Raw genomic sequence first — 72,089 nt, 5'->3', positions numbered from 1 at the left:
ATGGATTGGGAGAAGATCTTCACTAGCCATACAACAGACAAGGAACTGATATCTAAAATAAACTTAAAACTCAAAAAAATAAATCCCCCAAAAACAAATCCTCAAAGAAACAAACACCAGATTAATAAGTGGGCTAAAGACTTAAAGAGAAACTTCTCTGAAGAGGAAATAAGAATGGCCAATAGACACATGAAGAAATTCTCAACTTCTCTGGCTATAAAAGAAATGCAAATCAAGACAACATTGAGATTCCACCTCATCCCAGTTAGAATTGCTATAATCAAGAAATCTAATAACAACAAATGCTGGAGGAGATATGGCCAAAAGGTAACCCTACTGCACTGTTGGTGGGAGTGTAAACTTGTTCAACCACTCTGGAAAGCAGTATAGAGGTTTCTCAAAAGACTCCACATAGAGCTCCCCAAGACCCAGCAATCTCACTTCTGGGCATTTACCCCAATGATCACAAACAAGGCCATACTAAAGCTACCAGCACAACTATGTTTATTACAATATTATTCATCATAGCTAAGATTTGGTTCTACTTTTGTTGCTGAGGACCTGAGTCCCAGGAATCACACATCTATCATCTTGATAACTCTAGTTGCTCTAGTAACTATAGTAATTCTAGTATTTAAGAACCATTGGTGCTTGATACATGCTCAGCAAAAGGTCTTGTCTTCTTTCTCTGCATTTTCCACACATTCTAATCCCTACCAAACTAGAATTCTGCCTTCTAGTCTCAGAACTAACCTCTCTCCTTACTTCTACTCTAAAAGTTAGAAACTACATTTGACTCTGGGGTATACAACTAAAAGGCTACAAAGCAACACTTTTGAACCCATGTAAATTTTTAGTGAATTTTACCTTGCAGAACTATAGCTAATGATCTACAAAACTGGTACAATAGATAAATAGGTAGACAGACAGACAGACAGACAGATAGATAGATAGATAGATAGATAGATAGATAGATAGATAGATAGATAGATAGATAGATAGATAGATAGATAGATAGATAGGTAGGTAGATAGGTAGATAGGTAGATAGATGAAGATGTAGATATAGATCTGAGTATATCATTATGCTGCAGAGAATTAAATGACATTACATATTTTATTATAGCAGAGTGTCTACAGATAGTAAAAATTATCAATAATACACCTTTGCATATTCATGCCTCCAAATTTAATACATTTCTTTTCTTTATTGTGAAAATATCGTACAGAGGGGTTATAATTACATGGGCAAGGTGCATTTCTTATCAAGCATTGTTGCCTCCTCCTTTGTTTCCCCTTCCCATCCCTTCCCATCTCCCTCCCACCCCACACCCTGCCCCCCAGCCAAAGTTGTAAAGTTCATTTTTCGACATAACATCTTGTACATCTCATTGTTGCAATGGGTCCACCTGTATCCCTATTTAAATGATTTGTTTTTTCCCTTCCCCTCCACAAATTATACCAATGTCAAATACAGTGAGAGCAGGGGTTATACCGTGGGGGAGGGACATACAAAGCAACAAAGAAATCATCTTATAAATATGTTAGAAACAATCGCAAGAAAGAAAAAACTTTTGAATCCTTATCTTGGGGTTCATTTTGCCTAAGATCAACTTATCTCACCATTTCTGCTTGTCTCAGACATATACTAGTTATTGCAAATAAGGGAAACCATGAAATCTATGTTTCTTTGTGCCTGGCTTACTTCACTTAATTTTTTTCCAAGTCTTTCCATTTCCTAACAAATGGGGCAATGTCATTCTTTCTGATGGAGGCATACAATTCCATTGTGTATATATACCACATTTTCTTGATCCATTCATCTACTGAAGGGCATCTGGGTTGGTTCCATATCTTAGCTATGGTAAATAATGCTGCAATAAACATAGTTGTGCTGGTAACTTTAGTACACATTTCTTGTTACATGACGCTCTTTGGGCTCCAATCCTCTGCTTATATCAACCTTCAAGACTTTGCCACACTCTAGCTTGGCATCTCATACTTGTGACTCCCCACCTCTGCCTATAGCCTCCACTCCCAGTATCCCTTTAGTCTGTCTCAGCCCCCATCAAACTAGGTTTCCTCCTTGTAGGTCAGCAAGCTCAAGCCTAAACATCTCTCAGCTTACTCTTCCCTGCAGCCTACTAGTCAGGGCCAAAAGACCTGGAACTTCTTGCCTTCATTAGACATTTGTGAGAACAGTGTGCCTACTCAGGAAACTCATTTCTGGGGACACTCAACACTCATTCACCAGATTGCTTAGTAAGTTTTGATTTGGTTTCTATATGGGTTTTTTTTCTGTAATTATTTGGATGAATCTTTAGTTGCTTAAGCACAGGAAATGCACTTTTCCCTCCTCAGCAAATAGTTTATGTAAACACATTGATCACTGTGTGAGCACCAAGCTCTGAGGCACACAGGATACCAACCTGCATTCTCAAAACCACCACAAGACTCACAAGCAGAGACGCCATTGCTGCCCATCACCTTTCATTTTAAACAGCGAACAGCGAGGACAGGAGTAGCCAAAAAATAACTCTAAACAATGAAATACTAAAGACATTGCTCTAGACATTGCATTGTTCTAGACAACGCTCTATCAGTGAATGAAGAGCTCAAAGAATCTTGACAACCAGCACGCAAAGCAAGAAATAAAGCACTGGACCAGACACAGGGGTGCATGCCTGTAGCTCCAATTACTTAAGTGGCAGAGATAGGAATATTGTGGTTTGAGGTCAGCCAAAGCAAGAATTGGAGAGTTTGTGTTTATTCTTTGTGCCCAAAGGAAACTGTTTCTATTACCCATGGGCAAAGATAAAATCTGACCACTAAATCTAGAGCTAATGCAGGTCCCCTGGAAACCTGGTGGGTATTCCTTTGAACTAAGAATACAGTGTGCCCTCACTGTTGCCTCCTGGGGTCACATTAATGAGGATTTGATCAGAGATAAGACCACAAAGGCCAGGAAACCAGGACGCAGAATCCAAAAACAGGCCACTAAGATCTGAGAACAGCTTGATAGTGAAGAATCAATTGAAAGGGTGCTCATAATGGGAGCTACAGATTGGCCCCTGGAAAGGCAGTTGGGATCAGTACCTGAGACCGGAATAGTTGGCCACCAACAGCTGCCTCATCTCTGATTTCTGGAGTCTGACGGTGACAGGGGAGCAGCCCTTAAGGACGGTGACAAAGCGACATCACTCTAATTTCCTGACTCACTACCTCCTCAAGGTGACTGTGTAAAAGACCAGACCCTGTGGCTGGATTGCCCAAACCCATCTCCGTGTTGTCACATGCTTAAAACATTCACGACGACTGATGTAATCCATTTGGAAAGCAATATAGACAAAGATAATGGTCCATAAGCTACTTGTGTGCCTTATTGTAAGGCTATCATCATTCAAGACAGAAAACTAACCTGTTCCTTTAGGTAGATCTGTAATACTCTCTCTGAAAATGGAGAGGCGCTTACATGTCCAATAGTAGCTGATAGTACAGAGTTTGATTAGCTCTTATGAAGGAATTGAATCCAGTAAAAATTAAATGTCTGTGCAAATTTGCTGAAATGCAGACCTCAGGATAATGGTGTAGATGTTAAGATTACAATAAAATAGCATGTATAGGGAAGGAGAGGAAGTTTAGAAAAATAGGGATAATAGCTAACACCCATGCCCATCCCATAGTGCACTGAGACTGTTCTGGGCATTTTATAGGAGCTGATGTCTCCATACAACCACATTAGGTAAAGAAATATAGGCTCCATTTGACAGATGAGGAAACGAAGCCACAAGGAGATCCACAAATGATATAACTTAAGTGTTTTAACTTTCCAGTCTTTACAACTACAGACATTATCATGAAAATACTAGTCACGTTAGGGAGAGTGAAACTATAGAATTTCCCCAATTTAATCGGTCCTCTCAGATCTTTAAATCAGTCGTGACTAACATGGAGCCTCCATTAGGTCTCCCGTATAGAGCTAAATGCTTTTACAAGCATCATTTCATTAGATGTTCTCAAGGATCTAATGCCACTGAGATTGCTATCTTTATTTTAGATGTTGAAAATGAGTGATGTTATCTGATCCATTATAAAAGCCTCCAATATAAACGTTAAGACAGTAATCCTAAAAGCTTCCATAAGTTAACAAAGCAAAGCCCCCAGTGGGAAGAAAAGAGATGATACGGCAAAGATGCCTGCCTTTTACTGACTACAGTGTGACCAAATTAGGAGACATTTTCATAGCATAAAATGAAGCAGCGAGCACATTATCTGAAAGAGACTTTTTTATCTCTTTGAACCTTTCAGGTCATTAAAAAGCCAAAAATGGCTTGTATCCATCAGTTTCATGTTACTGTAACAAATGCCTAAGGTAAATCAACTTATAAAGAGGAAAGGTTTTGTTTGGCTAATGTATTTTGGAGTTTTAGTCCATGACTCTATTGTGGCAGTACAATATATTGGGACAAGAGGAGATAGAGCAGGAAGAATCCCAATAACATGGTTGCAGAGAAATGAAAAATAGAAAAAGGAAGAGACAAAAGTCTATATTCCCCTTCAAGGACATGTCCCCTGCCCATGACCCAAATCCTCCATGTAGGCCCCACTACTTAAAGATTTCTGCCTTTCAATATCAGCACAATAATAAACAAGTTTTAACACAAATGTGACTTCAGGAGATATTCTAAATCCAAACTTATACTGGTTAATACAGTATACTAAGGGCTGTACATGTGGTCATTATAAATTAACACTCTAAAACCGTTGTAGAGAACATGAACTCCAAGATCATAGAAAAGAGTCATTGAAAGATTTTTGGAAGATGTAAAATTTTAAAGCCTTTGGTCTTGAATTTAAGTAGAGAGAAGGGGAAAGAAGGAAGGGAGGGAAAGAAGGAGGTAGGAAGAAGAAAAGGACAGGAAGAGAGATGCAGGGGAGGGAGAGAAGGAGAAAGAGACAGGGACAGATTGGACAATACAAATCAGATTTGGACCACATGCCTTAATGAGTGTTAAAATTATTGTGATACATATGTATGTATATACACACATGTATACAAATATACATATATAAACATATGTACGTGAATATTCAGATTTGTGCATATATATATATATACACATACATACACAGCAAATGTGTGTGTACATATTCATGTGTAGATACTAACCTAACTAGATTTATAAAATGCAAAGACTCTCCTGCCACAAGCAATGTCAGGACAACCAGACTCTGAATACATCTCAATACAGTACTAGTCCAAGGCAAGGTATTTCTCACCCATGAAATTCAACCCATTTCTACCCTAACATAGATCTGTGCCTTTCTTTACCACCAGGCACCCCCAATAAGTAGTGTTACATGTGGCATGTGGTAGGCATTCAATGCTGAACAGATACTGATAGATGGAAATAAGAAAGGAAAGGATCTCATGAACATCAAGAAATGATACTAATAAGCCTGGTATGGTGCCACATGCCTGTAATCAGTCAGGCTAGTGAGTTCAAGGCCACACTTGGGCCTATACTACAAGACTGGGTCTAAAAAAAAAAAGATGAAATAAAACTCTGGTAGAACAACAGAACAACTGTGTAGCATGTGCATTGCCCTGGGTTTGATCTCATAGCACTGCAAAAGACAGGAAAGGAAAATGGATAAAAGAGGACAGAGAGAGAAAGTGGAGCAGAAATGTTGACTAAAGCTAAGATAACAGTCAGCTAACTAACATTGTACACACTTGTGCCAAACTGTACTGTAGATATTCTGCACACTAAGGGTCTATTGACAACAGGGCTGGGGAGAAGGGAAATAGTCTGAGAGGTTAGGAAGGACTCTGGACTGAAGAGGTACCATCTCTGTATTTATACAAGCTCTGGGTACTTGAGTCTCCTAACCTCTTCAAAATTCAACCAGCATCAAAGAATCAGAGACTGGAAAGCACTCAGAATCAAAGAATATTAGAGTTCGAAATGATTTATTTAGCCTGATCTTGATTTGCAACAAGAAAGCTGAGACTGTAGGAATTACAGGCCTGCTTCTCCCAGTATAACAGGCTACTCTGGGAGAGAGCAACCTAGGAAGAGGTTTGGAACATACTGGACTTTGACTACAGCACAGTGATGGAGCCAGAGAATGGCTGATGAGAAGATAAAGAAGTAGATCACAGGCCATGAGTCAGTGCCTCATGCCCTGGAATCCTGGCTACTCAGGAGGTTGAGCTCTAAGGATCCCAGCCCAAAGCCAGCCCAGGCAGAAAAGTTTATGAGCCTCCTATCTCCAATTAACCAACAAAAAGTTGGAGTGGAGCTGTGGCTCAAGTGGAAAAGTGCTAGGCTTGAGCAAAAATGCTTGGAGACAGTGCCAAGGCCATAGGTCCCAGGACCAGCACAGAAGACAAAGTTGAGGAGGAGGGGGAGAAGAAGAAGGAGGAGAGGAGAAGGAGGAGGAGGAAGAGGAGGAGGAAGAGCAGTGGGAGCAGGAGAAGGTCACAGCAGAGTTAATGCCACATACACATTAGAAAGAAAAAAGGTGGTTGATCTGGATACCTCATATAGACAAAGCCCAGGGCAGGAAAAATATAAAATGCTAGGCAGACCTGGAATATATAAATCAGAACAATTGGGTATAATAATTCAGCTATCAACGGTTAGCCTAACGGAAAGACATTTCCTTGGAAGAAAAGGGCAATAGAAAGAAATCTTTGTTATATATTGCACTCAAACCTGGAGAAAAGATCAAAATAATCTCATTAAAGAGTAACACACTTGCTCAAGACAAACAAAAAGAATTCACAGCAGTTTAAGAAACCTGCTTAAGGAATTTCAGTTAATCCTTTTCTCTTGGTAGATTTTTTTTTCCCCAAAAAAGTAAAAAAGATTTCCTGTAAACTGATACTTGCATCATTTTGCTTAGGGCAAGAAATAGCCCCTACAAACTGTTATTTATATGAATGTTCTTTCTGTGAGCTGAAAGAACCAGTTGGTATTGCACCAAACATTTATAGTCTATCCAGTGACAAACCTCTCCAAAAACCATAAGAGGCTGACTTCTCTTCTCATTCTTTAATAAGCAATAGTTTCTTTTAGACTAGGAGGTGATAAACAAGGTCACTTTTAACACCACAGAAACATTTACATAAACCAACAGCATCTAGAATATGCAATTAAAAAACTGAATAGCTAATGAGTCTGAAAAATCATATGCACCTCTTTCCAGAACAAATCCTACTGGATGATGAGTGATGGAGTTTTCTACGGTTGAATCTCTTTTTTAATTGAGTAAATAAGCTAAGGTGAGAATTAAAGTATACATTAAAGCATAAAAAATACAATGTGTGGGAGAGTGGGGGATGGGGTTGTTTCAGTAAAGCAGTAAGGAAATTTCTTTGGCTGTTTTTTCAAGCGTGTGTATCTCCTGGGGTATTTGTGTGCACACATGCACACACAAGCACACTGCAGTGTTGACCTTAGGATCACCTCTGTGATAACTCTATCTCCATGCTATGCAAACCCCTTCCTTAGCAGTCTTGTAAAACCAAACAATCTACTGCAGTTTGTGAGGTTGCCCTTTAGTTGTGTGTGGGAGGGGGGGTAAGCACACTCTCTTCTTGTCCTTACATTTTCATGAACATTTAGTAACTTCACTCATTTTGGCCAAGGGAGCACATGTAAGAGTGTGCCTTGCCCAAACCTGTTCTTTAAGATGGTTTGCAAGTTTCTGCTTGTTTTCCCCCTCTCCACCCCCCCCCATCTCTTTGCTACTTCCATGCTGAGGAACTTCTAGGGCAAACCTGCTAAACCAGGAAGACCAGAAGAAAGAGAGTGAAAGAGATCAAGTCCGTCCTAGAGCAATTGTGCAGGCCAGCGAAGTCAGCAGAGACCCTTAAACAAGTCCTGCCAGCACCAGCCAACCCACCAGTCTTGAGCTATAATAATATCTACAATAATATTAACAACAAGAAGAATGTGATAACTATATTATGTTAAATAATCTAATAGCTAGGGTAAATATTTGATAATAACCATTGTTTTAGGTCTCTGAGTTTTAGGATGGATTACCACACAGAAATAAGCTATATACTAGATTTGCTCAAAAATTTGACAAATAAGAGCTGTGAGCCTACCATTTTCAGTGATGGAGAAGACATTTCCCTGTTAGTTTTGCTGTTCCATTTATACTTGAAAGCTAATGTGAGCTGCACCCTTCCTCTGGGTATCACAAGGATCAAATATCCACTAGATTTGTTCAGGAAAGTGACACAACTGAACACAAAGCATTATGCTGTGACAGATCAAAAAATGAGAAACAGAAAGACAGAGACAGAGTGGGAAAGAGAGAAATAATAAGATTGTAGGGTATCAGCACATGAAAAGCATTACCAGAGATGAAATCTGAGGGTTGGGATTACCATTAGACATGTTGTCATGCACACACACATACACACACAGTTTACAAGCCTCGTAGGCAATCTCTCCATATGGTCTACCAGTGAACTCACTACCTGCCAAAGTCAACTTCAACTTCAACTTCAACTTCACTCTTAGAACATGTCTTCACTCCCATCTACACGGTAGGTAATCGCTAATATTTTTCCCAGCCTTTGACTGATTATTTGTAGAGCCAAGGTATAACATGTATGTCCAGCTGTCAGTGACTTTTCTTTATGCACCTATCCTAGGCACAACCAACCTGGGCACTCCTTTTGTGCCCATCCAACAATTCAGAAAACATAGTTGCCATTCAGAGCTCTCAGATTCCCAAATAGGCTAATAAAAATCATAACCCTAAAAAGTTGACATTATCAAGATTTTCAGAACTGCATATTAAAGCGGAGAGGACAGCCAATGTGTCGCCAGTGCTGCTGAAGAAAAGATCCCTGCTTTTCATTTATCCTTATGTGGTTGAGAGAGAATAGCTACCTCTTCACCCAGCAATGGCACTGAGTCTCTTGGATTTACAAGTCTTGTTTCCCTTACTTAACTAATTATTCCTTTGACATATAACTTTTCTTGTTTTCTTAGAAGAGAGGATACACCAGTCTCCAGCAACTTAATGTGAGTGTAACTAGATTGTTTCTGTTGGACAGGAAAAAAACAGCTGATGGTTGAAGAATGAATATTTGGTTGATGTGGAGATGAGAGGGGATTTCTGTGTGTGAACGATGAACTCCAAACTTTCAGGGGTATCCAACTGGGCCTGTTCATGTACTGTGCACAACCCAGGGCCAAGAGGAAGGAAGCAGCAAAATCTGGGAGCTATCCATGGAATACGTGGCACCAAGGACAGCCATTCACAGGGCCTCTGTGGCGGACCTTAGGGCTCAGGTCTTCCCAATGATAAAGACTAGAAATCCACACTAATCTGCCCAGCCATCAGAAGCTTGGAGCACCCAAAATCCTGTGGCTACCACTAGCCAAAAACCACTGCCTCTATTTAACCTACTTTCGCCCTTCCAATGCTGTGGATTTTTATGCGCGCCATGCTGTACACTAGTTGTGTATCAGAGTAAGTGGTCATTTTATAAAACTGTATTTTTACTGCAGTATACAGTAGGGCCTTTCTAAAGCCAGGAATCTGATTGTCCATCCTGGCTTCCTGTGCTTTCATTTCACCTATCTTATCTGCTCCTCTGGAAAAGGAAATGAATGCTTTATTAAGGTGTCTTCCGGCTCAAGATCTCTGCTTTCTTTCCTGACTTTCACATTCTGGAAAGTTCGGCCACTCCCATCCCTAGGTCCACCCTGGAACTCAGCACCAATGCCACATTCTTCCAGATTGTTTTAAATGTCTTTATCATAGTGGACGTACACTCTGGAAAGTGTCATCACACACTTGCTGCAATTGTCCATCCTTGCAGCAAGAATTAGTTACGGAAGGACGTAGGAACTCAGCTGATGGATTTAAGACCTTGTGCCACTGTTTCCCTTCCTATATGACTTTGGACAAACTACTTAACCTCAACTGGCCTCTCCCTCCTCCATGAAGAAATGAAATTAATGTAAGGTTACATGAGTTATTAATATTGATGAAAACACAGTGCCTGTGCATAACAATTATGATGTAAGTGATCTTTCTTTCTTTTCTTATTTGGGGATGGGATGTTACTAGGGTTTGCACTCAGGACCTCACTAAGCTTGCTTACTCAGCTGGTTCTCAACCACTTGAGTCATACTCCAGCCCTTATTTTTGCTGGTTATTTTGAAGATGAAATCTTATGAATCTATTCTGCCCAGGTGGCTTCAAACTGAAATCTTCTGGATCTCAACCTCCTGAGTAGCCAGGACTACAGGTGTGAGCCACTATCTCCTGGTACTGATTTCTTTCCACAGTACAGTGCGAGGTTCTATCCAAGGGTATTCTAGTAGGCTGCATCAATGTGGATTCACTTGGTTAACCCTGTAATCTTCAGTGTTTAGCACAAAGTCGAGCATACAATCATATTACAGAGAATTGAACATTGGTTGAGTAAACTCATAAATGCAAGTAACAATCTCCAATCTCACCTAGCTTCTTCTCTGTGTTTACAGTTAAAGTTTCCTGCCTCTTCAAGCTTACACTGAAGCTCTTTTTATTCTCAGTATCTGAAAAGAAAAAGACCTAATGTAAATTCCTGTGATCACAAGAGAAATATTACCATTTGTGGAAGTTGCATGAATACCTTTTCTCAAAACTCCTTTCTGATGGCCTCTTAAGGAATAACCATTTGAGTAGCCAGATAGCATGACTGACACAAAAGGAAAATTCAAACGTTTATTTATGCATTGGATTTCCAGATGTGAACAAGTCTTATTTTTACCTAAATGGTATTGACAATTTATGGTTGTCTTTGGAAAAACATTTGATAATGATCCAGCTATCTAGAACCTCTTTATTTTATGCCTGTTAAAAAAAAAGAAAAGAAAGTTATTACCCAGGAAAATTTCCAGACTGCCATAAAAGAAAAGCAATTGCTGCCAAAAACCATCTGCCATAAAATCTCCCCTAACAGCTTCTTACCTTTATGTATCTGTAAAGCACCCTTTTAAAAAATGAGGAGAGCCCATCAATCATTTCTTTTAAGGCTAATTGCAAATGCTTAGTACAGAAATTAAATATTATAAAATATAAAATAAGGTGTGTGGCATACTAGAGGTAAGTGTGAGTGTCTCCCAGCCAGGCATTCAAACATCAGCAGTGTTACCGATGTGTTATGGGACTCTCAATAATTCCCCCTTGACCCACTTGCCTCTCAGCACCCACATCTGCTAAATCAGCAAGACAGGGCACAGTCCCACTTGCCTTGAAGAGCCCTTACAAGAATCGATGAGATAAATGGTGTGCGAGCACATGGAAACACTAAATGTGATTGGAAAGGAAAAGACATAACCTTTTGCTAAAGAGAGTAAACAAAACAGAGAAACCCAATGTTGTTCCATGTTTGAACAACATCCAAGGCTGTAAGGCAGGTAATGATTACAATGAACATACAGTAAAAGAAGGGACTTGGCCTCTAGGTCAGTGGTCACTAAATCCAACTAAGCCTCTGATTCTTGAAAATCCTATTAGTAAACAATGGAGTTATAAACCCTACTGTAAGCATACTGAGTCAGAATTTCCACAGAAACATGGTCATTGGACCTGGGAGTCTATACTTCAAGAAACATCTCAGGAAATTCTAATGAGTGAGGACATTCTAATGAGGAGGAAATTCTGGGTCAGATGATTTTTAAAGTCCTGTGTAACAGGAGAAAACCAATTGTCTGTGTGATCATCTTCATTAATGTATGCAACCAGAACTAATGATTTCTCTATCCAATTCCACTCTGCATTATTCCTCTCCCACTCCTACCTAGACCTGTCAATCAGAAGGTATACATAATACATCATCACTGGCACCAGCATCACCTCATTCCACCACGGCAGGAATGAAAACAATGACACACAAAGGGACATATTTTCTCCATGATTTAAAATACTTACGTGGACACTGAAACGTATCCCTTAGTTCTTTGCCTCACTCTCCTTCCTTCCCTTTATCCTTTAACTTTACTAGGTGCCAGGATCTGTGCTAAACTCTAAGGGTATCATGCTGGGCCTGGTAGGACCAAACCTGAATGATGACCTTCCAAACAACGCCATAAGCCAAGACAGGTTCTCAGCTACAGAGCTCATAACAGAATAGAGGAATCTTACCTGGACAGGAAAACTGCCCATGAGATAAAAAGAATAGAAAGAATTGACCAGAAAGGTCAGTTAGCTGACTAAGTAAGTTAACCGACTGTTTTCTCTGGATAGAGAAATGGTTTAGACTGAAATCCTATTGGACTAAAGCCAGAATGTCATCCCAGAGAAGGAGGGAGGAATAAATGATATGGGGTGGCACCCAAGAGGCAGATCAAAGCCTTAACACTTTAGACTTTATCACACAAGCCATGGGAAAGCATCAAAGGGTGTTATGCAACACAGACAGGAGAATTAGCCAGAGCACTGGGCTATAGGGCGGGAACCCAGAGAGGTTTTGGATTATGAAGTCAGTCATATGTTGAGTTGATTGAAGCAGCTGTAAGGATGGGGGAAGGTGGGCCGTCTTGATGTATGTAACTAATAAGGGGTGCATTAGATATTTTATTAAGGGATAAAATAGCTTCAATATACTCTATTTAGCAGGAAAGCGGGGCACTGGCTGGGGTAGGACAGAGGTGCCCTGGCAGTAGGAGGTTAGATACATCATGATGTAATCTGACAATTTTTGCATTGTGACTTTAAATTCATGCTTTTTCATTATTAGTATTGTTATTATTACTATTATTATTAATTATGTTATCTTTATGTAGTTGTATAAAGGAGTTGCTCCACAAAGCAGTTTATGAATACTGTGCATCTTGATCAGTGTCACCCCTTTCAACATTCTCACCCATCCTTCCTCCAAATCCACAACTGAATTTAAATAAAGAAGTGCAAACTCAAAGCCATTGGCAACTTGTTTAATGTAGATCTCAGGTTCCTTTGATTACGGAACAAACATTAGATTACTCTCTGTGCCTATCACCAAAGAATCAGTGTGAGTGAGAATCAAGATGGAGAAATACCAAGGTCAGATTCAAAACCAGGCTAAAACAAGGCTCAGCAAAACTGTTGGAGATGGGGGGAAAGAAAAGATAGGTTCAATGGCTCTAGGGTTCCCAGCTGTCTGGGACCTAGTGAAACTTCTTGCTGTAGTACTCTTGTACATAAACAAAGATTATGCAAAGAAGGTAGCCAAAGGCTGTACTTCAGAACTGGAAGCAATTGGCCCTTCCCCATTTCCCCAGTCTGAGTCCATCAACACTGTGTCCAGGACAAAAGCAAGTTAACCAGATCTCGCTAACACTTCTTCATGACACTTCCCACACCCTGTCCCCCTTCCACTGGGAGGGCCTCTCACACCTACTTTCCCAGATGTGTTCCCCAGGCTGATGAAGCACAGCTGGATGCACCAAGTCCCCACCCCCACTCCATGAAAACCTTGGGCTGTGCAGACACTTGCATAAGTAGAAGCCAGGGGCTTCCCTGGGCTTGCATGATGCTTCCCCTTCAGCCAAAAAGATGGGTGCAGACGAAGGAATTAGAGACCCCATGTGACCTGTAGAACAACTGCCTCTCCTATGGATTGGTACCATGGCTGCTACAAGATTCATTGTATTTTTCCTGGAACAAAGCTGGAAATCACTCAAAGGGCAATAAATGCTGAAATCTGTCTATGCTCTGCCAAAATTTCAGACAAAAAGCCAATAAGGCAATTTTTACCTTACGTGCTTGAATGGATTTTTTCCCCCTTTTAAACAGATCTATGCAGAATGCATTGGACTAGATCAGCCCAGGAGCATGAAAGAGACTGTTCATTTTGGTTTGAAGAGTAAATTCTCCTAGATCAATTGTACTTCAAGCCACCCAAGAGACACCACAGCCTGCATCTCATTGACAAATCAAATGAAGAAAGAACAGCTTACCCAGTGTGTGGACAACTCCGAGGTTTCCTAATACCACATCATCTTAGAAAATGCAAAGACTGCACTAACAGGACAAAGGAACCCATGAGCCCTGTTAACATAGGTTAAGATGAGTATGGTAACACACATCTAAAATCCCAGCACTCAAGGATTATGGCAGGAAGATCTTGAGTTCTAGTCCAGCTTGTGATACCTATCAAGAACCTGCCTCAAAAAAATAGAATGAAATAAAATAAAAATGTAGTACCAGTGGCTCAAGCCTATAATCTTAGCAACTCTGCAGACTTGAACCTAAGGATAGTGATTCAAAGCCAGACTGGGCGGGGAAGTCCATAAAACTACAAGTAACCAGCAAAAAGCCAGAAAGGGAGGTATGGCTCAAATGGTAGAGGGTCAACCTAGAACAAAGTAGCTGAAGCACGATGCCTGGGCACTGAGATCAAGCCCCAGGATTAGCACCAAAACAACAAAACACTTTCAAATGTTGATACTACAAAACCTCATCCTAGAACAATAACTAGGGTTAAATAAATGATGATAATAATCTGAATCTTATTTGTCCACAGAAATTTGTATATTATAAAGAGTTTTCTTTTTCTTTTCTTTGTGTGTGTGTGTGTGTGTGTGTGTGTGTGTGTGTGTGTGTGTGTGTGTGTGTGCTGGTACTAGGGTTTGGAATCAGGGTCTGTGCACCTTTCCTGAGTTTTTTTGCTCAAGGTTGGCTCTCTGCACTTGAGCCACAGTCCCACTTCTGGCTCTTTGGTGGTTAATTGAAGACAAGAATCTCACAGACTGCCCTGCCTGGTCTGACTTCAAACCTCAATTTTTACATATCAGTCTCCTATGTACCAAGGATTACAGGTGTGAGCCACTGGAGTCTGGTTATAAGGAGTGTTCATACACTGCATTTATCTTCTAAACTAACCTGAGAGTTGAGTATTATTATTAATCTTACTTTTCTGCTGAGGACACTAAGGAAACATCACATGATTTAAACTTGCTTACAGAAATGCACTCGAAGGAATGATCAGACGTGTATATCAAAGATGGCTTAACATACAAGTAGTTCTTAGATTACATGAAGCTAAGTGTTTAGCAAAGAATGGGATGACAGACTCAAAGTCAAACAATTTTAACAAGATTTTACAAGGAACAATTTATGAACGTGAGTGACAGGTTTAACCACAGTATAACCCCTGTTTTCGATGTTGGTATAATTTGGGGAGGGGAAGAGAAAAAACAAAGTGTTTAAATAGGAATACAGATGCACCCATTGCAACAATGAGATGTACTAGACATTATGTGGAAAAACGAACTTTACAACTTTGGTGCTGGGGGGGGGGGGGGGGGGGGGGGGGAAGTGGTGAGGAAGGGTGGGACAGGATGGTAAGGGGAAACAAAGGAGAAGGAACAATGCTTGATAAGAAATGTACTCATTACCTTGCCCATGTAATTGTAACCCCTCTGTACAGTATTTTCACAATGTAAAAAAAAAAGCAAAGTTGAAAAAAAAAGTTCACAGAAGGCAGACTGATAGTCCAAGACTAGTAATTTGGCTGTTCTGTTCCTAGACTTGAAAGAATGGAAGAGTTAGTAAACACCAGAACCTGGAGAGAAAGAGCCAGAAGACAAAGAAAACCTTAAGAAGATCCAAACAGGCACTGGGCTATGAAAATAGATAAAGCACTTGACAAGATACAACACCCCTTTATGGTGAAGGTTCTGGAAATATTAGGAATCCATGGAACATTCCTCAATACAATAAAAGCTGTATATGACAAACCTACAGCCAGCATTATACCTAATGGTGAAAAACTAAAGCCATTTCCTATTAACTCAGGAACGAGACAAGGATGTCCACTCTCTCCACTTCTCTTCAATCTAGTATTAGAGTGCCTAGCTCCAGCAATAAGACAAGATGCAAATATAAAAGGGATCCAAATAGGGAAAGATGAAATAAAACTCTCCCTCTTTGCAGATGACATGATCTTGTATTTAAAGAAGCCCACAGACTCCATTCCCAAATTACTCAAGCTGATTCAAAACTTTGGCAAAGTAGCAGGGTATAAAATTAACCCTCAAAAATCAATGGCTTTTCTGTATGCCAACAATGAGAAAAGTGTGGCTGAAATCAGGAAAGCAACTCCATATGTAATAGCCCCACATAAAATAAAATACCTAGGAATTAGCTTAACCAAAGAAGTGAAGGACCTCTATGATGAAAACTTTAAAAACCTGGAAAAGGAAATCAAAACAGAACTTAAAAATGGCAAAAACTCCCATGCTCCTGGATCCAAAGGATCAACATCGTAAAAATGGCAATACTTCCCAAGGCTATCTCCAAATTCAATATGATACCTATCAATATTCCAACCTCATTCTTCAAGGAAATAGAAGAGGCAATCCAAAAATTCATATGGAACAATAAAAGACCCTAAATAGCAAAAACAATTCTTAACAGAAAGAACAGTGCTGGAGGAGTATCAATACCAAATTGCAAACTGTACTACAAAGCCATAGTAATCAAAACAGCTTGGTACTGGCACAAGAACAGACCTCAGGACCAATGGAATAGAATTGAAAACCCAGAAATGAACCTAAAGACCTATAGCCATCTAATCTTCAATCAGGGAGCTAAAAAAGAGAATGGAAGAAAGACAGCCTCTTCAGTAAATCCTGCTGGCAAAATTGGTTAGCTACTTGTAGAAAACTAAAGCTAGATCCTTATATATCACCCTGCACCAGAATCAACTCCAAATGGATCAAAGACCTTGGAGTCAAAGCAGACACCCTGAAAACATTACAGGATGGAATAAGAGAAACCCTAGGTCTCCTTGGCACAGGCTGAAATTTTCTTAATAGAGACTCAGAATCACAACAAATCAAAGAAAGGTTGGACAAATGGGATTGCATGAAATTGCAGAGCTTCTGCATGACATAGGACATAGCTAGCAAGATTAATAGAAAGTCCATGGGTTGGGAGATCTTCACTAGCCATACAACGGATAAGGGTCTCATATCTAAAATATACTGGAATTCAAAAATTTAAATCCCCCAACAACAAATCTTCAAAGAAACAACTGCCCAATAAATAAGTGGGCTAAAGACTTAAAGAGAAACTTCTCTGAAGAGGAAAGAAGGATGGCCAATAGACACATGAAGAAATGCTCAACCTCTCTAGCCATAAAAGAAATACAAATCAAAACAACATTGAGATACCACCTCACCCAAGTTAGAATGGCTATAATCAAGAACTCTAATAACAACAGATCCTGGAGGGGATGTGGGCAGAAGGGAACCTTACTGCATTGTTTGTGTAAACTTGTTCAACCACTTTGGAAAGTAGTATGGAGGTTCCTCAAAAGACTCCACATAGAGCTCCCCTATGACCCAGCAATCCCACTTTTGGGCATTTACCTAAATGATCACAAACAAGACCATACTAAAGCTACCAGCACAACTATGTTTATTGCATCATTATTTACCATAGCTAAGATATGGAACCAACCCAGATGCCCCTCAGTAGATGAATGGATCAAGAAAATGTGGTATATATACACAATGGACTTCTATTCCTCCATCAGAAAGAATGACATTGCCCCATTTGTTAGGAAATGGAAAGACTTGGAAAAAATTAAGTGAAGTAAGCCAGGCCCAAAGAAACATAGGTTCCATGGTTTCCCTTATTTGCAATATCTAGTATATGTCTGAGACAAGCAGAAAAGGTCAGATAAGTTGATGTTAGGTGAAATGAACCCCAAGATAAGGATTCATTTTTTTTCTTTCATGCAATTGTTTCTATATACAAGATGATTTCTTTGTTACTTTGTATGTCCCTCCCCCATGGTATAAACCCTGCTCTCACTGTATTTGATGTTGGTATAATTTGTGGAGGGGAAGGGAAAAACAAATCATTTAAATAGGGATACAGGTGGACCCATTGCAACAATGAGATGTACAAGTCATTATGTCAAAAAACAAACATTACAACTTTGGGGAGTTGTTGGGGGGGTGAGTTGGGAAGGGGAAACAAAGGAGGAGGCAACAATGCTTGATGAGAAATGTACTCATTATCTTGCCCATCTATTTGTAACCCCTCCGTATGGTATTTTCACAATAGAAAGAAAAAAAGAAAGAAAGCCCACAGATTGGGAGAAAAACAAAGAAAATAGATAAACCAATTCCTTAGGGCCCTGTATAAGTCATCTTTCTGTTACTATAACAAATACCTAAGGTGATCAATTTGTAAAGGGAAGTGGTTCACAGTTTGCCAGGTTTCAGTCCATGATAAAAATGCCCATGGTTTTAGACCTATGGAGAGGCAGCACATTATGGCCAAAACCCATGCTAGGACAAACTCCTCATCTGAAAGCAAAGATGAGGAGAGGAAAAGACCAGGATCTCACAGTTCCCTTCAAGGTCATGCCCCAGTGGCCTAAAGACCCCCACAAGGTGCTACCCTGAAAAGATTCCACCACCTCCAAGATAGCCATCTGGGGGACCAAGCCTCTATGTCACATCCAGAGAAAACTGACCAAAACCAGGAAACAGAAAAACAAAATGGCTGGGAAGGTGGCTCAGTGGTAGAGTGCTTGCCTTGCATGCATAAGGCCCTGGGTTCAACTCCTCACCACCACATAAGCAGAAAAAAAGCTGGAAGTGGCGCTGTGGCTCAAGTGGTAGGGCGCTAGCCTTGAGCTGAAATGCTGAGGGACAGCGCCCAGGCCCAGAGTTTAGCCCCGACAACCGACCCAAAAAAAGAAAAGAAAGAAAGAAAAAGAAAAACAAAATAGCTGTAGAGGCGAAATATATAGCTGATTCCTTTTAGAGCAGAAAGCAGAAAAGGAACAGTAAATGATATGGAAGAGCAAATGGCAGATAATGAACCCAGCTATTGTCAGTGTGTTGGCCATTTTCCTTGTCATGGTTCTGTACTTTTAGGTGCTATGGCCTACAGAAATAACCTCTCCTGGACCATCAGGATTTTGAAGAACTACAGTCCCGCAGACATTTCTGAAGTGCTTCTTAGGCATCCTGAGCTATGAATAAAGCTCCAGACACACCAAGAGGTATAAAACAGTAAGTCTTGGCTGTGTGTTCCTTTCATAAAATCCACCGAAAGAAGTTTGCTGAGTTCCATGTTACACGGAAAGATTTATTGAGTGCTGACTACATGAAGGCACTAAGCTACATGCTTTTATACTCATCTCATTTCATCCTCCCAGCCTTCTGGGGCAAGCCTATTACTATTCCGGTCTTAAACACAAAGACATCAAGTACCAGAGAATTTAAGGAACTTGCCCCAAGATCAAACAGCTAAGTAAGTGCCAGACTTGGATGTGAATGCAGATTTGTCTGACCACAAAATTTAGGCTCTTGGTGCTTAATAATTCGATAGGAAGCCAGGCCACACTTAGTTGAGGAAGTTACAGCATAATAAATCAGCAGTATTAGTACTTAATAATAGTGTCTCCCACCATTGTCCATTGCAAGGACATTGTTCTGCTGGGTAGCTGCTTTCCTCATGTGACAGGTGTCCCTCCTCAATGTGATACTGCAAGCATGCTCTGCACCGACGTAAGAGAAGGTCACAGATATTGGAGCGCATTCACAGGTTTTGTTCTTCCTGTGCCTTCCATCCTCGGGTTCACCTGTGGAAAGGAGAAGGATTGGAGATTCCTAGAATGGCCCAGCAATGGATTTAGATGAGCCTCCACTCAAATACTCTATTCTTCTCTTCACACAATTAGAGAATAACCCCCAACAGGAAGCAGTCTCCAGTTGTCATGGCCAGCACGGAATGAAAACTTTTTATATCAAAGTGTGATGGTTTACTCCTATAATCCCAGCCTCCCAAGAATGATGAGACAGACAAATCAAGAATTCAGGGCAAGTGAGGCTGTACAGCAAGACCCAAACAAAACTAAAAGAGAGAAAAAAAATTCTCAAAAAAGCTCAAGCCCCTAAGATCCCAGTTTTGTCTTTCAGCATTTCAAGAATTAACTAGTGATGTGTTTTTCCTGTCCTTAATATGTCTCCCCTGGAGAATGATAGCCGGGCTGTGTCCCAATCTCACCCATTCCACTCCAAGTTCATAGCCAGAATTTCTTCTTCTCCCTGCCAGGGCTGTTGTACATTAAGATTCCATTTCACAGTAGGGCGAGAGGAGAAGATGTATCTTAATTTACCTGGTGTTCTGCCTACCTGGCTTATTTAGATTTTCAGCATGCTGTGAAGGAATTGGGTTTTCTTAATGATTAGCTCAAGACTTAACCTGTTGCTGACACTTGAATGTATTCTAACCCCGGTTAAAATTCAGGGACCACATTTAGCTAGGCAGCCTGAGGTTAGGAGATTCTCTCTGGCCCTCTGTCATTATTTAGTTCTCTGCCCAGCAAAGTCAAGAAAATAGGGCTTGTAATGAGACTAAGTCTGAACTTAGCAAATGTCACTCCCGGAATTCCAACTCCTGGTTTTAATGCTTTTTGGCACAAGTGAGGATCCATATTTCTAGCCTGACACCCAGGCTTTGCAGCTCCTACAGTTTCCAAGAGCTTGCTTGTACTCTGCGGCCTACCTTTTACAAATTATTGGAAATTAATTTGACTTGGTTCAGCATTATCTGACAATTGCACTGACCCCCCCATGAACCTTTCTGGCTAATTTACATCCCCGCCATGTGGCTTAATGTCTCCAATGCTGGCTTATATTATTCTAAGCTCATGCCAATTATAATTTTTTAATACAGCCTGAAAATATCATGTTGTTACTTAGCAACAAAGGTCATTCCAACAAATAATATCTTTTTGAGCCTATTGATACCCCAGGCTCTTTTTCATGGGGATTGAGAGTTAAAACAGACACTTTTCCCAGCTACTACTCCTTCTGAACTATTGACAGCACACGTTAGCTGCAGCCGTGAGCAAGCTCAGCAAAGCTGCAGGTTAAGCCCTTCTTTCTTCACTGTAGTGTCCCTAGGAAATGATTAAGTAGGATGGCCTAAACTTCCCTCATCCTATCCCCTCCTCCTTAGTGTCCTGATATCTGAGGGCCACAACAGAAAAGCTAGTTCATATACAGATCCAATGTGCAGATTCAGAAACATCAAGCTTCAGTCACAGGGACTTTCTATGTCAGAAGCCAAGGGCTACACATCACTAATCCCATAGCAAGTCATGATGCTTTGTTGGTTCCTTACAGACTCTTGTTTCTCTTGAGAAATAGCCTCAGCTGCAGGCAGGTTGCCTGAGGATACTTTCAGTGGATAACCCCAAAAGTGATCAAGCTAGACCTCAGATTTAAACCCCAGGGGTATCACCCTCTCGGTGTCTCCTAAACTCCTAGTACCCATTGCCATTTCTTCTCAGCTGAGTGAAAGTCCCCCTTCTTCCTAAACAATGAGAAGCCACGGCTAGTTAGAAACTTTCCAAGTGTTCTATGGACCATCACTCAAAGATCAGGAATGTCTTCCCAAAGCCTAGTAGACTTTCTATTCACAGTGCCCATCTCAGATTATCCTGAGTTCAGCCTAAAAAAATAGATTCCCAGCTTATTCTTCCTCTTGGAAGCCTTCATCCCTGCACAGACTTTTATTTTCTTTGAGCAGGGGCTGATGCATTGCGGCTTCATAGGAGCTAATACAGAGGAAGTGGTCTCACGCCATCAGTCCATGCTCTGTGTTCTACCAAAACCAAGACCAGCAGTATTCATTCCACTTAATTCATGGCTAAGGGTTTTGTCAAACACATTTAACTATTTAATCAGAAGTCACAGGCACCACTGTTATTCTCATCTTGCAGACGAGGAACGAAGACGGAGATTTCTGCATTGTTTGTTTAACACATATCTGAGGCAAGATTTGTAAACACAGATTCTGACTCCATAAATCCACACTCCTCACCAATTCCTTTAGCTTCTCTTATACTGTGAGGTTATTCTCCACTGAGGGTGGACATGTTTTAAGGACCGTGGAATCAGATCAGGCTAGAAAACCTTCAATAGTCTTGAGTTCCATAGCCAAGCTATGATCTTTCCATCTGGCTATCCAAGATGTATCTCAACAAAGAGGGCCAGGTGAATTTCTCCTTCACTGGACAGTATTGTTGTAGTTGTAAAGATTGGGCTTCATTGCACACTGCCAATTTGCCAGGCACTGTGCTAGGCCCCAGAAAAAAAAATGGGACACATAAGATAGTCTAGTTAGGATTTAAATCTATGTGCTCTGGTCATAAAACATCCCTGCAGGGAAAAAAAATGTCTAACTGAGCAGAATTTAGCACCACTGAACTTAGCTTCCCTCTAATTATCATTTCATTTCCTTCTTGGGGACTAGAAGAAAATGCAGCTATCAGACATGCTGGTTTCTTTCCAGACCTCCACTTTTCCTATCTAGATAGAAGGTCAATGATCTATGGAGAAAGGACCCAAGTTGTATTCATTTCAAGGAGCCCCAGCAGGCCCTTCTCAAATTCATCCTCAGCACTGAACCATCAGCCTCTGCTTGGCCGATAATGCTGGTGCGCCTGGAGGTCTGAAGGCACTGATGCCAGGCCAGAAGGCAGCATTGTGCAGGGGAATTTTCCTCCATTATTTCATTTGAATTAGAAAATCATTTGAGATGCTGTCCCTCAGCCAACATGGCCTGGGGCCTCTAAAATGACAGCTGTTAGAATCTGCTGACCATCTTAGGGCTTGTGCCACATGTCACTCAGAATCTCAGGGTAGAGCCCCACCAGCCTCTAGCTCACCCTCTGGCAGAAAATTGCTTCCTACACTCATCCATGGCCAAAAGCCAGCCGCACCATCAGGAATGATAAAGGGGCCAAAAGGCAAGCAGCCATCCTCTCAGATCAAATTCCTTTCTCTGCTTCTTCCCCTTGCTGCGCCCGCTCCTGACCCTGTTAGATTCCTATGTCCTATTTAACTTGATTTCTACATGGTGTACCATGCCTCAGTTTGTATTCTTAATATTTCTCCTGGCCCACTAGCATATGAGATGTATCTTAACACCAAGTCTCCATGTTCTCAGTTCATTCATTCTTTCATTCATTCATTCACCAAATAATTGTTGGGAGCTATTAGATGACTGAGTGTGCAATAAGTTGTTGAAGATAGAAACACCACCTTTGGGGCTGGGAAGGTGGCTCAGTGGTAGAGTGCTTGCCTTGCATGCATGAGGCCTTGGATTCGATTCTTCAGCACCATCTAAGCAGGAAAAAAAAGCCAAAAGTGGCACTGTGGCTCAAGTGGTAGAGCACTCGCCTTGAGCTGAAGAGCTGAGGGACAGTGCCCAGGCCCAGAGTTCAGGCACCATGACCAACAAAAAAGAAAAAAAGAAAGAAAGAAAGAAACCACCACCATTTTAGGTGAGGATGTAAAGGGCAAATAAATGAGGCAGATATGTAAAGCATTATAATACATGCAATAAGTTTCTTCAAAGTTTAGAAATAGTACAGACGGAGGTGAGGCAGGCTGGGGTAGAATCAGGACAACTACACAGAGCAAGAAGAGAAGGGGTAGTGAATTGTTGTAATCAAAGTTCAGGATGTGAAGTGGGAAGCACAAAGCCACATAAAGACAGACCAACAAGAGGAGTGCAAAGTATGGCCCACCACGGACTTTACTTAGCAAAATCAATACTTTACAACTTCTAACATTTACAGTGGAGCAGGTCCTGAATTGCACTATATCTGTAATTACATCTTCTGGGCCTTATCCCCATGAGCAGAATGTTATGTTGAACCATGCAAATTTACCAGCATTCTACCTTCTGTCTTACAGACATAGAAATCGCATGGTCCAATCTAATGTAGCTATTACCAATACTTTTAAAGAGATAGGGAAACTGAAGTATCTCGTTTCTTACCCAGTCGCACATAGCTACTAAGTGAATCAAAGATTCAACCAAAGAGTCTGATGAGCAATGTCAGAAGAAGGGTTATATTTCAAATAAGAGACCAGAAGACAGAAAGGAAGTGAGTGTGAACCATGGAGTTACCTAGAGAAGAATGTTATGGGAAGAGGAGGGAGGAAGTGAAAATTCCCTTGAGTAAGGCATGCCCAGTTATGTTCCAGTAACCAAGGAGGCCAGTGTAGCTGGACGAGAGGGACAGGCAAGGAAGCGAGAGGTAGAAGATAATGGATAAGATAGAATGCAGTATAAGAGCATGTCAAGCTTTATATCCACTAGAGACTGGGTCTTATACTCTGAATGAAATGGAAAGCTATGCTTCAACATGTGTTTCAGCACACCCATGCTGATTACAGAGTGGAGAATAGACTGCTGAGGGGCAAACAACAAGAGTGAAGGAGTCAGAGAGGGTCTGGACCAGGCTGGAGACATTTGAGGGGAAGGGAGCATCAAGATGTGTTGAGGGTTGGGGTGAAAGTTCTGAAAGTTCTGTCCAGGTTTTTTTTGTTCTTTCAAGAACCATTGGGTGAAAGAAAAAATTAAAAGATAAATAGTAAAAACTATCTTGAAACCAATAACAAAGACAACATAATATAGCAAAACCTATGGGCTGCAGCAAAAAGAGTTCTATGAAGAAAGCTTATAGAACAATAAGCTTATAATGATAACATATAGAAAAATAATAGATGTAACAATAAATGTTAACTCAAAACAAGAAAAATCTCAAATTAACAACCTATTGTTAAACCTCCAGGAATAAGAAAGAGGTAAGCAACCTAATCCTAAAGTTAGCAGAGGAGAGGCCTTAAAGTTCACCGCAGAAAAAAATGAAAGATGGACTACAAAAATAATAGAAAAGACCAACAAGACTAAGAGCTTGCTTTTCTTGAAAAGCTGAACAAAACTGACAAACTCTTGCTATACTAAGCAAAAGACAAAATCAGAAATGAGAGACATGACAACTGATAACACATAAATACAAAAGATCCTCAGAGACTGTTCTGCATAATGACATGTCAACAAATTAGACAACCTAGAAGGAATGAATAAAATTCTAGAAACATAAAACATACAATCAACCACAAAGAAATTTGGAAATCTAAAAAGACCAATAATAAAAAAAGAGAATGGATCAGTTATTAAAAGTCTGCTATCAGAGGGTTGGGAAGGTGTTTCAATGGTAGAGTGCTCACCTCACATGCATGGGGACCCTGTGTTTGATTCCTCAGCACCACATAAACAAGAACAGCTGGAAGTGGTACTGTGGCTCAAGTGGTAGAGCGTTAGCCTTGAGCTGAGGGACAGATCCCAGGCCCAGAGTTCAAGCTCCACAACTGACCAGAAAAAAGTGTCCTATCAGAAAAACTTAGAGACAAAAGAATTCAAATGGATGCTCATATCACTTCTTATAAAATAATCAATTTTAAATGAACTAACAACTTAAACATCAGATTTGAAACTACAAAACTACAGAAAGAAAATATAAGATATCTCCATGAAATAGGTCAGATACAAACCCAAAAGTACACTCAACAAAAATACAGACAAATGGAATTTAGCAAACTAACACAGTTCCTTACAGCAAAGGAAGCACATGAAAAAGTGAAGAGATAGCTCAGAGAGTGGAATAAAACATCTGTAGATTATACATTAATTGGGGGCTAATATTCAATATACAGAAGGAATGCAAACTACTCAATAATAATAAAAATAAATGACCATATTTTAAAATGATCAAAGACTTGAATAGACATTTCTCAAAAGATGACACAGAAATGGCCAGAAGATATAAGAAAAATAATCTAAACATTTCTAATTATAAGAGAAATGTGGATTGAATCTGCAGTGAGATATCACCTCATACCTGTTAGATTGGAATTATAAAAACTGGGGAAATGTGTTAGTGAGAATGTGAAGAAAGCAAAACATATATATATATATTATTGGTAATACTATAAATTAATTCAGCTATTTGGGGAAAAAAAGGATTTTTCCTAAAAAAATTAAAATAGAACTACCATCTAATCCAAGATTCCCACCTGCCTAAGAAACTGAAGTCAGAATGTTGAAGACCTATATCTGTTCTCTTAGAATCTATCCCTTTGCCCAAACAAACATCAGCAGAACTCTTAATTTGCAGCACAGCCTTGAGAATATCCTGACATCAAGAGTACAATCCCATTTCTAATCTTTTTCTCTTTGCCTTCCAGCTTTTATTGAACGTTTCCTATCTGATATAGACATAGCTTCCCTCATAGACAGGTCACTTTCCTGATCCTTGATTCAGCAATACAAGCTTTCATTTCCTTTCCTATTTGTAATGTTCTGTTCCAAGCAGTATTTTCTCTTCCAAATCTGTTATAAAAGAAAATTATGACATTTCACCGAACACAAAGTCAAACATCTATATGAACACATAGATAACGTGTAATACAAGCATGAATGGGTTCCATATGTTTTTTTGAAAGAGTAAGATCCTACCAGAACAAAAGGGCATCCAATATTAATCAGATGCATGAATTTTACTTAACAGTCTGCCAGTGGCTTTGATTTCTGAGAAAATTAACATTTTAGTCTATGTAAATAATCTTTGTCTTTGAAAGAAACAGAAGGGGAATGATTTTTTCCCCTTGCAACAGAATTTTCTCCTTCTGGTTTCTATGTACCAGCTAAGGTCAAGGGAAAAATCTTCTACTGCCTGGCAACATTCACCTTGAATCAACCTTGGTTAATATCTGAAACAGCTGACAAAGTTATGCTTTGAATCTCCAAGTTTTACTCTATACCTAAAGGAAATCAGACATTATTTCTCACAATGCAACATAGCGTCCACATTCATTTTAAGAAAGGCACAGAAGAACAGCCACCACACAGTTACAACAGCAGGTGAACCTTTCCTGCCAAGCCCCAGGAAACCCACATACACTGAGCTTTTATTTGATCTGCTGCAGCCTTCAATGCAGCATTATGTAATCATGTTGTCTTTTACCTCATGATAATGTATGTGATGCACTTTCCAATAGGAGCCTCCACCCTCTGAGATAAGGTGAAAAAACACTTTGATGGTTCTTTGGAACCAACCTAATGCAGCATAATAATGTCCACTGTGATCTTTAGAAGAGTATAAGGACCAAAGGACTGGTCTTTGCCATCTACTTTCTCTAGCAAACAGACTGCAGAACAAAATCAAAATCATTTGCTTCTAAGTAATCACGGGTGCTGGTAATGCATCATTGGGGGAAGCAAAATTTCAGTGGTAAGTCTCTCAGTGTTCTGTTGTTGTTCTGCACTGTTAGTTTATTTGATAAAACTATGTCTAGGTCTCTAACAGATATTTCGTGAGCAGTCTTCTGACGTACCATTTAGTTTTTGCCAGAGGAATTGCTTCAACTGACTTGGGCTTCCTTGTGGGATTTTACAATGTGGCTTCAATCACAGCCTTCCTCAGCTATGGGCAGCTGTGGGAAATGGGTAAGTGCAGGTGAATTCTGATGCCTGGCCAGGCTGCTGTAATCTTGTGAAGTATGAAAACAGTGATCCTCTTTCAGTGACCCTGAACTTCATTCATTTGAAAGTGATGCCATTAATCCAAGAAAGACAAATTAGCTATTCAAAGTCAGGGAAGAAGTGACTAAGTGAGCCACTGAGGAATATCCAATTAGGGATTACTCTGAAGTTGGGTAGAGAATGAAGGAGATCTCTGGGTGCTGACAGGGAAAAATTTCCAAAACACACTGTCCACTGAAAATGAAAAAAGACCAACAGAACCAAAACTGAAGAGCTGTGCTCTCAGATATAAAGGCAAATTCCAGTTGGGAAAATGGTCTATAAATTGCTCTATGTTTATGGATACATAAACATGAACACATGTGTGTAGCATACATGTTTAGATATACAAGTGAAAGTGTACTTCCTCACCATACTGATGGAGCTGAGATTATAACAGAAAAGGGCTTATGACTGAGATAATTCAGGAGATAATTTTATTTTCTTCATCTAGTGTTCCTTAACACTCCAGATTTTTTTTTACAATGAAAATACATTAAGTAGGGCTGGGAATGTGGCTTAGTGGTAGAAAATACATTAAGTATTACATGCATAACTTGAAAATAAAGACACTAACTTGATTCGCTTATTTCTTGAGTTAAGATTCATTTAGTGTCATAACACAAAGTTACTTCCTCCTTCCATATTCCTTCCTCCTGATATTTCTTCCTCTTTTCTCTCTTGCTCGTGTGACACTGCTCTTCAGGGATGTGATGTCACAAGGTGAACATTTGCTTTCCCTGCCTCTTTCGTTGGTCCAAAGAGCCAGATGATGGTCTGTATGACATGAGAAGGTGGGGCCACCTCTAACTCCTGCCTTAAAGGATTAAGCTCCCAGGAGCTATAGCAGCTACTTTGCCAATGTTAGGTGAGGAAGAGGCCAAGAGAATTGCAGAAAGGCCTTGTCACGTGTTGTTTACCCACTAACCCGGTATTAGCAGCTGCCTCCAAATTCCCGCTTTATTAAGAAATATAAATATCTATTAGTTTAACCTGCTGTTAGTCATGGATTTTTTTTTCACTAACAATTAAATGCATTCCCAATGAACACAAATGCCTATCGTCATATGCCAGGTAAAGCCAGCTATAAACATTGGTTTTTACAAGAGAGAAGAGGAGCTATTGTAGTATAAAATGCCTAGTATTACAGAAGAAGGACATTGAAAATATAAATGATAGGAATAAAGAGCCAGGGACCAATGGTCTTATGCCTGCAATTCTAGCCAGTCAGGAATCTATGATCTGGAGAACTGTGGCTCAAAGCCAGCCTGGGCAGAAAAATCTGCAAGACTTTCATCTTTGAAAATAACCACTAAAAAGCCAAGGTGGTAGCATGGTTCAAGTGGTAGAGTGCCAGCTGAACAAGCAAGCATTAGGCCCTGAGATGAACTCCTGAAAGGCTGAGGATAAAATTAGAAGGTTGTAATTCTTCATAAAGGTGTTGAGTCAATTACATAAAATTCTGTGTCTCAAAGTAGTCTGCAAATAGTAACAGGATACCACAATATGAATTGGGTTTTTTACATATGTAGTCAGCATGTGTTATAGTTATTGACTAAATGTCACACTCTGTCATATCACTCTGTCAACCTACCACATTCATAACTAGTGGTCTCAGAAAAATTACATAATTTCCCTTCACCCCAGTTTTCTTTTTTTTGGGGGGGGGTCCGGTCATGGGGCCTGAACTCTGGGCCTGGGTGCTGTCCCTCAGCTCTTCAGCTCAAGGCTAGTGCTCTACCACTTGAGCCACAGCGCCACTTTCCAGCTTCTTTCTTTTTGCTTATGTGGTATTGAGGAATTGAACCCAGGGCCTCAGGCATGCAAGGCAAGCGCTCTACCACTGAGCCACCTTCCCAGCCCCCTCTACCCCAGTTTTCTAATCTGTACAATTGGAACCTTAATAATTTTCTCCACAAGACCATGGTTAGGATTAAATAAAATAATATACTAGATGGCTTAATCCAGAGCCTGGCACATGGTAACCCTCAGAATCAGTGCTTGTCATCGGAAGATTCCTCAAAGGGCAACGATATGTCCAAATGTACCCCTACTGCTTCCCCAGTAGGTGAGACTTTTTGTTTTTTTTGAAGAAAGTCTCGCATAGTTACTGTCTGACGTAAAGCCTCTTACCAAACCACAATACAGAGAAGGATGAGAGCCATCCGAACTCAACAGATGTCACAGGGAGAAATGATCCAAACTGCTTCATGCGACTGCAGGGAATCTACACTCAGGATGGGATGGCTTTAAACAAGCAGGGAGTCGCAGAAAGGTACTTCCAAAAGGAGGGCAAGGCATGAGCCAGACATGTAAGCAAGAAGCCCCTGGGCACATCTCGGGGCCATGCGGACGGGAGGGAGCGTGCCCATGGCAAAGGGCGTACGTCATGCAGTCAACCGGAAGAGTGGCAGCATTGCTCAGAGTCTGAACATGGAAGACTGGAGGCAGATCCAGAAGTTTGAAACCCATACTTTCTCACTAGGTTTTACAACCAAGAGAAGAAAAAAAAAAGAGTGCAAAAACTTAGAGAAATCAAATTCGTGAAAAAACAGAGACCAAATGAGAGGGACAGATATGGAGACCGAGAGAAAGGAGGGAAGAACAAGAGGCAGGCTTGGTGGCATGGTTAGGCAGGAGAGTACCACATTCTTTGTCTTCTGTTGTATTAGGGCTGTGTGACCTTGGGGAAGTCAGAAACCCGCTCTGAGCTTCAGGTTTGTTTCTGGAAACCAGAAGGAAGGAATTCAAAGGAAGAATTCTAAGCTCCCTTCAGGTGTTCATGCAGTATTTAAAGGTTTAAATTCCACATCATTGCCCTGTGACCTAGAACAAGATCATTGCTTTTATATCATCTTTTCTTTGTGTGAAAAATGGGATTGCTCCAGAAGACCTGTGGAAGAAGACTTGAATAATGTGGGAAAACATCCCTGGCATTGACCAAAACCAAAATAGCCGTTTGTTTGACAACGAGCATCCAAAGACATGACAGATCAGAAAAACTATCCACCTTCAAGGTGTCATACAGATCCACTCTGCATCTTGTTGCACAACTTACCTGGAATACTGGGGTGCTTATTGGAATCAACCAAAGACAGAAAACAAGTGTTCAGTATATAAATGCCCCCACACAACTCAGCTCTACCACAGGTATAAAGAAGTCTTGTAATTATTTATGTTCCCTAGAAAAAGCCCTCAAAAAATTCCATCCATGCATTGTAACTGTACTGTCTTAAAATGTTTGTGAGTGCATGTGTGTGTGTATGAGGGAGAGAGAGAGAGAGAGAGGGAGAGAGAGAGAGAGAGATTCCCTTGTGGTAAAAGTAACAAGGTCTATTAAAATGTAACTATCATCTAGAAGGTGAACTGTAGCAAGCTCTTATCAACTGTTAACACCTCAGATATCATGAGTTTAACAGAGTAGCCACTTAGTTATTTTGGCAGGCAAAGTAAATAGTTGTATCTAACCAGTGACCATGAGCTCACTGCTGGTGCCCTAGGAAAAGGGTGACAGAAAAGTGCCACCCATGGGGAGGAACAGGAGCACTTGCAGAACAAGGCCAGAGCCACTGAATTGATTCCTGTATGCAAAAACAGAAGCCTTGCTTTGGGAAGCTGCAGTGGATTCATGGATGAACAGAACAGGAGGGAGCCTCGGAACCCAAGGAAAGCTCACTTAAAGGAAGCGCAGTGTCAACTGGCTTAGCATGGTATATGAAAATCATTGGAAAAGACAGAGTTGAGAATCAGTCAAGTTCAAGGCTAAGGATGAGGCCAAAAGGGTTCTGTAAGGGTGGCTTGAAGAATGAGGCATGTCTCCATATGAAGACTCATGCCTTGGATGGAGCCAAGATACTCCCAGCCCACAGTGATAAAACCTGCCAGAACCGCATGTGAAGAAGGCTCAGCTGATTCTGATATTCTGTGGTTTCTTAGGAACTCAGATCCGGTAGAGCCAGTCCAAAATCTTTGCATAAAATACAACCAGGGAGGGAATCGATGATGGCCATCTTGGAGACAAGCACCCACTCTGCCCTTGCCCGTGGTCAGTAAGAACAAGGCCCATGTCTGTCTGGTACCATTCTGCACGCGCCAATGCTGGCTACATTTCCACACACATACCATATGCATGCCAAGTATGTCTTAAATGAACTAATTAGATGTAGCCAACAACATTTGAAAAAATGATATAAGTTGTTCAATTCACATAGCTGGTAAAGAGCCAACAATAAATAACTAAAATAGTAAATAAAAAAAGTAAATAATAAAATGAACAAAACAATACATTTGAACACCAGCTACCCAAATTCAGGAGGCATATTTTTCTTTCCCAGTTATGGGGCATGAACTCAGGGCCTGGGAGCCATCCCTGAGTTTTTGTGTTCAAGGCTAACCCTCTACCACTTTGGGCCACAGCTCCACCTTTCAGTTTTCTGGTGTTTAATTGGAGATGAGAATCTCATGGACTTTCCTGCCCTGGCTGGCTTTGAACTTCAGTCCTCAGATCTCAGCCTCCTGAATAGCTAGGATTGCAAACATAAGCCTCCAGTCCCAAGCAAGGAGATACTTAGAATTAGGGGGAAATATTCACGATTCAGAGTTAATGGTGAATCAAGCTGCTTGGCCACTGAGATTCTGCAGAGGTCCCCGAGTCTCCGGCTTTACCAGGAGTCTGGCTGGTTCTCTCTGCTGTGAAGCCACTAGCAATCAAACAGTCTGTGTAGCTGAGCAGATGCATAACGAGGGTCCTGAGAGCTCCTGTGGAAGGGTGTGCCCTTGTTGAAAATTAGCCTCTGTGTGAGAAGGGGGCACTTCAGCCACCTGCCAAAAAAGCAGCGCTGGCTTCTTTTCCGTCATACATATAGTACTTGAATAAATCCACCATCATTGGCTTTTCCTTTCTACTTTGTCACAAAGCCAAGAGTGGTGTTTCAAAGGACACGTTTACCCCCTAGCAGTTTCTCTCTCCCACCACCATGCACTTTCTTCTCATAAAACCAGACCAGACAATGAAGCTGGTAAGATTGATGTCCTGTTTCTCCTTCCGCAGCCCTCCTGTGGACCTGGCTCGGGAGTTCTGCCTTTCCAACAATAAACATTTAAATGAAAATGCTTCAAGAGAGAGACAATCAAATTTTAACAACTGACAACAACCAAAAAGGGAAAAGGAAAGGTTTTAATTGATATAGCAGAGGGGTGAATTTGAAAGAACATATGGCATACAAATAATGAGCTGGACAAAAACTACAGGGAAAAAAATCTCCACCTCAGGTTTCCGAAAATCTCTGCCTTAATGCGCTCAGACATCTGGAGCACACACATTGGCAATAGACTGTCCCTGCAAAATGTAACCAAACAAATCCACTGCTCTGCTCTTCATTTCAAACACTCATTTTTACATGAGCACAAAATCTATGGTCATCACCGTTACAGCATTCATGATTAAAAACTCAGCAGGTAGATAGATTATGGAACGTTGAAACAGGGGTTTCATACACTCTGCAATCACATCACCTCTGCCAAAAACATGAGCTGCTAACATAAATCCCAGAAGCTTGACATTTGCCACCTTTTCTTTTCTTGCCCCTCTGCAGAACTGTGAAGGAGGGAAAACTTCAGTGCTTTCCCCAGACGTAAGAGATGGCAAATTCTAAGATGATTGAGAGGCTATTTGTGGGGTTTTCGCTGCCTCTATCTTCCCTGACAATTGGCAGACTAATTTTTCCACTCCCCAAATTCCAAAAGGGAAAATGGGTAGGAATGTTCACTGCCAAAATAGAGGTTTAAAAACTGTAGTGTACTTAGTGGTGATGGGCCATTTTCCAACAAGATATATTGGGAGAATGAAAAGAAAATAAAGGAAAAGAAAAGAAAGAAAAAAAGGGAAGAAGGAAGGAAAAGACTCTTAAAACCTTAAAACAAAAAATAACTTTAAAAATCCTTCAATTATAATCATCTTTCTTGAACTTCTCTAACGAATGTATATCTGCATCCTTGTTTTCAGAAAGTGGGCTTTGTTTTTTTCTCATCCATAAACGAAAGTATTAGATTTAATTGAACTGCCAGTTGAACTCCTCTCCAAATTCTATAATCTTAAGTATAATGAATGTGTGCATTGAGATAGATAGATAGATGCATAATAGTGATAGTCATTACATAGATTGATATACTGGTCATACATACATACATATATATACATATATATATATGTATATACAATATCTAAAAGTAGACCTGTGCATATGTGTAGGTGTAGGTCTACATGTGTAATACATGCATGTGTGTGTTCAGAGAGTATGATGACATATCAACAGAATTTTTTAAGTAAAAATGCATTTTCCCACACATCCAATGTGCATGCTTAGCCTCTTGGTTTCTCTGACTCTAAAAAAAAACTTGGAATCATGGGTGGAAAATAGGTTTCAACTTGCTTGCCAAACTTAATCCTTTGCCAGGATCATTATGTTGAAAAGCATCGGTGAAGCTGTGCCTGGGCTCAGCATAAAAGACTACTTATATTTATAATGAGTATATATAATGAGTATTTATATATAGGGAGCATTTATAATGAGTAATTAAAATAAGTCATAACATGAGGCAGATCATACATGATATTTCTATTGCTCTCAATAAGCCTATTAAAGTCTAAACCCTAGTCCCCTTTGTGGGGCATGATTGCAGGCACAAGAGAGAAGTTTCGAGTTGCACACTTTGGGCTTTCACCACCAAAGTGACAGCATCCAGAGAGATTGAATAATTTGCCTGTGGTCAATACTTGAACCCAAACCTTCTGAGCCCAGCTCCCCTGTTACTTGGCCACATCGCCTTCCCTCAATCCCACCAAGCCCTGCGAAAGAAAATGGCTCCTGTCTGCCAGTCAGGCAAGATCATCTATGAATATTTTAAACAGAACAAATTTAATTAGGGAATTCATTACATAGGTAACTGAAGGACTAAGACACAAAACAGATGAAGCAATCCAAGGATTGGTAGCAGTAGAAACTTGCTATCATCCTTAGGCTGAAAGGATTTGAAGAGAAGGTGATGGATCTCTCCCAAAGCCATTTCAAAAACTACCTGGTGAGGATGGGAACTATAAATGGAGAGGTGGGAGGGAGCTAGAACTACGGAAGAGAATATGAGAAATACCTGCTTCTCCCTGTTCCCTACTTCCAGTCTTTTGTAAGGACTCCCTTAGACCAGACTCAAAGAACAAAGCCTTAGAAATATATCTGCATAGCTGTAAGCAATGACAGTCACAGACAGAATCATGTATCACAAGATAAGTAGATAGACATAGGGTAGGATTTCAGGCCATGAGGCTACATATATATATATTTGAATAGGACCAATTTTTTTTCAAATCCCCATCCCCTTTCTTTTTTGGTTGTACTGGGGCTTTGAACTCAGGGCCTTGTGTTTGCTAGGAAGGTCCTTGAACCATGCTCCCAAGTCCTTTTTCATTTGAGTGACTTTTTGGATGAAGTCTCACATTTTTACCCAGTGGTGGTGTCAAACAGAGATCCTCCTTCTCATGCCTCCCAGGTAGCTCAGATGACAGGCAGGAGCCACTATACTTGGCTTGTGGGTTGTATCTGGTCTTGTTAACTTTTTGGTCTAGGCTGGCCTCAGACTAATCTTCCAGGCCTCCACCTCCTTAGTAGCTGGGTAGGCCCAATTTCTTCTTGCTTTTCTCCTAGTAATATATGTTCATACTCTCTCAAATGAAACAGGAAAAGGTCTTTTCTTTCTGTCTGAAACTCTTGTCTATAGTTTCAAGGCCAAGGGGGCAGATTGGTATACAGAAGATATGAGGACATTTTGTTGTACAGTCAAACTAAAAACAATCTTCTGTCAAGATCACTCACTCAAATTTTTTATATGAAGGTTTAAGACATGAAGAGAAAGGGCAAATTAGCAGAGAAAGAGACAGGCCTAGGAAAGAACACTCCTCAGAGATACAGAAGTCCAAGGACAAAGTCTTTAAATCAATAGCTTGGAGAGTTATGACACTGTAAGATCTGTGATTTCAGAGTCAATGGATCTTAGAAGATAATAACTCTCAAAACATGCTACTGGCTATCTATATCAGACCCTCTTGAACACTTGTGTTAAATGCTTAAATTCAATAGGTTTAGCAAATCTAGACATAGAACTTGAGGATTGTTATTTTGGGTAGAGTCACTAAGCTACATTGGGAATAAGATGTCTGAACAAGAAAATTCCTTGGTAGGAACCAGAAATACAGGGTGTGGCTACTATCGTTCATTCCAAGAGAAGTTAGCATCCACTTTTTGTGATTCATGCCATCGGTAGTTGGCCAAGGGTGTAGCAGATCACCCACCAGTCAGTGTATCTTCAGGTGTTCTTGTCTTTCTCCCATTCCCTAAGGAAGATGTCTAGGCTGTTAATCTAGAAAGCTTGCTTCCCCTTCTATGCAGTCCTTCCCAGAACTCCCCTCCACTGCCTCACATTGAACTCCCCATGACTCCAAAGCTGGGGGGCTGCCCTGAGCTGCCAGCTCCCCCTTTCCCGTGTTTCTCTGAAGCAACAGAGGAAGTGTAGTAGATACAGCTGTTCCAGCTGTGGGTCTGGGAGGCTTGCCCTTCACAGGTGGGGGCGGGGAGCACTATGGCCCCTCTGGGGTTGACTGAAGTTGGTGCTATGTTACACCTGATCTTGGGGAGCAATTTTTTTTTCTTTCCAGGTTTCCCTCAGAGGGAAACCTCCACACCACAGATTGACAAAAGCCGGGTCTTCCCCTCCATAGAAAAAGGCTCCCCATTCAGCATTGCTGTTTGTGCCTGGTATAACAATGTTTCTTTTCCTTTAAACAATCAACAAGGGACACCTTCCCAGGATGGAAGATGAAAAGACGGTGAGATTACCTGCCAGAACCATTTAGGCTTTAATGATTTTCACGTGAGCGCTTCCAGAGGCTCTGTACAGCCACCGAGTCATAGGATGCTGTTCTAATAAAATTAAAATTACTAAAATAAATTGCCAGGCATCTGGAAAGCACCGAGAGCACAACATATTATGTAAAGTGACATCCAAATATTGTGCACCTACGTGGCCCTTGAGATGCAACAAAGGCATTATGCATGCTAAAGCCTTATTTCAAATATTTTAATTTCCTTATAAGTAGATTGTAATCACTAGGTAAGCCAAATCATATTCAGTATCAATTTCCTTTATGTAGTCCAGGAGTTTGTAGTTTGTGTCACTCAAATTCACATCTATCTATCTATCTATCTATGTATATATATTCATATATATATATTCATATATATATATAAAACAAGGCCTATTCAAATGAAATACAGGATTAAAGGTTTAAATATGAACACTTTGTGATCACTCTTTGGGGGAAAAGAAAACATGAACTATGAAATGACATTCAGTCTGAGCATGAATATTAATAATATTATATTTATTTTAAATATAATATATTCATCAGTACTCAACCAAAAGTAAAATTAAACTCATCAGGATGAGAATAACTGTTTGGTTTTGCAAAAGTCAAGGACTCTCATTGGGTGGCTTAATGACTTCTTGTTTGTGTTCTGTTTGCATAAATTATCTATCAAGTACAGCCATCACACCGGATGCAGCTTGACGCTTGCCGGGGAACGAGAGCCGCATCAGGATCCTCATTAAAGGGAAATGGAATTGCGACGGAGTCATTACTCCACGCCTGGCAAGGCTCGGCTGTCCCCACTCACCATCCCTTTGCACCAATTCCATCTGAAGTAGGAACTGGGCTCACGGACCTGGATATTTGAGAGCAACGGATGCAATCAAACAATAGATGCCTTAAGAGAGCCACAGCACTGGAAGCCAAATGTGATCAAGAAAGGGGGGAGGCATTGGGGATCAGTATGATGGATTTCAAGGCAATCTGATGAGTCTCTGCGAAGGCAGGTGTTGGGTTCATCTAGCTGCAACGTACCACACACATATAAATCCTTCTCTCAATATCTGCCGACATGCTTTCTACCTCATGGTGTTACTCCCCAATAAACTGGGTATGGATCAGACCCAAGTGGTGCGGTGTATGTAATACTAATTAAGTAAGACGGGCAAAAATAATGGCAGCCTTGTTTCCCATAGTACAATCATCGCATTCCAGTCTGGACACGTCCTGCAGCCATCCCAATATAATTGTGTTACTTAACTCAGGAAAGCTTCTGAGAATGTTGTTTTCTAGAAAATGATCACACAAAATGAAGTTGTAGAGCATGGGGGAGGCTATATAATAGGAAGAGAGTCACTTCCCAGCAGGGCAATAAGATGTTAAGTTTCTGAGATGTGCAGAGCTGAGCATATGTTATATTGGAATAAAACATGCAGGTGGATCCAAGGGGAGGAAGAAACACACGACTTCTTACTGCAATCTTAAATGAAATTGCCTGTGAACGACTAGAGACAGGTCTGGTTTGGTTCACAGACATCTAGCTTTGGAATAAGAAATGGAAGTGCATTATCAAATGATGATCATCACCATAATCTGGCTTGACTAAACCTGTTCTCAAGGCTGAGAAACTAATCGCTGAAGGTTGTCATAAATGTGCACAGGACAGCCTATCCTTGCAAGATCCATGCAGCTGGGACCCAGAATCAGTCTGTGACTTGTTCAGACTGGTCTTTTATAAGCCAAATTGATAGCAAAAGCAACTGAAAAGTGATATACTTCATTGTAAAACACATCCTCAGGCCTAGTAATATCTCATAATATGGCCTTACTGATAGGTTCAAGTACATAAAAGGACCCTGTACTCACAGGAGACAGGAAACGGCTGTGTTCTACTTATACAGAGGACAGGAAAACCAGGAAGGAAGTTTAAATTACAACAGGTGGGTGTGGCAGGTATTAAAAGACAGGAATAAGGACAAGCTGTTAAATAAGGACAACAATATTAAAAGAGTATAACAAGAATAGACTTTAAGTGACTGACTGTCAAGGTAAATACACGTATCAAAATGCTGATTATTGGAGCAAGTGGTATTATAAGACAGTCTCTTGAAAAACAAATATGAAATAACCATTTTGGTAGACCAGCAATTTCGTGTGGTTCAACCTAATACTTCTGCCTTAAATCAGTATCTTGAACAGCACCTAGAACACATGGAGCCATCAATAAATATTTGTTGGAGGAGTGACTAAGTGAATTTTCAAGTATCTAAATGAAAACGTCCAGCTGAATGAGCAAGAATTTTCTGGTTTTCTTTGAATACAGAACAGTCTTTCACAGAGTTCGTTTTCTTTTGTGTCTCTACCCAGGAGTATTCAATCAAGGTGTCTCCTTAGTTGTGCTCAATAGTGTCTTAGATGTTAATCATTTGTAGACATGGTCAATCATCATCTTTCTCACTCTTTTAGATTGTCAACAATAATGCTTAATAAAAATAACAAAGCCTACCTTGTTCCCTAAACATTTTTATATGACTTGGAATCCATGGATCCCAGGGATCCATGAACAATTATTTGATTTAAATCTTTATGTTGGTTTAAAAGCATTCAAGGAGAAAGGTCCATCTTTACTGAAGAAGCTGTAAGCTGTTTTGTTCATAAAACTTGTTGAGACACATAATAATCCCTTAGCCTGTAACAGAGGCCAGCTTCATTGTTTCAATGGTGGGAGCCAAAACCTTTACAATAATAATTTTTTCCTTATTTTGTTCTCAGAAAATCTTATCAGAAAATCTTGAAGTACCACCTACGTGCATCTGGAATGCAGCCAACACTCACCATGTCTTCTGTTACTCACCTTCACACACGCCCAAAGCCAAACCATAATCCTTTCCCTCGGTTGTTGGAACCACTCTGGACTCCTGGTTTTTTCAGGGGGAGGGGTTGTTCCCTTTCTTTTTTAAAATTATCTTTAACTAGTTGTACAAAGGAGTTGCCATTTAACAAAGCAGTGTATGAACACAACCTATCAATACATCTTGATCTGTGTCAGCCCTTTCAACATTCTTACCCATCTCTCCCCTACCCACCCCCCTTCCTCACTCTTCTTAGTTTTGTAGACTTCCTGTTTTTATCTTTGCTTCCCTATGTCTTAAATTCTACAAAGAAGATCATCACCTTAACAATGCCCACCAATTCCCCCTTTCATTTGACGTCAAAAGTCCTTTCAATTGTCCAAGAGTCCTTCCCCTTCTGCACCACAGGTCCTCATTACTTCCTGGCTTGATTTTTGGTTCTGAACACTTTGCTCCTACCCAATGGCCTTCTCCATATTCATTCAAGTCTCTTCCTCTCAGGGATGTCACTACTAGTTATCCTAGCCACAATGACTCCCATTCTTTACATATCATTCCTCTGCTCTTCTCATTTCATTATATGTGGTTCTGAACTGTATCAACGAACTCTTGATATGTCTCCCTTCCAGTGCTGGGACCTAACTCCTGCCTTCATGAGTACAGGCCTTCCTTGGTGACTCCCTTATAACAAACAGCATGTGGCAGAAATAGCTAGTCCTAGGAAGGTGTGTGACTTGCTTCTTATTCTCGCTCACACTGAGAAGCCAGCTGTTACATCAGAGGACACCCACACAAGTCTCTACAGAGCTCCCCATGGAGAGAAACTGAGGCCTCCGAACAAACATCATGAAAAAGGATCCTTCAATACCCATCAACTTAAGCTACCAGTTTACTACAGCCCTAGTCAACATTTGACACACTATGTTCATGAAAGATCCTGAACCAGAAACATCTAACCAAGTTAATCCCAGATTCCCAACCCACAAAAGCATGGAGAAAATACACTGGTATTGTTTTAAGCCTCTACTGAATTTGTTACATAGCAATAGATAGCTAATACAGCCCTCCCCACACCCTGCCCTGGAGAAATACCATGTAGCTTAACTAATTATCCTGTTTATTGACTGCCCCCCCCACCTCCAAGGATTATAACTTCTGTGCGGGAAAGGATATTTGTCTATTTTGTTTATTATCGTGATACCTCTGCCAAAACCAACTAACTGAATTACTCTTTTCCTTTTAATCATGAATGTGGTAGGTATCCAGGATATTCCTAAATGAATGGATTAGCAAAATGTGTGACATTCTGATACATAAGGACACTTGCTTAAGTAGTAAGAGTAATGATGAGTAGACTCAGTCATAAAGTAGACACCTGTCATTGATGTGGGACTGGAATAATAACCACGAGGGTGTTCTTCCTCCTGACAAAGGACATGTTCTCTCAGAAAAGCCAATCAACCAGTAGATGACTTGAGTGCTGGGTCATCAGCCAGGCAGACAACAAAGCCACCAGCAGAGCTTCCTACAGTACCCTGAGCTAGGAGGCCTGGCAGAAAGGCTTGGCATCATTGACTGTTAAAGACATCTCAAGATGATTCTGCTGTGCAGCCAAGCCTCAGAACCACTTCACTGTGTGGTAAATGAATAAGAAATCTAGGCCAATCCACAGGCCACTAGTGCTGAAAGCATTTCACATCTGTGCAGCTGCTAGGAAATCACCTTCTTCGTTTATTCATTTACTAATGATGTATTAAGTTGCTGGGCACTAGGCTAGCTCCTGAGAGAATTCAGAGCTGAGCAGAACTAAGGATCAGAGAAGGAAGATCAGACTCACCCAATGAGACATAACCCACAAAGCCTCGTGTCAGCATCTTACCCTCATCCCAGTCTTTTCTCACCATCCAACATGCTTCACATATACACCCTGGGCTGAATATAGAGAAGGCACATGTCATCAAGAAAATATGGCTGAGGACACCCAGGGAGAATGCATAACCTAAAGAAGCCCAGAATTTAAGGAATTTCAGAGGAAGATCATGTTGTTGTGGTGTCAAAACAAAATAAAAGACAGAACAGATACATGGAAGCTAAAGAAAATCCAGATCATATAGAACTCTTGAAGACAAAGGCATGATACTCTCCAACAAACAAGGTGGTCTCCGTAACGTGAACTAATAATCTCTGTCTCAGACCTCTGCCCTGGGCATTATATAAAATGAGTTTCATTTAGACAAGGGAAACATCCAACCTAGTAACTGATAGTTTATTTCAGATTTGACTAACAGAATGGACACTGGCCAGGAGTGTGCTAGACTATGGTTCTAGTCCTGCTCTAATACTAATCTTGGAGCATAGGAAAGAATTTAAATCATTTAAGAATCTCTGTTTTGCCAGGCACAACTGGCTCACACCTGTATTCTACCCACTCAGGAGGCTGAGATCTGAGGACCATGGTTCAAAGCCAGCCCAGGCAGGAAAGTCTATGAGACTCATCCCAAATTAACTACCAAAAAGCTGGAAGTGGAGCTGTGGCTCAAATGGTAGAGGACTAGTCTGGAGCCAAAAAGCTTAGGGACAGCACCCAGGCCCTGAGTTCAAGCCTCAGGACAGGGCCCACAGACATACATAAAAAAAATCTGTTTCTTCTTCTACTAAGGAATACCAATAGCAGAGGAATAAGTAATCCTCAAAGGTTTTGTGGGGTTTTTTTCTAATAATAATCCAAAATTATGTATGAAGTATATGGGCAGTGTGTGTGTATGTGTGCGTGCGTGCGTGTGTGTGTGTGCATGCGTGCGTGCGTGCGTGTGTGTGTGTGTGTGTGTTAATGATTCATTATTACACTGTGAGAAATGGAAAGCTTATGACTTGACTTCATTGGTAAAGGAAGCAAACACCGGCAGGCATATGCTAATTTTCAGAGTAGCGGTTGACAGGGTTATCCTTCACTTGGAAGGTATTTCAATACCAATTGGATGAGTTAGAACAAATATCCCCTGGCATTCTTGCAGTACCAGAGAACTCTCTGAGCCAGAGATTAGACCCAGGAGTTCATTTGGGTTATACAATGCCCTGGGCTTGTGGGAAGCTGACACGAGGGAGGGATCGCTGGGCCTCCCACTCTGTTGTTCCCTGGCTCGTCGCTGGTTCAGGGAGGCCATCTGAAGACTGAAGACCCACCCCAGCAGCACAGCATCGCAGCTCTCCACCTGCGGGCTTGGCGTGGGCAGGGACTTGATTGATGCTGCAGCAGGTGGCGAGCTGATGGCCGTGGGAGGTTGTAACTCCTTGTTCCCTTGCCAATTAATTCCCAAGAAGGAATCATTCTAAAGAGAGACTTTGAGCCATTTCTCTACTCCTACAGCAGAGAGGGAGGGCCAAGAGACTCAGAAAAACAAGGTGAAAATGGAGATGCTGAACGGTCACTTCCGTCACGTACAGTAGCAAGGGGTTTTTGTTGTTGTTATTGTCTTGCTTTGTTTTATTGTTTTGCAAGTCCTGGGGCTTGAACTCGGGGCCTAGGTGCTGTCCCTGAGCTTCTTTTGCTCAAGGATAGAGTTTTACCACTTGAGCTGCACCTCTGCATCTCCACTTTTTGGTTTTTTGGGTGGTTATTGAGGATAAGAGTCTCAAGGACTTTCCTACCTGGGATGGCTTCAAACCATCTCAGTCTCCTGAGTAGTGATGATTACAGGTGTGAGCTCAACACCATCAGTAGTTTGGGCTGGGTCACTCTTCGTTGTAGGATTGCGCTATGCATTGTAGAATGGATGTTAAACAGAAGCATCCTGATCTCTACTCACATATACCAGTATCATCCCCTTCCCCAGTTAGGATGGCCAAGTAACATTACCAAATGATCTTCAAATCCCACCTCCCCCCAAAAAAAATTAAGAATCACAACTGTAAAGGAATGTGCCCCACAAAAGGGCTGGATGAACCCAGCTGGTGGAAGACAGTATTCCTATTCTCTACCCTGGGAACTTCAGCCAATGCTCTCTGCATGAATCCATGCCATTTAGGCAATTAAAAATAAAGAACACCACTACAGACAGCTGTGCTCTGCTCATTCTGAAACTCTACATCTCAATATGGAAAGATCCAGCTCATGCCCTTGCTCTAGCCAAGATGAACATCTGAATAGCTTCATGTGTCCAGCCTCTGGGCCTCCTCCCAGCCATTCTGTCTTGAACTTCCTCTATGTGAATTTCAAGGATGGCTTCTGCATGGAAGGATGTCCTTGCCAAAGAGAAGAAAGGATGCACTAGGAATTGAGGTACCTGAGATTCATCTGTATCCTTTACCTGCTACATGACCACCAGCTCATTATGTGAGCCTTCTGAAGCCATTTACCACATCTGCTAAATGGGAGCAATGCCATCTTTTTGCTCTTTTGAAAAGCATTACTGACACTCAAGGATATGAACACCTGTAGAACAGGGTGCAATGGCAGGAATTGGTCCTTACTGCAATCTGGGAGCGCTGATGTTATCACGGCTTCCCATCTCTGAATGAACAGTCCAGGAATGCCACTGCTGGAATTGGAGGAAATTCTGAAATACTAGCCTTCTCTTAATTTAATGCTAGCACTTGGCTGAAGTCCTCTCTGCTTGATGTCCAAAAAATATGACATATTTCCAAGCAATTTCTTCATGAAAGATTGTCCATCAATTCCAATAAATGTTAATAGGTATCGGTTTAAAACCTCGGTGCCTCTTTAGGTTACATAGTTTAACCGAACTAGTCAGGCTGCCTGCCTGCAAAAGGTTTAACTTTGCTGGAGGTGTTTGGATACGCCTATAACTCCCAGTGCTTGGAAGTGTGAGGCAGGAAAATCAGGAAAAATCACAAAGTTCCAAGGCAGCCTAGGTGACATGGTGAGACTTCGTCTCAAAACAATTTTTTAAAAAGAGCTTAGTTGTGTTTGTTGTTGTTTGTTCATTTGTTTTGATTTTTGTGCCAGTACTGGGTTTAAACTCAGGGCTTACACACTGTCCCTTAGCTTCTTAATCAAAGGTGCTACACTACCACTTGAGCCACACCTCCATTACTCATTTTTTGCTAGTTAGTTGGAGGTAAGACTGTCACATAAAAATGTGTGCCAAGGCTGGCTTCAAACCAGCTGAGACCCTCAGATCTCAGCCTCCAGAGTAGCTAGAATTATAGGCATGAGCCACCAGCATGTGGCATCAGCTTATACTCTAAATGAATGACTTGGGCAGGGCCTTAGCCCTGAGGAACACCACTGCAGACACAAGAAACAGCCAGTATGAAGGGCTGATTTGCCCAAACATACAAAAGAATGGAATCCCAGTGACTGGAGCTGGGTAATCTCAGAGAAGAGAGGTGGGAGACGGGATTACATTGGGATCACTGGGTAAATGAAGGAGCCCTAAGTGCCAGCCAATGTTTAAGGCACTGGGAGATCTGGCAGACCACAGGAGAAGAAAGCAGAGAAGTTAGGCTACCAAAGGAGGAGAGGGACCATGGGGCCTCCAGAGATCTGGACTAAATTTTCCAGCTGCGGCCTTAGAGGAGACCAGTTTCTAAGGGATGGAGGGGACAGTGGTCTGTATCCAAACACCTACAGATTGCTCTCTATCCCCTCAACACCACCACCACCCTCAGAGCATGGTGAAGTGTCCATGTATTGGACATTTCTTAGCCCATGGCCGCCTCTGATTTTTAAAAGAGAGAGAATACTGAAAGCTACTGTATAAAACAAGAGGCACCAACACCAAATTCACCTTTGGGATGCTAGTCCACTCACAATCCCACCTCTCCCCCGACGCTAACACGGGCTGTTCTCTTGCTGTTAAGGTACTAGCAGCTCACCCCTCTGGCTCTTCTCCCCTCTCACTCCTAAGCCTTCTAGGAGCTTACCAAGCTGAAGGCCTTGGGCTGTGGCTTCCATACTGCATAGAGCTATCTCAGCCTTTCCTCTTCTCTCTCCAGTTATTAGCAAAGAGATGCTAGCATGAGAACACACAGTTGGCTTTGTGCCTGAGGGCAAGGCAGGCACAAGCAGTGGGGGACGTGCCTCTCCCAATAAAAATTAATGGAACAAAACCCCCCCTGTGTGCTGCATGAGTTTTATCTCCCAGGGAGCTTAGTTTCCATCCTTCTCTCACCGAGCCCTCCTTCTGAGCTCTCCTGCCCCCTGGGTGTCTTTGGCACAGGTTAAAGGACCATCATTAAAGGGAAAGGGTCCAGAATAAACCAGAAAGGGAGGAGTTGGCCTATATCCAAAACTCACATGCACACGCATGCATATACACACGTACGCTCACACATGTGGTGGTACAGAACGCTTGCACATGGATGCTCCTTTCTGTTGGTGAAGTCATTAGCAATTTCCTGGAGGAAAATAATTCTATCATGGGGGCAGCAGGCAGGAGTTCTATAGGAAGCCTACTAAGAGTTTGCAAAGGAGTCAAGTGCCTTTGGTTTTACTTTTTTTTATCTCTGTTTTACATAGAAAAGCACCACATGCATATATTGTTGTAGCAGTGTGCTTTTGTGCATTGTGTGTCTGTAATGAACAGAGTGTACACATAGCCCTTGACCTCCTAGCTCTCACTCCCTCAGAGGCTAACCTTGCTAGACTGGATCACTCCACCCTCTCAGCTTGGTTAATCTGGGGATGGAATTTCACAGTGTCCTCTCCTTTATTGGTCTAGTTTAGAGGAGGCAGAAAGTGATACTGCACAAAATCTGGGTGACAAAGGTAAAAGAATCTGACTTTATATTGTAAAGATTGTCATAGGTCCAAAGTGACACAAGGCAGAGCAGAAATGCTGGTAAGGTCCAGCTGATCACTTTTTTTTCTTCTTTTCTAGTTTGCTTACCTAACCATTGGCCTCCTGAACAATAATCATTCCAGCTTCTCCTCCTCAAGATGCTTCACTGTAAATACACCAAGATGGAAGCCATGAGCTGATCAATGACAAGTGATTTATGTGCGAGAGAAAATGTAATCCCCACACAATCAGATGACTTTAGATACCAACAGTTTTAGAATAAAGATGGGAAAAGTAACAGAGGGAGGAACAGGTGATCAGATGCCAGTCCAGAGTCAAGGATATCAGAGAGATTGAAGACAGAGACAAGACATGAAGTAGAAGATGCCTCTGAGTATAGCAGCATCCTGGAGAAGCAGGGTTAAACAATAGGCTGGTGGAGTTAGCAACTGACTTCAGCCCCCATGGCTCTGACCACTCCAGCTTTAATACAAGGCCCTTTACCCAGGAGGCAGAGATACCAGACATGCCAACAAGACATGTTGTTTTACAGGGACATCTCTAGTTATTAGCCACTATTGCTTCTTGTTATCTCAGAGTTAAGGAAGGCAATAAGGTCCAAGCCTGATTGAATATTCATAATGATACTATTTATTATATTAAAAGCCACTTAATTAGAACAATATGTATCTAAGTCATGACACAACACTAGATGGAAGATTATACAATCATAAAGGATGAGAGAGTGAGTAGCAATGCTAAGATATGTCATAAGATATGCCATCCACTGCCATCCATTCAGATAAACACTAGAAAAAATATATCTTGGAATAGCAGCTCTTCTAATAAGAGGGTAGGTTGTTTAAGACTATGGGTTATTTTTAAATATTTTCTATCTGGGTATAAATGATTATTACTAGAATGTAGAAAAGTGAAGACAAGGTAAATTGTCTGTGTGCTCAATTGCCAAGGTCAATGTAACTCCCTTCACAGGGTTGGCCCAAAGTGAGTATGACTTCCAGATCCCACCCTGCCCCCAACATTGCCACACAAACCACATATGCACCCAGAGCACACATATCTCTATTTCTTGCACACACATCACATAACCTGCACTTGTGCAGTCATGTGGGTTTTTTCCCCAACATGCACTGGACATGAGTTTCAGCTTAGGTAACGCTCTGCTCCTGGAGACTCCTATTAAACAGTGAATAAGGCATTTGTCTCCTTTTTGCCTTCACAGGAAGCTGAAGCTTGATCTCCATGGAAGGAATCCATGAGCCAAAAGGGAACCCCTAAATCAGTCCCCACCATACAGACCCACAGAGTCTGTGTGTATGTACTTGTGCGCACGTGTGTGTGTGTGTGTGTGTGTGTGTGTGTACCTGTCCTACTGTCCTGGGGCTTGAACTTAGGATCGGGTGCTGGCCCTGAACTTTTTTGCTCAAGGCTAACACTACCACTTGAACCACAGCTTCACTTTAGTTTTTTTTGCTATTTTTGTTGTTACGTTTAATTGAAGATAAAGGTCTCACAGACATTCCTGCCTGGGCTGGCTTTGAACTGAGGTGTTCAGATTTCAGGCTCCTGAGTAGCTAGGATTACAGTCATGAGCCACCAGCGCTCAGATTCACAACAAAAATCCCATGCAGTAAGAATCCTGAGGCCTGCCTCCTTTGTCTGGAAAAGCCCAGCCCACCTACCCATACAGGAGAGTACTCCTTTTTGTTTCTCTTGCCCAGTCTGACAGGCACTGTTATATTTCCTCTGAGAAAGTATGGTCATCTCTCATTTATGATGCTAGTATCAGGCTTGCTGGAGTCCTGCAGCATTTAACATTAGGCACGGTACATTGCACGTATATAAATCAAATTAACATACACTGTCACTGCGCAGTTGAGCAGCTGTATTCTTTGTGTTAAATTTCATAGTTAAAATGAAACACTTTTCCATTACTAGATTGCAGCTCCACTGGGCGACTACAACAGTTACCTGCCAGAATGAAGCCTTGTAATGGCAGCCCTGTCTCCAAGTGGCACATGCAAGCTGGATTTATAAAGTGGCTGAGGAATTGCTAATTGCCACCAGAATAAAACACTAATGTTGATTCAAATGTTTGTAAAAACTGAGTACTGTAAAGAAATACATGCCCCGTTCAGCTGGTTAGGGTAGGATTCTGTAAAGGCCAAGATTTTAAAAGCTCAGTATGTGGCCTAATTAATTTGCTGAGTTTATGGTCAGGTGGTCTCTCCTCTCTCACACTAGCATGCCATGCTGACCCATGTTCAGTGCCTACTGTATGCAATGCATGTGATAAGCATTCTATGTATTAGTTTAAAAAAATATGATAGCTGGGTGCTAATGACTTACACCTGTAATGCTAGCTACTCAGTAGCCTGATATCTGAAAATTCTAGTTCAAAGCCGATCTAGACAGACAAAGCTGAGAGAACCTATCTCCAATTAGCCAGCCAAAATCAGGAAGTGGAGGTGTGGCTCAAGTGGAAGAGCATTAGTCTTGAGCAAAAGAACCGATGAGAGCAGAAGACTCTGAATTCAAGCCCCAGTACTGGCACCAAAAATAAAAATCATGATACATAATATCATGATTCATCTAGGGAAACTAAAACCCAGAAAGACAATGCTCTCATGACACAGCTAATTAAATAGCATCGCTGGACTCAAACAAAATCTGACGGAATCCAGAATCTCTACTCCTTTCTCTTCTACAAGTGGCTGTTGCAAATCCCTGACTGCTAGAAAAATCAAAAACATTTACAGCACATGTTTTACTGGTGATGGATGAAAAGTGGTGCCTCCCTGCGGAACATACATCATGGTTATTCTTAATGCTTTGAGTGTCTGTCCTGAGGACCCCAGGCGGCCTTTTCATTGTCATGCGTGGTACACTTGGTCCACATATAAGACCCAAAGCAACAAGAGACAAAGCTTCTACCCACAGCTCAGGACCATCCCCTGCCTCTCACTTGCCTGACACTTGCCTCCAATCCTTGGCATTTTACCTTTAGAGGCAGAAGAAGTCTCTTCCCCATTTAGATCACTTGGAGCTGTTCAATAACAAATGCATCTCTGTCTTCCACTGGACCTGGATCCTCACCTACAGCATTGGTGGTGTCTTGAATCTGCCTTGGACTTAAACTTCAACTCATGTGCAGAATTCTGAACTTGTGAAGATTGGAACACAGTGAACACACGGCAAAGCAATCAACTCGGTCCACATGGAGTCCGTAGGGTTCAAAACTCAATTCTTTGAGGGAAGTATTCACTTCTGTTTCCAAGGCCAAGAGTTGTAAATCTCTCTACATGCCCAATGCCTGCAGCCACAGACATGCTGAGAGTCAGAAAGCCTGAGACAGGATGGCTCTCGCAAAAGCCATTACCCAAATAATTGGTGGCCACACAGCAGAAGAGTTATGCATATTGGACCAGAGATACTTTGTTCTGCCAAGTGACCAGTTTACCATCAAGTGGGTAGTGCTTATTTTCCACTCCAGATGGATCAATAGAGCCATTCAGATATTGAGCCAAGCTGGCCATTTCAGTGTGACTTACCCTACACCTTTGGGTTTGTTTAGAAAGGCTCCAAATCTCACCCTCAGGATGGGAATATATGGGATGATCACAATCTGGATTTGACCCAAGATACCCATGGGCAACTCTATCAGAATTGGGTTGATAAACTCAATGTAAGTTTCATCTCCGTAGAAAAAATACAAGTTATGAGAACAGAGAAATCTGACTTCGGCCACCTGATAATTGGATGGGTTTGGTGTTTTACCTAATCAGGGACTCTACTCATGAGTATATGCAGTTAGAGCAGTAGCAAAGACCACAGCCCCTGGAGTCCAGGTGTGGTATCTGTAAACCTGTCCTGCCTGAGTTTCTTCACCTAAAAACTAGATCAAAAGTCATTCTTATGTTTCTTTGAGGGGAAGCAAAACATGTTTTGGTTGCATAGCACAGCAATATCTGTGTGCTAAATACAACTCAATTGTGCACTTCAAAATTGTTAGCCCATATCACGTTCATTTCATTCCCATAATATGTGTGTGTGTTGTGTGCTGTGTGCTGTGTGCTATGTGCTGTGTGTGTGTGTGTGTGTGTCTGTGTGTGTGTGTGTGTGTGTGTGTGTGTGTGTGTGTGTGTGAGATGACTGGGTTTGAACTCAGGGCCTCATATTCTTGCTTAGCTTTTTCATTCAGGGATGATGCTTTTCTACTTAAGCCATAGCTACACTTCTGGCTTTTTCCTTTTCCTTTAAATTAGAGATAAGAGTCTCTCAGATTTGTCTGCCTCAGCTGACTTTGAGCCTAGATACTTAGTCTGAGATAGAAGTGAGCCACCAGGATCTAGCTATTAAAGTACCCATACCATTAGGTTGTTACAGTGAAGTCAGCTGACACAAAGTCCTTAGAGCAATAATTGGAAGTATGTAAATATGAGCTACCATTTACCATGAGCATGCTGGGTACTGTGCATGATTAAATCTTCACAACCAGTCATGGGATAGGAACTGCTATTAAGCCCACTTCTGTTTTTCTGGTGGTTAATTGGAGATAAGGGTCTCACAAAATTTCCTGCCCAGGTCGGCTTTGAACCACTATCTTCAGATCTAAGCCTTCTGAGTAGCTAGGATTACAGGAGTGAGCCATGGGTACCTGGCTACAAAGCTGGCTCTTGAGTGAAGCAGCTGTGGCTCCTGAGCCACAGCTCCGGGTCTAGGCTGTTCATCCTGGGCCCCGTATTCTGGAAGTAGGATGTTGACAAATAGTGACACCACCTCTCTTTTTTCAACCTTGTTGTAAAATCTCCTCGTGTGGCTTAATTGGATGACTGCTTATCTTCTATTCATTGTTGTACTCTCCTCTCTCTCCAGTGAGAGTTGCAGAAACATTCGACTCAGTAGCAAGTTTTCAAAACTTCTATCAGGGGCGATTCATTTTGAGGTAGCTTTTCACATACAGTTAACCTACTCTGAGCTTAACTCAGTTTCCCTCCCAGCCACAAATGCTTCCAGGTCTTCTTGCTTCATAACACAGGAAGCTGATGTTCCTTTGGGGAAAGAAGCATAGCTGTGTGTCGGCTGAATCCCACTTTAGTCAGCTCACTAAATGAAGCAATTGAGTCACTGCACTGTCTTAATAACACTTTCTGACAACAACATGAAAGATAGTGTATCTCTGCCTTAACTCATGGGGGTATCAGTACAGGGGAAGAAAACAAATTCTTTTAAAATACAGACAGAATCTTTTATCAATGAAAAAACTGTCATGCGGGCGTTCTTATCTCTTTGTGCAGTGACAGAGGGATTTATCTTTCTTAGAAGCCAGCCTCCAAATGAATATCATGCCTGTTTTGCCAAGGTGAGTAGTTTTTCATCTCTGGGCAAGCAGGCATGTTTTACATAGATGCTGTGGCACACACACACGCTGTTTGTCATCAATCCCTATACCCTCCAACATGTCCTGAGGCCCTCAGAGCCTGCCAGTTTCTCTCACAAACAGAAGCTCACAAGCTGTGTGCTCAAAGCTATTCCACAGGCCCCAGGTGAGCAAAAATCTCCCTAGGCTAGGGCAGTGAAACTACTTTGTATGGAACGGTAATGCTACATACCTATTGTAAATTTGTTCAAGCCCCTAAAAATGTATACCTGGAATGACTCTCAAAGTAAGATATGGACTTGGGGGTGATGATGATGTGTCATTTGTATGTTCATCTGTTGTTACAGATGTGTTATTCCAACCAGCTCCCCATGCCTCTTGCCTGTAACTCTAGCTACTCAGGAAGCTGAGATATGAGAATCACAGTTTGAAGCTAGCTCAAAGCAAGAAAGTCCATGAGACTAATCACCAATTAACAACCAAAAGGCTGAAAGTAGATGTATGGATCAAGTGGTAGAGCACCAGGCTTAGGTGGAAAAAACCAAGTGAGATTATAAGGTCTTGAGTTTAAGACCCAGTACTCATGCATACATGCATACACACACACACACACACACACACACACACACTGAGTGTACCACTCTAATGTGGATGTTGATAGTAGTGAGGCAGGCGGTCTCTGCAGAGGCCTAGGTTCAAGAATATATGAGAAATCCCTGCTTCATGCTCAGTTTCGCTGCAAACCTTAAATTTGCTTAATATCAAGTGCATTTAAAAAAAAGTTCAGGATGCAATTTCTGCACTTATTCCCATTAGCTCCCTTGCAGTTGCTGGCTGTACATCTAGGGTAAAGCTTGCCTAGAAACCTCTCCTCTGTTAGATGGAACAGTCTAGTTTGAAGTCAATATTAGGAAGAAATATTTCCTCCTGCAGAGAACTCTGCCATTAGTATTGTCTCTATAGGCACCAGTACAGAGCAGTTCATGCTTTTCCTTCTTCAATCTTTAAAAATGCTTTTGCCTCCCTGTAAGCACACTTTATATTTTCTTCTATAGATTTACTATCTTGGGTATGTTCTGCATCAGGATCATCATATTAGCTAACCCTTACTGAGCATCTAACAGGCCAAGGACCAGTTTGAGCATAATATTTGTCTTCACTCATTTAGTCCCACTTAACAGAGGGGGAAAAAACAGGCACAGAATGGCCTCAAAGGTGACCTAACTCATAAGCAGCAGAGGCAGGGTATGAAGCCAGGTGAACTGACTCACAAAACCACAACCTCAATCTCTGCCTCTCACTGCCAGTCCAGAGGCTCTGAGATGGTACCCTATATATTTCTTGACTATTTTCCCTCCACCCAGAAGGAGTGACACCCTGACAAGAGAGACTCTCCCACAGAGCCCTGCTGGGTCTCTTATGGCAAGTATGACCCCTATTAAGCCCAAGGACAAACCAAGCCCAGAATGATATGGGGAACTTCTCTCATCAGGCACAATCGCAGGGGGTGCCAAGCTGAATCTAACTGAGAAAGTTTAGGAGTTCTAGAACTTAGGATTTGGTACTCCCTTAAGACATAAAAAGATTTATCAAAAGAACATTGAGAAGCTTGCAGACCTAAAGAGAGGGAACCCTAGATCTCAGCAAGATGAGGAGCCAGAAGATTTTGGGAACCCAGCAGAAGGGCTTGAAGACAATCTGTGCAGTTCCAGGGGGGTGGCAGAGTTCTCGCTGCAGTCTGTCCACATACACCTCTTCATCAGATACAAATTTCCAGGACTGGATGTCTGGGTGGCTAACTTTGGGTGGGGTGTCCATGCTTGAGAGTCTCTAAGATGACCATCTAAAGAAGCCTCTTGGTTAATTCTGGTCACAGGTTTGTCCTCAGAGGATCTGTAGCCCACACCATGAATATTACTACAACACACGTAGCTACTTCCGGGTGCATTACATAAACCATGGTGCACCTGTCTACAAAGGAGAGCTACCTCCGGAATGGAAGTAGGCCAAGCACCACCTTCCTTCCTGCAGATCAGGACTCTGAGCCACAGAAACATGAAGTTATTGCCAAAATTGAAGCCTGGGTCCTTTGAATCCTGAAGGCTGCTTTCCCAGTGGTTAGCATCTGGAGTCTTTGTTTCTCCTCCTTCCTCTTTCCATCCAAATTCACAGGCATGCCTCCAAGCACACTCCTTCACCAGCCTACCCTCTGTTGAGGATTAAGGAGCTAACCTACACAGCGCAAGGACCCCTTCTGTAGGGAAAAACAGAAGAAGATGAGCCCACTGTGTTTGGGAGGGAGCTTTGTTAATGAAGATAAACCCAGGCTACAGGATCTGCTGTCTCTCTTGACAGAGATGCCAGGACACAATCACCAGCCTCTTTCTGCACATGGCCTCTGCATAAGGCTCTCCTCGCTTACACTTGTGTCTGTTTCCTTAGAGTAGAACTGTGAGGCGGGGGGGGGGGAGATATTTTATTAGATGCAGCAGGGTGCACAGCTCAGGGAACACTTGAGTGGTTCCCAGTCAGGCATGAACCAGTCTGCAGCTGAAGGTGGGGGGAAGGGAGAAAGCTCTCCTCCTTGCACATCTGGGAAAGCACCTGGCTACACCCTCCAAAATGCAGTGCCAAAGGGAGAATCAGCCCTGATTAGGACCCCATCAGCTGACACAATAACATTCACTTATGCTAATGGGCATCAAGGGTTCATTCATCATAACCAGTGGAGAGGATTGGCCCAGGACAAGCTGAAGTCATAAAACACACTTAAAATCTCTCTGTCTTGAAATAAGCAGGGGAAGAGAATTTATTATTATCATTCCTCAGTCACAAAAGAAAAGGGTGCATGTATGTGTGAGAGAGGGAGAAAGAGAAAGAGAAAAAAATGAAAGCTACCAGTCCCTTTGCAGCCAACTGACTTAATCTTTCTCTTAACTCCTATACCAAAATGGTAAATTCTAGCTAAAATCAAAAAGGCACATTAGAAGATTTACTTTTGTTATTTTTTTTCCAAAAGGAGAAGGGATAGTCTATTTTTTTAACTGAGCTATCATATCAGCATACTTCTTGCTTAAAATTCAAATGTCAGTGGGGTGCCGGTAGCTACTCAGGATACTAACATCTGATGATCATTATTTCAAAGCCAGTCTTGGCAGAAAAGTCCATGAGACTCTTATCTCCAGTTAACCAGCAAAAGGCTGGAAGTAGAGGTATGGCTCAAATGGGAGATCACCAGTCTTGAATAAAAATGCTATGGAAGATTATAAGGCCCTGAGTTTAAGACTCAGTGCCAGCACACACAAAATAAACAAATAAATAAAATTCAAACATCATTGGAACCATGTAGCAGCAGCTCTAACTACATTAGCTCAAAAACAAGAATCCCAAGTAACTAGGTAGTTCAGAGCTGTAGAGTTTTTAACATGTATATGGACAAGATTTTTAATATACCTATATGCAATGTATAAACATTTAACATAGACATGATTATATACCTCAATATTATATGCGTCTATATATATAACAAATACGTTGTAGTCGACTCTCACATAACTCTGAAGGAACCTAAGATTAACCACGGGAGTGATTTACATCAAGACACAAAGCTTGTCACAACTATTCCTCTTGGCCTTTCTGACTTTAAGACTAATGCTCCTTCATCCACATTTTTCATATACATTAGAATAAAGGATATTAAAAAGATGTCAGAAACTCTCCTATAACAGCAGCACTGGTGTTCCAGAGTGACACTGGAAAGTGTAGCAGAAAATGGCTATCATAAACCAGCCTGTAAATGAACCCTAGATGGATATAGAGCCCTCAGGAGCAGGAAGTTCAGGGTCAATAGCTCCAGAAACATGGATAAATATTTAAACCAACAGAGGAATGTACCCTCTGGGAAGGCGCAAAGCTTCCAAAGTGGTAGGAAGCCTACAGGAGTGCACAGATGGCAGCCCAGACTCACGGCAGGGCATCCTACACAGGCAGCCTAGGTGCAGGGCTGGGGGTGGTGCTGCAGCGACTCTCATCCACCTCTGTGTCTTCCCTTGTCTCCATTCAGATCTCTCCTGCAGCTCTCTCAAAAGGACCCTGAGTACCAATGAGGTCTGCCTTTGAATTAATGTCCCCAAGTTGGTTGGACTCTGGGAGCACATCTGTTCTCATAGTGCACCAGCCTTTCCCAAGTGGCGACAATAGGGAGGCCCAATGGTATCCCCAGGGCAGGAACAAGTCTGTGCCAGGCCAAGACCTTGGTCTGTTCAGATAATTGTCTCATTAAGGTCCTGCTGAGTTCTGCTGCCTCCTCAGACGCTCCCTGGCACCTCCTGGGGGACCCCGGTACTAGAGCTATGTAAAGAACTGTGAGGATTTGGAAAGAAGGCGCTTCACTGACCCTGCATGCATGCACATAATCTCAGGAAGTCATCAGGAAGCAACTTTTCTAGCCCTAGACTTCAGCTGAAGAGAGAAGAAAGTCAGCTATCTAATTGCTCTCAACACCCATCATCCCTATAGTAACTCACATCAGTGACACAGGGTCGCTGATACTCCAGGCCTTCATGTGAAGGAGGGAGGGCTGGGGTATTCCTGGTGGGCTGCCCTGTAGAGAAAGTATTTTTGCTTCTTTAAAAGAGATGTAACATTCAGACAAATAGATAAACGAAAACATGTGATGACCAAAAAAACACCTGGTCCTTGCTTGGTTCACAGAAGATCAGTTAACCCACACCCTGAAACCATAGATGGACCAACAGACTAAGGCATCAAAAAAATAATAATAAAATTAAATTGTTTTACCAGTCATGGGGCTCATCCCGTTGGCCTGGGCACTGTCCCTGAGCTCTTTTTTGCTCAAGGCTAACACTCTACCTTCTTGAGCCACAGCACTACTTCTGGCTTTTTGTTGTTGTTGGTGGTCATGAGGCTTGAACTCTGGGCCTGGGCGCTGTCCCTGAGCCCTTCAGTTAAAGTCAAGCACTCTACCACTTGAGCCACAGCACCACTTCCACTTTTCTGGTGGCTAATTGGAGATAAGAGTCTCAGGGACTTTCCTGCCCAGGATTGGCTTCGAACTGTGATCCTTCGATGTCAGCCTCCTGAATAGCTAGGATTACAGGTGTGAGCCACCAGCACTGGCTTAAAAAGACCTCAAACTGGAAAATGTAGGTCATCTCCACACTGACCAACCAGAGAATTTTCCAAGTACAATTCATTTTCCTTAATATTCACTGGGTGTATTTTCCATCTGAGCAACCATTGTCCTTAGAAATCATGAACGAAAACATTAAATCTAACAAGTGTGTTCTTATCTTCCCTCATCACCCCCTATTTACTGCTAACTTTGAATGATAGCATCAGGAAGGGGTAAGATGCTTTGGAATGCGAAACCTTAGGAAATCTCCCTTCAGATGGATGTAAAGTTGTCCCCAAAGTCTTCTAGCCAATGAGTATATCTGTGCCCAAGGATGTTTAGGAGACAAGAGATTAGGCAGAATCCTAGCACTGTAGTCAGAAAGCCAGTCTTCCCTGTGGAGCCTGAGGTTTGAAAATAGTCAGACCCCTTTCACTGGGCCCCCAAACCCACATTCTTACATCTTAAAGCTTCCAGTGACTTTAATGTGTGTTCCACGTATGTAAGGCCTATAGGATTGGACCCTCTGGGAGTGTAAAGTGACAACATAATAGAGAAAAATCACTTTAGCAGGCAACAGTGACAGCTGGGTAGGCATTAGGAAAAAGGGAAAAGGCCTCGGTTTAGACAAATTACTGAATGAAATGATCACACGAAAAGCTCTTTTTACAGCTGCCACTAAGAAATCCAGAAAATATAAAACATGTGAACAAGTAAATAAAGGAATTTTTGGAAGTTTTTTTTTTCTCTTTCTTTTTTTTCCTCATTAAAAGGTGTGGCAAATGTTTAAAATCCTCCATGTTCTTAGTCATGCACCCACATGGAAAAATGTGGCTATTTGGGTTTTATATGTCAAGTATTACACAAGCAATAAAACATAAACAATGAAAGTGCTCCAAAAGATCCTGGAACATTCCAAAGCCTGTTGCAGTCTCTACGATTATACACCATCCTCTCATTCCATGACTCTTGACATCTCATTACACTGCATTATACTTTTACAGACTCATTTTCCAGCATATATAAAATGACTTAATGCATCTTCAGAACCATCTCGATTACCTAATTGATGAAGGCTATCAGCCACTTAAAAATAAAACAGACATTTCCTTAATACAAACCCTGAGGCAAGGGGAGAATGGAATAAAGCTTGTGTTAGCACAAAAAAAATGTAAAATATCAGAGGCAGCATATTACAAGTTTGGACACCCAGTGGGCATTAAGAGATTTGGTTTCTGGTATTGATTCTGCCACTAATTTGCTGTGTGATTTGGGCTTAATATTAACCCTCCCTGGGCCTTGGTTGCAAGCACTCTAAAATGAGGGCTTTGGAAAGGATGCTTGTGGCCCCTTTCCTGAGCTGACAGGCTGTGATTTTGAAAGCTTCCCAAGAGAAGATCAATCGCCTTAGATCATCTCCTCCACAACCTAGTCATTTTCCAATGTATAGACTAAAACATTGAAAACTTCTTCCTGTTTCTTGTTCTCTAGTCCTAGTTACAGGATGGAGAGCCAATTCAAAAGAGAACCATATATATATAAATATATATATATATATACACACACATATATATATACACACACATATCACTATATATATGCAGAAATCACTATATATACATATTTGTATACATATATGTATATAGTGATTTCTATATATATATACGTTTACATATATATACATATATATCATATGTGTATATATATATCACTATATATGTATATATACATATGTATATATCACTATATATGTATATATACATATATATGACTATATATGTATATATTCACTATATATGTATATATACACATATGTATATATATGATTTCTTTAGGGTAGAACCTATTTTATAAAGAAACTCCCCAACTATCTCAAGCAAAGGCTAAAAGTACTTTCAGAAAAGCTTCCTTGGAGAGGACTTAGGGACCTGCTTGGTTTACCAATGGAGATCCTAATCCAAGGACTCCCAGATTCTAAGGGCCTTTCCAGAGCCAGGTGCAACTGTGCAAACCAGTCAACAACTTCTCCAGGTACAAGGGCTTCAGAAGAGGAAAAATGACAAGTGACTAACATATGCATAGGGAAGGGCTGACATGGTTCAAAAAGAAATGTACTCAATACCTGACTTGTGTAAATGTAACCCCTCTGTACATCACCTCCATAGTAACAATAAAATATATTTAAAAATAAAATAAAAACAATTATTTAAACTGGGCCCTAGTGGTTCATGCCTATAATCCTAGCTATTCAGGAGGCTAAGATCTGAAGATTGAGGTTCAAAACCAGCCCAGGCAAGAAAGCCCGTGAGACTCTTAACTCCAATTAATTACCAAAGAAACAGGAGTGAAGGTGTGGCTCAAATGATAGAGGTGAGCAAAGACGTTCAGGAACAGCACCCAGGCCCTGACTGCAAGCCCTGGAACCAGCACAGCACATGCATACATGCACACACACATACACACACAGATATTTATAAGAAATACATGATTATTCAACAGTGATAACATTTTAAAAGTTCTTTTCTTTTGTTGTGAAAATACAGTACAGAGAGGTTACAATTACATGGGTAAGATAATGAGTACATTTCTTATCAAGCATTGTTGCCTCCTCCTTTGTTTCCCCTTCCCATCCCTTCACATCCCCCCTGCCCCCTCTACCCTATCCTCCCCACCCCAAGCAGTGAGCTACCTAAATTTGGAAAAATGGAAGAGGAAGGGGAAGAGGAAATGATGGGGTCAGGTGTAAATGTGTTCAACTCATTAATGTTCTCCTAGGACTTAGCCCAGCGATTTTCAGATTTGAAAGTACATTGAGATCACACAAGGAGCTTTAAGAATGAATTGAGGTAGGGTGCTGGGGGCTCATGCCTATAATCCAGCTACCCAAGATGATGAAATATGCAGATTATGACTCAAAGTCAGCCTGAGCAGAAAAGTCTGTGAGACTTATTTCCAATTAACCAGCAAAATGTCAGAAGTAGCAGATTCTCTAAAATGGTAGAGCATCAGCTATGAGTTAAAAAGCTAAGCAAAAGGGGCTGGGAAGGTGGCTCAGTGGTAGAGCGCATGCCTTGCATGCCAGAGGCCCTGGGTTCGATTCCTCAGCACCACATAAGCAAAAAGAAAAGAACCGGAAGTGGCGCTGTGGCTCAAGTGGTAGAGCATTAGCCTTGAGCTGAAGAGCTGAGGGACAGCGCCCAGGCCCAGAGTTCAGGCCCCATGACTGGACCCAAAAAAAAAAAAAAGCTAAGCAAAAGAAAAGAAGGTGGTGGAGGCCGAGGGGAGGGAAGATGCAGCCATAATATTCACTGCATATTCTCCAAAGTTAAGACAAGTAAGGGAAAAGCTGGGGTTGGGAGGACTAGGGGGCGAATGACGAAAGGGGTGATACTGACCGACTGGTGAATGGCAACTCTCTCGTTCAACTGCCTCGAGATAACAATAAAATAAATAAAATAAAAAACTACTATAAATGAAAATTAATTTTAAAAACTAGGCAAGAGTACGAAACCTGAATTAAAAATGCATTGAGGCCTAGCTCTCACACTTAATGGTGTCTTTCTGTGTCTCTTTCTCTCTGTGTGTCTCTGTCTCTGTGTGTCTGTGTGTCTCTGTCTCTCTTTCTCTCTCTCTCTGCCTCTGTCTCTCTGTCTCTCTGTCTCTGTCTGGCTGTCTGTCTGTCTCTCTCTCTCTCTCTCTCTCGCCCCTTTTAGTCTCTAAGTAGTTAAACAGAGTCATTTCAATTTGTCCTATCAGTTTATGAATCAAATGCATCTTGTTCCTTGTCACCCATATTTCAGTTGTTCTGGTGTATCACCTGCATGTCGTCCCTCCTACAAGCTCCCCAGAGAACTCAGCTGGGCAGTCAACTTTGAGAATTCCTGGTCTACTTATTCAACTCCAATGGCCTGCAAATTCTATCATAAATCACCTGGAGGATTTATTTGAACATAGTTGCTAGATGCCACCAGAAGATTTTCTGGTTCTGCAAATGAAATCCAAAACTGCAGTTTGAACCTGACCCCAGGTAACACCGATGTCCAGGCTGATGGTCTGGAGACCAGAGCCTTCAGACTGAGTGTGCTAACCTGTCATTTTGGGTCCAGAATGATGGGAACTCTTCTCATAAAATTCATTTTCTCTACCCTTGATCTTCCTCCAATCCACTCAACAATGGCCCGTTGCCACAGGCAACCAGTCAGGAAGCTGGACCCAGGTATGACCAGAGATTCACAGAATAATCACTGGGTTGGCTTCTGTTGCTGCTTTCTTTACTCTTATATGAACCAAGAAAAGAGCTACACCCTCTAGAGCCCCTTGTTCAGTAAACATTGCACAATACTGTAAGTAAGGAAAACAGGAGACTGCATAGAAGGAAATCCTGGTGCCAGAAGCATAACCCTTAGGTAGTTAGTGAGGAGGCCTTGGGTAGTGGAAGCTTTGCATGCCAGATCACAAAGGATGACAAGCCCTGTCTTCTTCCACAGCCCATGTTAACTTCTGTTTAAATCCTAAAAATAGTCCATCCATTGGCCCTTCTCTTCATCCTAATCATCAGAGATCTATGCTCACCTCCTTAGTGATGCTTTCTCCTATAGTGAACAGAATGTCTGACCTCTTATAAATCAGTATTCCATGATTCCATGTCTACCTATGTCAGAGCAAGTTCAGTGGTGGGTGGGGAAACCCTTTAGTTTTAATACCATCTTAAAAGCATTACTGGAGGCAAAAATGAGAGCTTGATATTTAAGTTCTTCTTTACGCTTGCCCTACCCCCCAATGGACTTCTTCATCCATTCAACAACCTGACCCAGGGAAAATGGAGCAGCCACAAGCATAGGAATGTCACCTAAGAAATAGGATCACAGCTAATAGAGCCTCACCCTCATTGTCTGAATGAGTCCTTATCCTAAAGTACCAGAATGGACCTGTGATTCAGAAAAGAGAATGAGAGGCCGGAAGTAGAACCTTTCCATGAGCTTATAAGGATCATCACTCCTAAGTACTGATCCTCCAGAGAAGATTTGGGGAAAAGGAGGAGCTGATAAAAATGACAGTTTAGTATAGATATACATATCTTACCAGGTGCCATGACTCATACCTGTAATAGAGCTACTCAAGGGGCTGAGATCTGAGGATCATGGTTCAAAGCCAGCCCAGGCAGGAAAGTCCATGAGACTCTTATCTCCAATATACTACTCAGAAAATGCTGGAAGTGGTGCTGTGGCTCAAGTTGTAGAGTGCTAGCTTTGAGCACAAAGAGGCATAGGGATCGTGGTTCAAAGCTAGCCCAGGCAGGAAAGGCCTTGAGACTCTTATTTCCATAAACTACTCAGAAAAAGCTGGAAGTGGTGCTGTGGTTCAAGTGTTAGAGCACTAGTATTAAGCACAAGGATGTACAAGGACAGTGCCCAGGCCCTAAGCCTAGCTCCCAGACCAGCCAAAACAAAAAGTCTTCTCTGAGACTAGGCCTCAAAGATTATGTTTTAACTCTATCTAGGATTCATATTCCTTTTTACACTCCAATTGGAAATGTTTGAAAATTTTCCTCCTAAACAGTTGGCGTCCTGTAAGCCAGGATCACAGATGGGAAAGTAGGAAACAAATAGGTATGTTGTATGTAGTCGAGGGCCTACAGAATTTTACATCTGTTTTTTCCTATTCCACTGGAGACTGGAGGTGTCCTGAGGTTCTCAGGACAGAGAAGACAGGAGGGAGTGACAGAGAATAAAGTACATGTGAGTGAGTAGTAGGAGATAGAGAGAGGGAGGATGTATCTGGCTGGCATCACAAATCCATGGAATCGGGTCAGGTACTGACTCTCAGAGGATTAGAAATGCTCAGGGCCCTGAGGTCCTAAGCATAGGAAGGATGAGAAATAGGAGAGAAGCGAAAAGAGAAGGATGAGAAGAATGGATGAGAAGCCAAAAAGGAGAAGAGAAGAAGAAATATGAAAATTAAATATATATATATATATGTGTGTGTATGTATGTGTCCAATAAAGCCAAATAGTTTCTTCATATGAAGATGTATTCATAATTAAGTGTAATATGTCAACTGCATAATAAAAGTAAACATCAAAAATGAACAGCCCTCTGACCTACAAATCAAAGCCAATGTCTCTCCAACTCACACCTTCATCACTGACTGTGGTCATAAGTCAACCATGTGATGTGATTGATCTCCAGCCAGGGCTACAGCAGGAGTGATAGCCCAGCTCAATTGAACTGCTCTGTCCGTAAGGAATGGAAAGGCACGTAGTCTTGCTCAGGTTCTTCTATACACATCATGAAGTATGTTGTGATCATGGCCACACCCATGACATGGCACAGAAGTATCGTTAGACTCAGTGCTATGCTGTCTTTGTACCTCCCACTTCTAACTAATCACTTGCAGAAACAGACGGCTGGTTCCCCAATGCCAGCAAAGAAAACCTGAGCCATGAGCTCACACCCCAGTGGTTTGACTTTAAAAAGAGATCTCAGGGAACAACAAAAAGGGATTGAAAAATAGCTAGGAAGAGAGTAAGGTAAATAGAAGGATAGAACCTTAAGTTGGGCCCCCTCGCAGAAACAAGACACTCTTTGCAGAAAATCTGACAGAACTGTCCTGAGGGACAGGGGAAGACAATATTCATCCTCTGACTCCTGTCTCTCTTGGTAAGAATCTCTCCAACCATATAGTAACTCACGCACACTTCCAGGCAATACTAGCATGTCTGTCTCACGCATTTCTATTAGAGAAGCAAACCTGAATACACAGTGTATCTGGGCAAGACACCATCAGAACACACCTGCATGAAGGTGGTGTCAGAGCAGTACAAAGACCAAGAGGATGGTTGAGGGCATGTGTGTGTGTGATACCATCCTTCATACCTCTCTGGAAATGGCGACCCAATATGTTGCTTTTGCTTTTTTATTCTTGATGCCATTTATCCATCAACAATTAGGTCCTGGATATTGGTAGCAATTCAAAGGCACCTCAGAGTTCCTAATATCAGGCATCTGGGTCTTCCCCTGCTCAGCCTGTGGGTATAGATTTGAGGTGAGTATCCTCAAACATTTGTAGTTGCCAAGGAAGAGATCCAAGAGCCTCTGGGAAGGATGATACATCAGGGTCTCATGAGAAGGTAGCACTGTATGCAATAGGACAGCTGAAGACTATCCATCAAGCCTCATGAGAGCTTTTGTTCTTATGCCCAATATAATGGCTTTGGGTAGGACAACCTTGCTGATCATGAATTTCTTGTTAGCCCCAATAATTAAAACAGACATCCATTTCAAAAAGGAGGGACAGCCATCCTCCCTCAGGGTGGTTCAGGGTTGTGTGCTGTGAGCCTTAGCTCAATCCTTTCACTCCTGACTCCTTTAGAAAGAGCCAGAATCCATAGACTCATCCCAAAAGAACCCTAAAGCTGCCCAAAGTCCTGAGCACTGATGAAGTATTTCAAGGCATGTCCAGTTTTAATAGAGTCAGTGTTAGACACTGCCTGGTAATCAGGACCAGCTTTGCAGGGCCTTGTCTTCCTGTCCTTCTGATACTTGCTGTCAGTCATCTTGCATACACCTTACTAGGCTCCCTTCCTGAGCTCTCTTCCATACTGGCCCAGCCACAGTGGGCCAATTAGTGTTCCAAAGTGCCTTTTGGATCGTGTCAATCCCAAGTGAGTACCTTCAGGATTAGGTCATTTCCAAGTTCAAATAACACTTGGCATTCCCCATGACAAAGAAAGTCGTTTAAATGCCTTAGTCTGGCATTTGAAACCTTAACCTGACTTTCCAGGCTTATTTCCCTTAATTCCTCTACAAACCCCCTAAGGCACAGCCCATAAAAAATAATACATGCACACACACACACACACACACACACACACACACACACACACACACACACTATTAACCACTTAAGAGACCAACCCACAGCCCACACTTCTCAAGCTAGAGGTTGTCTCAGGGCTTGACCCCTGAGATGAACATGTAGGTCCCTATTCTTAGACTGACTTCCAAGCCCAGCATCATACCTATGAGTACACTCATCTACATAAATATTTGTTGGCCACTCTTGCTGTGGACCTAACTTTACAAATGAAGAAGACAGAGTTCCTTATGCCAAAGAAGTTGGCGTCTAGATGGAGAGAGAAACATGTAAACCAATGATTACAGGGCAGCTGGGTACTGATAGCTCATGCCTGTAACCCTAGTTACTGGAGGAGGCTGAGATCTGAGAATTGCAGCTCAGTGCCAGCCTAGGCAGGAAGGACTGTGAGGCGCATATTTCCAATGAGCCAGAGTAAATCTGGATTTGGAGCTATGGCTCAAATGATAGTGTGGAAGGCTTGAGCAACAAAGCTAAGAGGACAGCACATAAATCCTGAGTTCAAGCCCCAGAACCAGCACACACACCAAAAGTAAAAGATGACAATACTTGTGCTGACGCACTGTGGAAAAGACACGTGACTCCCAGGAGTGGAAAGGTAGATCCTGAAAAAGAAGTGATTCCCAGGCAGATAGGGAAAAGGTCTTTCCTTCAGAGAAGCTACAGAACAGATGGGACAGAGGTTGAAAGGAAGCATCAGGGAGGGAGCTGCAGAAAAGAAGTCTTCCAAAGGGTCCTCCACAAGACCCTCGAAGCCCTGTTTGGGAGCAAGGGACCAATTCTATGTTATAGAGAGGAGCTGTGATGAGATGTCTCATCCTAGGTGGTCATAATGCAGGTGATGTACATGGAACACAGGGAAACGACCTGAGGTCTTATTGGGTAAATCAAGAGAAAAAGAGATTATGAGTCAGCATGATAGCTTGAGGGAAAGAGGCTGTGAGAACGCCTTTGGGTACTGTTAGTTAGGTTATAAACAGTTCAAGTGGCCAACTTACATAATGTATCAAGGAAACCTTAGCCAGTGATTTCTGGTTAATGATAGAGACTTGGCTTCATAGGAACCCTATGTCCATGGGAAAGCATCCAACCTTCCAAACATCCCTATCTGTCACACAAGCTGTCTTTTGACTGGACACTGCTGACATTGATCAGGTTACCTCCTCTGGGTCAACAAAACACCAAACATAGCTTTTCCAAAAATATGATCAGCACATCATAATGTGAATCTCAGCTCGATTTTTAAATTTTGGTTTTTAGCAAATAGAAATGTATTCATGTATGCCTTTGTGATTGCTCTAGTACAAAGAAATGACATAAAGTTCTTTTGAATAACTTTTGGCAGTCTGAAAACCATGACCAAGGGCCAGAAAGAGAGAAGGCAGTGTAGGACATGAATTTCCCCATGGGGAACACAGAGAAGGGGGATCTCTTTTCTGTCACTGCTAAGAAACTTTTGAGAGGAGATTAAGGAAATAAGACATCCTAAGGTGCACCTCAATGAATAAAATGCTTAGAAGGTAAGCCCTGTGAGGGCGATGGATGGTACTCTCTGGACAGTGCTCCTGGTGCTTAGCACAGTACCTGCCCTATCAGGGATAACCAGGCTCTCCCAGGAGAGGGTATGACATCCTTCTGGCCAAGGAAGAGCACTTGGGTCCTCAGGAACTCTGTCTCATGCATATGCTGTCAGACTACACGCACCTTCAGCTTGGATTGGAAAAAAGAGCAAGTGTATCATCAGAGCATCCTTGGCCCCTTCTGCTAAGAGGATTCCTAATCACTCTCTGGCACCATGGTGGCCTCTTGGTGCCATCCAGACGTGCTGGCAGACAACAGGCTGCTGCCAGACTAACACAATGCTCATTCTTACAGGATGCATTGGCTTTGAGAGTAGAGGAGTACATTCTGACATAATGATGAAACATAAGCCTGAAACATAGCCATTGATTATAAAGCATTATGTGCTGCATATAACTGTATTGCAGCCCTTGTCTATGACTGACAGCACAGCAGGTATGCTTATACCAACATCACCACAAACTCATGAGTAACACACTCTGTGTGACACTGTAATAGCTACACTGCCACTAAGCAATGGGAATTTTTCAACGCCATTATAATCTTAGGGGACCAATGTTATTACACATGTGACCTAATATTGACCAAAATGCCATTATATTCAACAGATGAGGGACCCTCATCCTTCTTATAAGACCGATAGTCTTTTCCTGATTTAGCTCCACATCACCCAGAGTTCCACATGGGGTTCACTGAACGCCCTTGGGGAACTTGTTCATGTGGACTTTCCCTTACTTTTCAATCTGTTTCAATCCATTTGCTTCTATGGTTCCCAGATTCAAGAGGGCAATTTAGGAACATGAAACCAAAATGGTGCTCAGGGATTCCTGGCACCTCTATAAAGAAGCAGACAGTTACAGGCAGCTGACAATTGCACAGGTTGCATAAGCAGACATGAACATGGGTCCCCATCACCCACATCCGGCTGTGCAATTCAGACACAAATCACTGTAGACTCAAGGAACTTGAGAATAAGATGAAACTTTTAGACAGACTTTCCTCACTGGGTCTGCACAGTCCGGAGGAAAGTACTTCCACACAGAGGAAAGGACAGGGCCAGTGTCAGTACATCTGTTCTCCATTACTCCAGCTCTAGGGCCCTTTTCTAGGGCCTGAAGAGGTCACCCCCTGTCCAGCTGCTGCCCTGTGCTATCACAGAGAGAAGCCAGGCTTACCTCAGCTTCTTCAAGAATAGTAAGGCCTCTGCAATACTTTCCATATATCTTCATTTTACTTTTACCTGAAGTGAATCCTTTTCCTTTTTATTTTCCCCCAACTGCTCTTCTAAAGTGTAGAGTGTCCAACATCTTGACTAGTCTTTTCTACTGCCTTATGTTTGTGCAGTGACACCCAAGATGTGCTTCTTGGTTCTACTTATTATTATTATGAAAGCATTAACAATGGGTAAATATATGTGTGTATGTAAATATATACATATACACATAAACATATGCAACCTATACTCAACTTGGTGCATGTATATACAGTGCAACCAGGAATGCCTATTCTAATCATTGTTGTCCCTAAACTAAACCATCTTCATTATTGCTGTTGCAGAAAGAAAAGGAGGAAAAGGAAACTCCGAAGACTACTTGTTGGTAACCCCCTAGTAAGTGACAGCCTAAAAAGACTTCAAGAAACTTGTGACTTCCCACTTGAATTTCAGACAAACATTTTCCTGCATTTCTAATGAAAAACGGATCCTTCTCCCTGCTTTTGAAGTGTTCTTTGGGAATTGTTTGAGTGTTCTTTGCAATCTTTTATACCCAGCCTAAGGACTCTGACAAACTCTCTCTTTCCCTTCAAAGGCTTGTTAACTACGTGATGAATACACCTGTCACTTCCAATTCTAACCTTGCTTTCTGTTGTGATGGCTGTAGAACTTGGTATCTATGGCAACTTTTCAGAGGCTCAACATCGATTAAAAAGTGATTGGCTTATCAGGGTTGCTTAGCTGATTGATGGAAATGATCAGTTGCTCAAAATAATCATGACAGATAAAGCCTTTTGATTAGCTAGATTCAAATATGTTAGATTTCATTACCTTCTTTTTACTATTTCCATGCCAAAAAAATTAACTAGAATTTAATTCTACTGAAGTAGTTACAAGTTAATTTGAACTGCCTCGGTGAAGGAAATTTGATTTGATCCACACATCTTATTTGGAAGCCAAATGGCTCATTTTATCTAGTCTAGAAAATCTGCTCCTGATTTTCTAATACCCCAAGGTCAAAGACAAAGTTCTGATCTTTAAAAAAAAAAAGTCAGATTTGGTGTTAAGAAACATTTTTAGTCAGGCTTAGAGAATTGCAAATGAATTCTAAAGCTTTTCATTCTCATGTTTTCTCAAAACCAGGGGAATATATTGTAGGAAAAAACATCAATTGGAGTCTGACCTTCCTAGGAAATTCAAATGACTTATAGTTGAATAAAGCATGTTAAATCAAATATTTTCTGAAGTGTAGTGATGTGGCAGTTGTAATATACAAGATAATCTTAGATTGCCTACTTGTTAATTACCAGGTATTTATTTTAGTGTCACATGGTTATCTATTATCCAATCCTCTTTACCTTTAAAAGAATATATGGTGACCATTTCCCTGCCTTTCCTCCCTATCTCTCCCTCACTTCCCCTCCCCTTCCCTCCCCTCTCCTCACTTCTTCTCTCCCTCCCTTTCTGTGCTTGTACATGTGAAGCACTGAACTAAACTCCAACTCTTATGTTTAAAAAACTGTATTCCTTTTATTTTTCTAGGCTGCCATAACAAATGACCATAGAGTGGCTTAAAGAATAGAAGTGTATGGTCTCACAGTGATGGATGCTACAAGTTTGAAATTGAGGCATCATCTGCTCCACACTCCCTCAGAGATCTGAAGTGAACACGTTTTGCTTCCTCTGTCTGCCAGGGCTCATCAGCATTCCTGGGCCTGCCACTTGCTGCACAGGTCCAACCTCTGCCTTTGTCATCACATGGCCAATTTATGTCTATTCTCACATGGCCATCTCTCATAAGAATAGCCAACTGGATGGGATCTTGCATCCTTACCTTTCTGTCACCCGCTATTTCCACAGCTCCAAAAATAAGCCCAGATGCCCACATACAGACATGCCCAGCATCTTGGAAATAAGAAGGCTCTCCAATTTATACCCCTGCTGGTAGATCTTAAAATTACATCAGGCATAGAGTCAGAAAAGAAATGATGTCTTCTGTTCTAGCCTGCTAAAATCTGTCACCAGGGATAGCCAATGATTTAGATAACACAGTCCAAACCCTTGTTTGGACAGAGACAGATCCCTAGCAGCTATGATTTTACAAAACTTCAGATATGATCAAGGACAGGAGGAGGTCTTGTACCATGCTAAAGGAAGACTGCTGGTTTGAGTTAACAGATTAGGACACGTCCAAACTTACAGCCACAGATTAATCTACAAAGTCTCTCAACTAAGCCAGCCCTGGTTGTTTTGACTGCTACTTTTCCTGGGACTCCTTATCTAATGTAATAATTCCATTATTATTTGACCCCTGTATTCTCAAAACGCTTCTTAAGTTTGTTTCTTCTAGATTGAAGTCTATCAAGCTACAAATGACCATTAAAAAAAAAAAAAGGAAGCCTCTATACACACTGGAATTTTACTGTGGTCCATTGACATAGCACACAAGCTACATCCTTTCTACCTCAAAGACCCTTCCTGGGGGATTCCCAGAATGGCGGATCCCACTCTACCCTCTCTCCGCAGGAAGCAGCCCCAAGCAGTCATCCCTCCCTGTTCCCTTGTGATAGGGAGGGTTTCTATCCAAAACGGTGGGGAATGAGAGAGTAAAGGGAACTGCTAGGTAGATAGCAGATCAAAAGTAACAACATAACACTTGGCAGAGTACCTGTGTCCCATTAGGGTGTTTCTTGTTTCCACAGTGCCTCAGCAAACCTCCTCCCGCCCCGCCTCTTTTTTCCCATAATGCCCTGGGTGTCTGCCTGGCCAATGAAAAGAGCCAGTGGGGATTCAGGCATAAGCCATCAACCAATCAGCACAAAGCCAAGGAGAGGAATTTTGGAAGGAGATCAGTGATGGGAAACCACCCTCCAAGAGGACTCCATGGAGATCTGTTTGGGCCTCTTTCCTGATGGAGACACAGACTAGATTAAATTCCTCTTTGTACCTCTCCCTCTTTCTTTTAAGGCTTTCCTTTCACTTTCAAATAAGCTTATTCTGTTTACTTCAGAAATTAAAAATAAAAGACCATGGATTATGATCATTTGGGTAAATGCCCAAAAGTGGGATTGCTGGGTCATAGGGGAGCTCTATGTGGAGTCTTTTGAGGAACCTCCATACTACTTTCCAAAGTGGTTGAACAAGTTTACACTCCCACCAACAATGCAGTAAGGTTCCCTTCTGGCCACATCCCCTCCAGCATCTGTTGTTACTATGTTTATTGCAGCATTATTTACCATAGCTAAGATATGGAACCAACCCAGATGCCCCTCAGTAGATGAATGGATCGAGAAAATGTGGTATATATACAAAATGGAATTCTATGTCTCCATCAGAAAGAATGGCATTGCCCCATTTGTTAGGAAATGGAAAGACTTGGAAAAAAATTATATTAAGTGAAGTAAGCCAGGCCCAAAGAAACATAGGTTCCATGGTTTTCCTTATTTGCAATAACTAGTATATGTCTGAGACAAGCAGAAATGGTCAGGTAAGTTGATGTTAGGCAAAATGAACCCCAAGATAAGGATTCAAATGTTTTTTCTTTCTTGCAATTGTTTCTAACATATTTATAAGATGATTTCTTTGTTGCTTTGTATGTCCCTCCCCCACGGTATAACTGACATTGGTATAATTTGTGGAGGGGAAGGGAAAAAACAAATCATTTAAATAGGGATACAGGTGGACCCATTGCAACAATGAGATGTACAAGACGTTATGTGGAAATACGAACTTTACAACTGTGGTGGCTGAGGGGGGAGGGGGGAGTAGGAGGGAGATTGGAAGGGATGGGAAGGGAAACAAAGGAGGAGGCAACAATGCTTGATAAGAAATGTACTCATTACCTTGCCCATGTAATTGTAACCCTTCTGTACAGTATTTTCACTCACACACACACACACACACACAAAGATCATGGATTAGATTAGATTAGAGGCCCACCCCATCCTCACTAATTACATCTTAATGACCTTCCTTCTAAATAAGACCCAGTTCCGACTTACTCAGGAATTTAACATTAAAAGGGCACTATTATGCCCAAAGTAAGTAACACATTGAGGTTTGATTTCACAGATATGATTCCTTATGATGACATCAGAATAGGTTTGGAGTCTTGCTGTTAAGTTGAAGCAGAGTTCTGTAAATTGAATAAGGACAGCATGAGGAGATGGCAGTATTTGTCAACAGCTTAGAACGGATGGCGGGAGCTGGGGAGAGAGAATGGTCATAAAGCTGAGCACAAATGAGTCTCCTCCCCGGCTCCGTGTCCTTTACACTGTGACCTTGCGGCAGCTCCCATCAAGAGGTAGGGTCTACTTTTTTTCACCCCTTAATTCAGGCTGACCTTGGGATTTGATTTGGCCGAATTAGGAAGTCTGCAGTCAGCAGCCGCTTGAAAAGTGCTTGCTCGTTAGAGCTGCCCTCTTGTCCAGTCTGACCTGCTGAAACAGGAGAGAGAGCACATGAGCAGAACTGAGGCCAGCAGCTGGTAATCAGCTGACCAGCTGCTGACTGCAGACCCACGACTTTCACCCCAGACCAGGCGAGCCTTCCCAATGTCCAGACCAGCAGAGCCACCCAGCGGAGCCCAGCCCAAACTGCCCAGCTGCAGAATCATAAACTTCAAAATAAATAAATAAAAGTGAATGACCACTTAAACTTTCCCATCCATTTCCTGTTTGTTTTGCCTTTGTGCTTACAATAGTTTTGTAAATACTTAGGGATGCATTGCAACCAAGAATTTTTTTAAGTGTCTCAGAAATGTTAGGCTGGGATGTAACAAAGCACAGATCATTTGGAAGGAGTGAGGAGAGGTGGACAAGGAGGGTATCTCCCAGCAAAGATACCGTCCGAGAGATCTTTGCAATCACATGCCTGCAATGTTTGCCAGCCTCCTGTAGGATGTTTGTTTTCTGATAGTTTGATTCTTAGAGAAATCCAGAGATTCCCATCT

The sequence above is a fragment of the Dipodomys ordii genome, unplaced genomic scaffold, assembly GCF_000151885.1.
Source record: "Dipodomys ordii isolate 6190 unplaced genomic scaffold, Dord_2.0 Scaffold1, whole genome shotgun sequence".
NCBI classification, from domain to species: domain Eukaryota; kingdom Metazoa; phylum Chordata; class Mammalia; order Rodentia; family Heteromyidae; genus Dipodomys; species Dipodomys ordii.
This window is presented reverse-complemented; position numbering follows the sequence as displayed.